Below are 60,948 nucleotides of genomic sequence, written 5' to 3'. Positions count from 1 at the left end.
TAATTTTTTAGTTCCTTTTTCTTAAGTTTTATTTTTTCTATTTTCTTTCACAAGCTAATATGGAAATGTTTTTGCATGACTACACACGTATAACATATTGAATTGCTTGCGTTCTTAAGGGGGCGTGTTTGTTTTGTTTTGTTTTGCGGGGCAATGGGGGTTAAGTGACTTCCCCAGGGTCACACAGCTAGTGTCAAGTGTCTGAGGTCGGATTTGAACTCCGGTTCTCCCGAATCCAGGGCCGGTGCTTTATCCACTGCACCACCTAGCTGCCCCCTATCCATCTGTTTTTAAAAAATGGAAAAGGGTGGTCTAGAAGACTCATATCCTTTCAACTCTAAATCTCTCACCCTAATTTTCGGTAAATCGGTTGTGAGCGATAAGGTTGGCAAGGCAGGATGAGTCAGATGGTGGAGAGTCTTGAATGCTAGGCTACGGTATTGCCACGCAGGGAATCCATGGACATTTGGGTTTCAGCTTTCTCATCGTTGAGGGTAGTAGATTAGATGAGGTCTAAGGCCCCTTCCAAATCTTGACCTTTGGTCTTGTGACACGGACCACATCCTTCTGGGTAGCACGGAGCTCTAAACAGTCTGTGATTCTATGGCAACGTTCCACCGCTGGAGACGATTTCCGGACCTGAAGAAAGATGGCAACCTAGAGTCAACAAAAGACAAGGCTGCTCTATCTTGCCTTTGTTCTCCTCTCGATGGTTACTGCGCAAGCGTAGTGACCTAGACCCCGCCCCTGTCTTCGCCTCTGCAGTCGCGGGCGAAGGCGTTCGGCGCCTGCGCACTTGCGCGCTCCGTTTACACGCTCCGGGGCCTGGAGACGCCGCGAGTTCCGGCTGTCGCGGCGGCTGCAGACCTCTGGGTCGGTTGCGACGAGTAACGGCGCCGGGGATCGCTCTGCCCCCTACTCCGACATGTACCCGACTTGGGGCCGGTATGGCGGAGCCAGCCATTACCCGCCGCCCCCGGTGCCTCCGCCGCCCCCGCCCGTGGGGCTCCCTGAGGCCTCCCCGGGGCCCGGCGGCTACTCGAGCGCGGCGGCGCTGGCGGCCCCTGCCTCCTCGGGCTTCCTGAGCTTCCGCGAGCAGCACTTGGCGCAGCTCCAGCAGCTGCAGCAGATGCACCAGAAGCAGATGCAGTGCGTCCTCCAGCCCCATCATCTCCCCCCGCCTCCCCTGCCGCCCCCTCCGGTCATGCCCGGCGGGGGCTACGGGGACTGGCAGCCGCCGCCGCCTCCGATGCCCCCGCCGCCGGGGCCGGTCCTAAGCTATCAGAAGCAGCAGCAGTACAAGCATCAGATGCTCCAGCAGCAGCACCGAGACGGGCCCCCAGGCCCAGTACCCATGGAGCTGGATTCCCCTCCTGAGTCTCCCCCAGTGCCCCCCGGTTCCTACATTCCTCCGTCCCAAGCCTACATGCCCCCCAGCCAGCCCCCGCCCTCTTACTTCCCCCAGTCCTCGTCCCAATCCTACCTGCCATCTGCTCAACCATCCCCTTCCCAATCCCCACCTTCCCAGTCCTACATTGCACCTTCCCAGTCCACCCCTTCCTACTCCACCTCCTCTCAGTCTTATTTGCCCCATTCCCAGCCTTACTTGCCCCAGTCCCAGTCATCTCCTTCCCACTCCTCTCAGTCCCATTCCAAGTCACAACTGGCTCCACCACAACCCAGTCCTTCTGGTACCAATACAACTGCCCAGCAAGAGCCATTGGACAGTGGTGCCAAGAATACAAGTGCTGAGCAGTCAGCCCCTCAACCAGATCCTTCCACTATGACCCCACAGGTAAGCATTCATGTTGAACAGGGGGTTTGCCAGTTGGGGATCTTAAGATGCACTTGTGAAAGAAAATTCTTTAATGGAGGATGCATTTGGAGGGGTCATCTGTGATTAGCAGGATTCAATTTACTAGGAGTAAATCCAGAGGATTATGAAAGTATAAAAGTTCTAACCCAAGCACACAGACCAAGGAAATTATCCAGGTTGCACAGCCTCTTCCCTGCTTGAGAGAGAGAGAGAGAGAGAGAGAGAGAGAGAGAGAGGAAACAGTAAACATTTTAGATATTCAGGGTTAGTGAGATGAGTAAAGGATGACATCTCAGTTAAATTTCAAATTTAACTTTAAAAAGAGCAGCTACTAGGCTCAAAATTTTTGCCAAATATGAGAAATGGCTTTTCCAAAATAATTTAAACCAAAATTTCCATTGAAAAGACAAGGAAAACTGGCTTGATTGTGTTAAACCCTGAAGTATTCACTTAATTTTAACTATATTTTAAATTTATTTTGAAAGCCATTTATAGCTAAACAATTTAAGTTCCTAACTAGGGTTCTTTTCACCGCCCAGTTCTAACTGGTTTTGGAAAATGAGGATTGTTTTGTCAAAAATGGCCTCCTTAAGAGTGGTAATTGTTTTGTATTTGATAGCTCCTTCCCATAGGCACTTGCTTTGGACTAACACAGGTTTCTCTTTTTACATTTGACCTTTTTGAGGAACCAGTGGCTCAGAAAATTAGTTATAAACTCATACATCTTTTACTCTGCAACAACAGATGAATTCCATCTTGTTGACCATTAATAATTCAGTTGAATTCAACAAACATTTAAGTACAGGGTACGTTCTCTTCTAGACTAGGGTCTAGAAGTCTGCCCTAAAGAAGTTTATATTTTACTAGGATTAGAGTTGGGGGAGTACAACTCTTGTACTGATAAGTTAATATAAGGTAATTGGAGGAGAGGGAAAATGCTAATGTTTGGGAGTGGAGGTGATGTTGAAAAGGTTTCATAGATGAGATAACATGAGCTGGATTTCAAAGGAAGATAGGATTCTGAAAGGCAGAGATGAAGGGGAAAGGTGCATTTCCACACATGGGCCAAAGCTTCTGTGACTACATGGAGGCAGGAGATACAATTTGGCTAGAATGTATAAAGTGAAATAAAATGAAATAAGTATAGGTTGGTGCCAATGGGGTTGTAGTTTTTCTAATAGGCAATAAGGAACTGCTGTTTCGTGAAGCAAAGATTGGTGATGGGGAGAAACTGTAGACAATAATAGGCCTGGCCAGAGGAGATGAGGCTGAAAACTAAGGTGGTGGTAATGGAGGTGAACAGGACTTATCAACTGGTTGGCTGGGGGGAGAGGTGGTGTTGAGTGAGAAAAGAGGAGAGTTAAAGATATTACTAATGTAAACAATTGGGAAACTGGTGGTACCATCAGTGGAAATGGGAAAGTTTGGAAGAAGGGCAGGCTTAAGGAGGAATATAATGAGTTTGGTTTTGGACAAATTTAGTTTGATGCTGACAGAATATGGTATCTAGATGAAGGTGTCCAGGAAGCAGTTGGAAATGTACTAGAATTCCTAAGAGCCTGCAGAGAGATGATAATTAACTCATGGGAGTTATGAAAACTGAAGGGGAGAGAGTTAAAGAAGAAAAAAGAGCCTAGGACAGAGCCTTGGGGCACATCTATGAATTGGGGGTGAGAGAATTGTGATGATCCAGCATAGAAAACTAATAAAGATCTGGTTTAAAAAGCAGGGAATAAACATTCATTAAGTACCTATTGTGTTCCCACAATAAGTGGGATTATAAATGCTTTATAAGTATCTCATTAAGAGAAGGGAAAGGGGGGCAGCTAGGTGGCTCGGTGGATAGAGCACCGGCTCTGGATTCAGGAGGACCAGAGTTCAAATCTGGCCTCAGACACTTTACACACTTATTAGCTGTGTGAACCTGGGCAAGTCACTTAACCCCAATTGCCTCACAAAAAAAAGAAAAAGGAAAAAAAAAGAAGGGAAAGGTGTGGTATAGTAGGAAAAAAAACACTGGATTTGGGTTGAGTTGTGGTTTTGCTGTTTACTACCTTATGTAAGCCAGGGGTTATATGGGTTATTCTAAGAGGGCTAGCACCTCTGGTATGATCAATAGGGAAGATTTCTTTGAGGGGACACAAATAGAGGGATTAGTATTGACAAGGAGAAGAGAAGGGTCTTCCTCAGATTGGAACAAAGGAGGAAATTAGTAGTGAGGGTGGTAAAAGGTATTGAGGAGGAGTGGAGGGAATTATAAACTTATGAATTTCTCTCATAGATGTGAGATTATATGCTAAGAGATGGAGTGGAAGTGGTCTTGGGATTTGAGGAAAGGGACAAGATTTAGAAGTCACTGTAGGGAGAAAATGATTCAGGGAAGAGTAAAAGGGTTGGCCTCTAATAGCAAGGAGTCTAGTAATATTAGATACTGCGTTAATTTGTACTGGACTCAGTCATCATGGTTGTTTGACTACTTCCAGCAGCCCAAAAAAGTATGAGCACGGAAGGCAAATGGTGGCAGCAGCAGCAGCAGCAGCAGCGGTGATGGTGATGAGGGTGGTAGTGGCAGTGGTGGATTTAAAGGGTTGAGGATGGGCAGGTGTGAGTGGTAGAGGGACTGAGGAGTGAGGGTGTAGGATAATGCATTGTTTAATTTGTCTAAACTGTGATGGCAAGATAGTGAGCCTAGAGTAAGAATGAGAAGGGAGAAAGTATGGAGATGGTGTTGGGGCTAAAGGTGGAGGGAAGGATGAAGAATAAATTTAGGGGAGAAGTGAAACGGGAAGAAAAGAAAGGTCAAGAGATTATGGTAAGAGAGGAGAATATCAGAAGCTAACACCAAGAAGTGATGGTATTATTTATTGTTTGACCGCTCCGGGTAGCTGAGGTAAGGTGAAAGAGTGGCAAATGTGGGGGGGGGGGGGGGGGGGGGGGCAGGGTATTTAAAGAGACATTATGTCCATTATGTGGTGTTAAGGGCTAAAATTCTAGCTAAACTGTCTAAACTATTTAATGAGTGGTCACCAATAAATTATAAGCTTTAGCAAGAGTTAGACTTTTAAGCATTTATTAAGGAGAATAAGAATTTGGTAAAGAGAGAGAAAGGCCTACATTCATCTATCTATTAAAGGGAGAGCACATTTCTAGCCCCGCTCTCCACCAGCGTCCTCAGGAAAGAGAACCAGACAGAGCGCTAGTCTCTTCCTTCTTCCTCCCACTAGCCTCGGTCACTTCTTTTTCCAAAGAAAAGACTCTTGGTCTTGCCCTCAAAGACCTTCCCTTCATGGGCGGAACTCTTCTACAGTAAGTCTCCGGCAGGTGGCGTCATTCCAATCGGTACAGTGGCTAGTGCCATTAGTGTGGATATTGGAGTTCTCAAGTACTCGGGTTGAGTTAGAAGGAAGACTGAGCACAGGTACTGAACTTCTTTTAGGAGGGAGCCTGGTACAGTGGAAAGAACACTGATTCAAGCCAGAGGACCTGGGTTTACATTCTGTTTCTTGTGTTTACCAGCTCTGTAAGGTTGGGGAAGTCACTTAACCTTCCTGAGCTTCAGCTTCTTCATCTACAAAATGAAGGGGTCAGACCAGAGGACCTTTGAGGTCTTTTCCACCTCTATATTCCTGTAATCCTTGAAAAAGAAGGTAATGACTCAAAGGCTGCTAGGTGACAGCAACAAATAACTAGACAAGTTGATATCATTGTTGCTATTCTTTGCAGGAGGCCCGAATCATTGTTACCATTCTTTGAAAACCGGTACTTTGTCTAAGGTAAAATAAGTAGGTGATGTCTATTCATGTGATTCCCAGTTGGCTCATACTACTTAGCTTCTCTTATTAAGGTCTAGTTACTAAACTCTCAATCAGTCTTTATTTTAAGAAGACATAGGTACAAAAGCTTGTTTGTTGGATTGCAAACCAGGAATAGAAGCAATTCACATTTCTTTGTGGTCTGTTCTTTGCCCTACTCTTCAAAGGGATCAAAATAGTAATAACCAAATAACACTACAACACAGAGTATTCATAAAAACATCATGGGTGTTTTCTGTGTCGGTATCCCAGAAAAATTGAGCAGCCATATTCACTTCATCTCCTTGTTCTCTGATCACTACATTCACCACTATTTTATATCAGTCAAATCCCATATTTTAAAATTTATTTTTAATGCTCTGATAAAACGTTTGTGAGGGTAGGTGTCATCTGGCTCCTCTGGGTCAGTTGTCAGTTTTTATCTTGAGTCTGTTGTGGTTTTGTACCTTTCAGGGGGTTGTGGGGGTTAGAACCTCTGTTGGAAGATGAGATGTAGGTATTATCAGACCCCAGGTGACTCAGTTTTGCTCATAATGTATATGGAAGCCACAGCAGAGTAATCGGACATTGCTTCTCTGAGTTTGGGCCCTTCAAAGAGACCCAGGAACCCAAAGTCTCATACGGCTTGTTCTTAAAACAGTGCTGGGTCCTTTGATCACAAGATTACTTTTCTAAATGTTAATTAATGATTTCTTTAGTCTTTTCTAAAATCTTCCCAGGAATTGAAGCTGGGCTCATCGATCTCTGGCTTACATTACAGACAATTGTCTTCTCTTATTTTGAATATCAGGGCATTTGAACATTTCCAGTTGTGGTGGTTATGTCTCATGTTTTTGATCTTGGTTCAGCAATCATTTCCTCAAGGTTTTTTGTTTCTTGAGCATGTGGATATTCTGAATTAGATGACTAAGCTAGCTTGGTGGTCTTTTCCTGTCTTTTTATATATCTTGGTTATTATCCCCCCTAAGACATTTTTGTTCTGTCCTTTCCCATCCAGAGGTGATTCTCCTTTGCAAAGGAAAAAACCTTACAAACTAAGAATCAGACAATTCTGCCTTTTCTGTCAGTTGTGTTCCTTAGCACCTTGAGTAATAGTCTTATTTATCTCTACTCTACTGTGCAGTTTATGAAACTATTCCTTAGCTCTCCTGACCCTATACTTACAATACAGTGCCTTGATTTTATATATCCTCTCTTTCTTGTGTTTGCTTCATTCTTTTGTACATTATCTTTACAAGATCTCAGGTGTTTGAATTCTCTGTGCATCCACTTTGGTCACTTGAGACAACTTCCTTTTTTTTTTTCTTATAGGCATTTTTTCTTTTTGTCTTCTGAATTTTGTTCTTGAGAATTTTTCATCCCTTCTATGCTGACTTCCCCTATGGAATTTTAGCCCCTGGGATCCTTTGTGTCAGTCCTCCAAATCCTTTAAAATATATTCTCAAAATTCTGTGGTTGTGTATTGGACTGTACCCAGCTTTCCTCTCCTTTTTTCAATTTTTTGAGGGAATAGTAGCTTTCTCCCAAGATTTCCATAATTTCTCCTCCAGCAACAAGTTCCTTCCTAATACTGAGTATCATTTCCAGAATAAAATTTCCCTTTCTTTTGGAAGGGTAAAATTATCACTACAGTAAGTCAAAAGATAATAACTGTGCTACTTTAAGCAAACAGATCTCAAGACAATGTTGGTATCATTACAATTCCCCATTACTAATATATTTCTATACTTGTACTGTTTGCTGAACTCATCTGTTTCCTTTTTTATTTTTGTCTCCCCAGTTAGAATGTGAGTTCCTCACATTTTAATACAGATGACAGAATGTGAGTAGGGACTATTTTTTTAAACTTTTCTTTGTATGCCTAGCACTTAGCACAGTGCTCGACAGATACTAAGCACTCAAATGCTTGTTGACTGACTGACTTTTCCTAGATATTTCACAGAGATGAAAGGTCGAAAGGAATGATAATTGACTGTTGTTGTTGAGTCATTTCAGTAGTGTCTGACTTCTTGACCCCATTTGGAGTTTTTTTGGCAGAGATACTAGAGTGGCTTGCCATTTCCTCAGACAAGGAAACTGAGGCAGAAAGGGTTAAGTGACTTGTTCCAGGGCCACACAGCTAGTAAGATTCTGAGAGCAGATTTAAACTCAGGTCTTCCTGATTCCAGGCCCAGCACTCTATCCACAGTGGCACCTAGCTGCCCTAGCCTTCTATTGTTTGAAGAATTTAGTTAAGACCAACTATTACCTCAAGAACCAAACATAAAATCCACTGACTTTTAAAGCCTTTCATAGCCCAGCCCTTTCCTACTGTTTCAGTCTTCTTACACTTTACTCCCCTCCAAGGATTCTGTGATCCAGTGACATTGACCTTCTTACTGTTCCTCCCACAAAACATTCCATCTCCCAATCCCTGCATTATCACCAACTGTCCTCCATGCCTAGAATACTCTCCCTTTTCATCTCTGCCTCTTGGCTTCCCTGACTTCCTTCAGTTCTCAGCTAAAGTCCCCCTCAATGCCAATGTGTTCCTGCTAAGATTACTTCCTTATGTATATCTTGTGGGTACTTGCATATTGTCTCCCTCATTAGCATGTCAGCTCCTTGAGGACTTAGCACAGTGCCTGGCACCTGGTAGGCACATAATAAATCAATACTTGGTGACTACTGACTTAAGCAGATGCTCTACTTTGTAGCTGACATTTGTTACTTGAGCAAAATGGATTTTTCAATAGATATGAATAAATATAAGAAGCAAGATGACATTGTGGGCAGAGGAAGACTTGGTTTCTATTCTAGCCCCTGACACCTACTAGATGTATGATTCTAGCCTAGTAGATAATGTTTCAATGCTTCCAGGTATCTCTCTGAGACTGTAAGTGCATAGTGGGTGCCCATCTGCATCGGTGGAATGATTTTCTTACTGGGGGTTCTGTACTCCAGGACAATCACAGATGAGGACAAAGCAAATCCTAGACACATATGTAATGCCATTCCCAAATACACAGTTGTACCTTTTCAGTGCTTTAGCATTGGAAATTGATCACTAAAATATATTATTTAAGAAACTGTGGTTGGCACATTTCTTCTTGGAAAATCTGTTATGGAAGTATCGAGGGGTTGGTGTGGTATATATTTTAGTATATACTTGAATACATGATCAAACAACAGAGGGTTGAATTCTGACTCTTATTACAACCTATGTAACTTTTGTTAAGTCATTTAACCTCCTGGGGCTTTGATTTTATCGTCTGTAAGTTTGAAGGGGTTGTGTAAGTTTACTCCAAAGGTTTCTTTCAGCTTTCAATTCTCTGATCCTAGGACAAGGAAAGGAATCAAGAAAGAGTAGAACTTTATTAGGGCAAGACTACTGAAAAAGTATTTCTGCTTAGAATCCTTACATTGGGGTCATTCTAACGCAAGTCCCCCAGTGGCTCTCCTGGCACAATTCCCCTGAAAGACCACTTATAACTCTGATTCACTAGAGTTCCAGTGTCTTCTGAAGATATAGAAAATTTGCTTACAATCATTCCAAATTAGGGTGCAATTTATAGCCTGGCCTCTTGTGGACTTGAATTTGCCTTCTTTTTACAGGAGCAATTAAATTGTAATTTTGAACAAATGTTTTTTGGCAGGTGTAATTCTTAAATTGAATTCTGATTATCAAGAGACTTTCTTATTTATTGTATTATAAATGTATTTTTTTATGTCAGTGTCAATGTATGGCAGGTAATCCCTGTAAACATTCACTGTTGTATAGTAGGGATTTAATAATTCATGAATCTGGCACTGTTTATACTTATAGTCTCAGAGTTGTTATTTATCAATGAACCAAATTCAGGTAGAATCTTTTAATGGATTAAACTGAAGAACAGAAATACAAATTTAAAATTTTTTATTTCATTGTCATTCTTTGCTTTTGAATATTAAGAATATTAAGAAATTGGGTATTTAATGGTAATATGGACTTAAATTTACATTATCCAGATGTAATCAGAATGCAAACAACATCAGAAACAGATACTTGCTTTATCAATGGAAATGACATTAAAGGAGGAGTTTTACCACCACTGGACCTGACTTGCAACTGAAACCTGTATATGTTTCCTACCTATACTATTTTTCTGAGAATAGGGAGTATCTTGCATTTCTATTTGTATTACCAGCCCCTTGTACAGGGTCTTGCACATAGGAATGGTATAATATATGCTTTTTCATTTGTTCCTGGAGAAGGAAGCTTCTAACACAGCTCTTTTTTAAATAAAATAGAAACTCTACATTTCCTTGACTTGAAAAACCTTATAGTATTTTTAGGATAGTGTTGTATAGTAATAGCTAGCATTAGTAGAGTGCTTTAGGTTTTTTGTTTTGTTTTTGTTTTTGTTTTTGTTTTTGGTGAGGCAATTGGGGTTAAGTGACTTGCCTAGGGTCACACAGCTAGTTAAGTGTCAAGTGTCTGAGGTCGGATTTGAACTCAAGTCCTCCTGAATCCAGGGCCAGTGCTCTATCCACTGTGCCACCTAGCTGCCCCAAGTGCTTTAAGTTTTACAAAGCACTTTATAAATATTATTTCATTTTATCCTCATAACAACCCTGGGAGGGGTAGGTAGGTATTATTCTCATTTTATAGATGAGAAGAAAGAGGCAGACAGCAGTTAAATGACTTGCCCAGAGTCACACAGCTAATAAGTCAGGTCTACCTGACTGATACTTAATGATTGTTTTGTAACAAATTTGTAGTTTGGTTTTATGAAAAGAAAAATTGTGTACATTTATACACACACGTTTTTCTTGATGTCTTTTTTTTTTTTACATCACCATAGTTTCTTCTAATATGTCTCTCCCTCCTCCTCATCTTCCCAGCGGGCCATCTCTTATAATAAATAGTATTTTGTACTCTCTTGTTTTTTTTTCTTTTTGTGGGGCAATGGGGGTTAAGTGACTTGCCCAGGGTCACACAGCTAGTAAGTGTCAAGTGTCTGAGGTCGGATTTGAACTCAGGTCCTCCAGAATCCAGGGACTGTGTTTTATCCGCTACACCACCTAGCTGCCCCTTAATAGTATTTTTAAAAAACAAAATAGGGAAAAAAAAAAAAAGAGGAGGGAAACTAATTGAAAACGTCTGAAAATCTGTGCAGTGTATGCTTGCAGACGTTTCACCTTTGAAAAGGGGTGGGGTGAGAGTATCTTCTTTAGAACCATGCTTATTCTTTATAATTTTGCAGCACTTTTTCTTTTTACTTATATTGTTGTAGTATGTTGTTTTCTTGGCTCTGCTTTGTCAGCATCACTTTATGTCGATCTTTGCTGCTTAGTGTTTGTCACATTCATCATTTCTTTTAACAGCAATATTCTATTATGTTCATGTACCCACAATTCATTTAGTTGTACTTCACTCATTGGGCATCCACTTTATTTTCAACTCTTTACTAACACAAAAAGTGGTGCTAAAAATATTTTGGTGTATATGGGTACTGTCTTATCTGTGGCCACCCTGACCCGATGGTGACCAAGGGCTCCTGAAAGCTAAGGCAGCTGAGGGCAAGCTTTAGTAGGTTCTGCCCAGCTGTGGAGTCTTCAGGTATTTGCCCCCATTTTGTTTTGGTCTATTGTCTCAAAATAAAACCCGAGTAAGTGGCTACTTGGTGGTTATCAAAGAAGCATCCTAGTGAAGTTTGGAGGGGCTCCACCAGCAGGTTGGCTTCATGGTGAACCATTTTTTGGTTATTTGAAAAGTTGAAAATATCCACTTGACTTATAGAGAGGTTGCTATTTTCATCTGTAGAGGGAGCACCTATAACAATGAAATCACAAGATTCTTCAAACTTTGAAGTAAGGTGTGGACTAAACTTCAAGGTGAGGGCAATGGTAGGAGCTACACTATTTTTCTTTCGAATAAAGAAGTATGTATTAAGCATCTTTTGTAATTTATTTTTTTCTTAATAGTATATTGTTGTTGTTCCAATTACATTAGCATCTTCTATGTTCAAAGCAATGTGCTAGCTTCTGGGGATGCAAAGACAAAAAAAAAAGTAGTCCCTGACTCCAAGAAGCTTTCATTGTTCTGAGGAGATGGCAATGCTTACACAGAGAAGCAAATCCAAGGTAATTCAAGGAGGGAGAGAGTGAGTACTAAAAACTAGAGGCATCAGGATTAGTTTCACCGAGGATAGGACATGAGAGTTGAGCCTTGAAGGAAGAAAAGGATTGTGAAAGGAAGATCAGATCCAGGAAAACAGCTAGTATTCCAGTGTGGCCAGAATGCAGATTTTGTGCAGGGGAGCAATAGTAAGTAAAACTGGAAACGTAAGTAGGAGCTACATTGCAGAGGGACTCGGTTGACAGGCTGTGGAGTTTGTGTTTTATATTAGAGGCAATAAATAGGGAGTCTTGGAAGCCTTTGAGCAGGGGAATGGACTACAGAGAGATTCAGGACTATAGAAAGGAGAGGTAATTTACCACCTGGGCTTTTGTGCTCTATACTATACTTGACACTAGTGGGGTAGGAGGTTGTGGAGGGGAGGTTGAGGATACATACATAAGTAACTTATATTTTAATTGGGGAAGTATGATTAACAGACCTGAAGCAATTAGAGGGCAATAAAAGAAAGTATTAAGTCTGTGGTACAGACTATAATTGCAGTAAGTTCAGGGAAAGGAGAGATCACCTGGAGGCTGGAGTACTGGGGAGACTTCATGAAGGAAATAGGATTGCCTGTGTTCTTTGGGTATAAGATGACCAGATAAATGTGCGTAAACATGGAGTAAAGATTAACCCTAAGTGAATGCTAAAAGAGAATCACCAGTACTGTTTCTGATCTGACATCCAATAGACCAGTCACATAGAGAGTGAGGAAGAGAAGAAAGAGATATGGAAGAGGTGTCTCTATTTAGAGGTGTTGATTTTATATGTCCCAAGGGTGTTTTGTTTTCACATCTCACAAGGAGCAGGAATTGGAATTATTTCTTTAGCTTGTGACAGAAAAAGTCTACAGATACCTACTTGTCTCTTTCATGCTTTGTCTTTGTCCTTTCCAAAAAGGGGAGGCAGACTGCACTTTCTCTTTCTCTCTCTCTCTCTCTTTCTCTCAAATGCTTTTCAGGGGGAAGTAACTTATACAAGTGATTCTTACAGATGATTTCCTTTGTAGGAGCAGCAGCAGTATTGGTACAAACAGCACTTGCTTAGTCTGCAGCAAAGGGCAAAAGCACATGCACAGGGACAGCAACCACTAAAGGGCCCTGGAGTAGTGAAAGATGCACCAGAGCCAGTGAAAGAAGAAACTACAACCAATCAAATACCTGAGCCTCCTCCGTGTCAGGATCCCCCATTACCACCCCTGAGTGAAGAGGTTCCACCTCCTCTCCCTCCTGATGAGCCCCAGGTAAGCCATGCACTTAATTCCTTGGCATTAAGTGAGGATTTTTTAATTGACATGTAGGCCTCGTATGCATAATTTAAAAAGTAAATAAAGAACCCTATATATGCAATGACTTTAACAATATAAAGTTAAAAATAAGAGTTAAAAAAGAGAGAAAGGAAAGAACAAAACCCTAGGAAAATATCTGCATAGTCAGGCAGGACAGATTCCTGCATTGGCCATGTCCAAAAAAATCTATATCTTGGTCTGTGTCCTGGGTCTGTCACGGTTCTGTCAGGAGATGAATGGTGTGCTTCATCCTGGGTCCTCTGGAATTGTGGTTGATAATTGTGTTGCTTGAGTTCTTAAGTCTTTTAAAGTTTATTTTTGTGATGATGTAATTGTATGATAAAATACTTTCCTAACAATAAAAAAATGTAAAGACAGCATTAAAAAGCAGCAAAGTTCAAGTCAACTACAACAGATTATGTTAATACCATACTATCAGAGATGAAATATGCATCCTTCTATTTATAATTGGCAAGCAACTATTGAAAAATGATATTATTTCTAGGTGATTTTATTTAATTGAGGGGAGAGGGATAAACAGGGGAACAGGTGGTTTGGTCTGTTGTCTCAAAAAAAAAAAAATGTACCCCCCCCCCCACCTCTTTTAGAGAAGAGTGCAGGGCAGCTAGGTGGTGTAGTGGATAGAGCACCGCCCTGGATTCAGGAGGACCTGAGTTCAAATCTGGCCTCAGACCCTTGACACTTACTAGCTTTGTGGCCCTGGGCAAGTCACAATTCCAATTGCCTCACCAAAAAAAAAAAAAGAGAGAGAAGAATGCATGGCCAGATCCATCTCTATCTAATAGATTAAGTATCTTTTCTCTTATCTTAATTTTGGATGATAGAGAGAACCTCTATGCTACACTATGTACTTTTAGATGCTGAAGGAATATTTGGGTAGTTTATAGATGCCACTTTTCAAAGTTTGAAATGTCAAACATTATATCCTTTTTATTTCACTGTCATTTCTAAATTATTTTGTATTACACAGCAGTATGTTCTTAGTATTGTAATAACATTAAGGACATATCCTGATTACAAAGTACAATTAAGAACTGGTTCAGGAAAATGAATAGAAATTGTGCTAATTCAAAGGTTTCCCCAAGAAGCTTGAGCTAAGAAATTTTTGGAGCATAAAAGTTTCAAAAAATGGAAAGCAAAGGATCATAACTCTTTTTAGATTTTACAGAGAGAAAAAGAAAATAAATATATAAAAATGTGAAAACATTATTCCCATGTTCATGACTGTATATGGGCTTTTGTGGGTTAAGGGAATAAACATTTTTCAAGGGGCAGGAAGTGTGCTCAGCACCTTACCAATGTTTCCTCATTTGATCCTCATGAGAACCCTGTCAGGCAGGTGTCATTATTATGGAGAACCATGAAGTTGAAGTCCTTATTTGCCCTTTCAAATGAATGGTAAAGAAGATTACCCAAATGTGCCAGATAAATTGTAGGGACTTCAGGCTCTGTGGGAAATTTTAGAATACCATGCAAGCCTCAGTGATTTTTTTTTTCTGTGCATCATGTAATAACCTTGATTTTTCTGTTCTTTTTTCTTTAGTCTGAAGACCCTGAAGAAGAGGCCAGGTTAAAGCAATTACAGGCTGCAGCAGCACACTGGCAGCAGCATCAGCATCATCGAGTTGGGTTTCAGTATCAGGGAATAATGCAGAAACATGCCCAGCTACAGCAAATCCTGCAACAGTACCAGCAGATCATACAGCAGCCGCCACACATACAGGTTACTTCCTCATTAACTGATCCATATAAAGGATATGAGCTTTGTTCCTAGGGACTGAGGTCACAGAATCATGAGATTATAGATTTTGAGCAAAAAAGTACCTGATTAGTTTGTTGGTCCAACCTTCTCGTTTTGTTGGTAAGGAAGCCGAGGCTCAGAGACATGAAGCTGTGATTTGAGCCTGGGTGCACTGATTCCAAGTCCAGCACTTTTTCCACTGTACTGTGCTTTTTTCCCTATCAATTCTTACCTTTGTAAGATATGGAAAGTGTTAAAATTATCAGACAAAACCAGCAATTGGGTCTTCTGCAGTGGTTTTCCAGTTGCCTGGCACTTCCCCCTATGTATGGAAGGATTTCTGCTCATTGTAGTAGAACTTGAAGGTCCCCTTGTGGTTTCTTGTTCACTCCCAGACTCAGGGTGTCAGATAGTGGTCTCCAGCTGTTAAGATTATCTTAGGAAATTGACTTAACCCCAAATTAATTTCCCCACAATTTTTACACAAAAGTACCATAAAAGGAGATAATGTTTGCCTGTTTTAGTTAGTTAGTTGTCAGTATATTCAAAGTTAAGTTCATTGAGGAAGTAAATATTTCCTTTAGTGATTTCTGCTTATTTGGTTTTGCTGAGTGCATGGTAAGTGGAAGGACATGTTAAATAAATTATCATAAATGGAAGATCCATTAAAAAACTATCAAAAAGAAAGAAATGATTGTTACTTAAGTTAATAAGCTTGCTTTTCTAAAGTCTTTAGTTTTTTTCTCTCCCATGTACTTAGAATCTCTTGATTATAGGGAAGTCCCCAGGTCTTAACTGTTTTAATTGAGTATATTATAAAATTGCAAAATTATTTTTTCTCTCTTCATTTTATAGACTATGTCCGTAGATATGCAGCTGCGGCATTATGAGATGCAACAGCAGCAATTTCAGCATCTTTTCAAAGAATGGGAACGAGAGTTTCAGCAGTGGCAGGATCAGCTCCATTCCTATCCTCACAAAGATCAGCTTCAAGAGTATGAGAAGCAATGGAACTCATGGCAGGGACATTTAAAAGCTACTCAGTCCACCCTTCAGGAGAAAGTGAGCACACTTCAGAATGTGAAAAATCAGTATATGGGAAGCATGACAATACCACCTCCATTTGTTCCATATTCTCAAATGCCTCCAGCAATACCAACAATGCCCCCTCCTGTATTGCCTCCATCTCTATCAACATCATTGCCACCACCAGTGATGCCCCCTACTCTGCCTGCCACAGTGCCACCACCTGTGATGCCCCCACCAGTGATGCCTCCTCTGCCAACATCTGTTCCCCCCCCTGGGGTGCCTCCATCTCTGCCTTCAGCTGGACCTCCACCAGTTCTGCCTCCACCATCTCTCTCTTCAACTGGGCCTCCACCTGTTCTTCCTCCACCATCTCTTTCTTCAACAGGACCTCCACCTGTTCTTCCCCCACCATCCCTTTCCTCGACAGCAGCACCACCCGTCTTGCCTCCCCCACCGTTGTCATCAGCAACACCCCCTCCAGGAATGCCTCCCCCAAATCTCACTTCAGCAGTTCTCCCCCAAGGGTTACCCCCTCAATTAACAACCACATCAGTTCCACCAGCTGCCGGTTCTCAAAGCTCAAAACCTCCAGACAAACCTAGACCAGCACTACTTCCCACTCCTATGTCTTTTGGGTCACCTCCACCTTACCATCCTCCAATAAAGTCATCCATGGGCTCTTCAGAACAAGTGAACTCTAAAGCTCCTCTGCCATTCAGTTCCTTCTCATCTGAACAAGGACATATGGAACCCAAAATTCCTACAACAGGCTCTTCACCTGCTTCAAACCAGCCTGGCAGTGCAATTAAAGACACCCCCGGTGAGATCAGGCGGGCTGCTTCCAGATCCTCCAAGAAGTGCTTACTCGGAAGGTACAAGAGGAGGTCCTAGGTACGTCTGATGCTGCTTTGCTGATTAAGATTTGTATAGGTGCTAATGTAATTAAAGCTTCATTAACATAGGATATGTACTCTCTGTTGGGCTTTTGTTGTTGGGTGGTCGTTTTTTGCCTTTGAAAATTGCTGATTGGACTAAAGGGGGAAAAAAACGGTTCCATCTAGATTTATAGTTGAATTCTGTAAGATGTCTAAAGAGCAACTAATATTTATTCTATGTAAAGTATCGCCAAAAATTAAGAAAAACACCACTCTACCAGACCACAGTCCTAATACCCAACCCAGTGAGGGATAAAGCAAAAAAAGCCCCCAAACCAAAACTGTAGACCAATATTAACAATGAATATTTTTGCAAAAATTTTAAATAAAATTCTAGGAAAAGATTATAGAACAATATATCCCTCCAACCCCCCAAAAAGAAATTTAACTGTGACCAAGTTGGATTTATACCAGCAATGCAAAGATAGTTTAACAACATAAAGATAGTAAACAGGGGCAGCAAGGTGATTCAGTGGATAAAGCACTGGCTCTGGATTCAGGAGGACCTGAGTTCAAATGTGGCCTCAGATACTTGACACTAGCTGTGTGACCCTGGTCAAGTCACTTAACCCTCATTGCCCCTCACAAAAAAAAAACAAACAAAAAGATAGTAAACAATTATATTTAAAACAAAAGCCACATGATTATACCAACAGATACAGAAAATGTTTTTGAAGTATAACCCTTATTAGGAAAAAAGGCCTACCATTATCATAATGATGATAATACTTTTAGAGGAAGGGCAGTTTTAAAATGTAGAGAGTACGGATCTAAAAACTCAAAGTTTGCTGTTTTTGCAATGAGTAAACATTAGAAGCTGTCCCAATTAATACAAGAATAAGGCAATGATGCACTATGTCTTGTGTTATTTACATGGAGCAGGAGTTTCTTAACCTTTTTTGTGTCAATGAAAAATAGTGTATTACAAAGGAAACCAATTATTTGGAAATATACTTAACAAAATATTTGTAAAAAACAAGGTCATGGACCACAGGTTAAGAACCTCTAAATGTAAAGGATTATTACTTTGGGAAAGAATGAATGTGAAAAATTCAGAGAAACATAGGCAAACTTTTTTTTTTTAAGTGATGCAATTAGGGTTAAGTGACTTGCCCAGGGTCATACAGCTAGTAAGTGTTAAGTGTCTGAGGCCAGATTTGAACTCAGGTACTCCTGATTCCAGGGCCGGTGCTCTATCCACTATAGGTAAACTTTTGAATTGACACACAGAGTACAGTAAAAAGAACCAGGAAACTATATAATATTGCTTACAATAACATAAGTGGAAATAACAATAAAACAAAAATGAATGCTGTGTGATTAAAATTACCAAGGTTCATCACAAAAAAGAGTTAACGTGTTCACTTTTCTTCATTGCAGAAGAGGGAGACTGTGGGTGTGGAATACTGCATATACCTATCACTTAATTGTTGTATTGCTTAGTTTGCTGAACTGCTTTTTTTTTTTTTTTAGTGAGGCAATTGGGGTTAAGTGACTTGCCCAGGGTCACACAGCTAGTAAGTGTTAAGTGTCTGAGGCCGGATTTGAACTCAGGTCCTCCTGACTCCAGGGCCGGTGCTCTATCCACTGCGCCACCTAGCCGCCCCCTGAACTGCTTTTTTAAAAAACTTTTCTTAAAAATCTACCTATTAAGAAATGAATGTGACCTAACAACTTAAAGTGGGAAGAGTGCTTGTTGGCTCTAAGGTTAGAGAACTTAAGTTCAGAGACAGAATGGACCACAGAGACATTTACAGATGAGGAAACTGAGGTAAAGAGAGATTTAAGTTATTTACCCCAGGTCCTACACCTAGTGTAAGTGCCTGAGGAGGGATTTGAACTAAAGACTTAATGACTTTGTACCCCATTCTCTATTCCATATCACTCTGTCTCTTGCCATTTAATATCTGAATGACCTTGGGGAAGTCCCTCAAAATCCCTTGGCCTCGGTTTTCTCATTTATGAAATGAAGAGGTTGTACTGCATGGCTTCTGAGGTCACTTCCAACTCTAGAGATCTGATTTTCTGGTCCTAAATAAAGATTAATTTTTTAATAATAATAATAATAATTTAAATAATAATAAAAAGATGACTAATTTTTAAACTATCAATATTGTTGTTTTATATAAAGCTTATGAGATGTTTGAGCCCTCACCCTTCCCTGAGATGTTAAAATCACTCTAGTCTTGTACATAAGTTTGCTATCTTTTTTTTTTTTAGTTTGCTATCTTTATCTCACAGGTAGGCTAGTCAGTGGGAGGCAGAATGATGTAGTTGAGAGCCTGCCTTGGTGTGTCAGGACACCCTGGGCTGAGGTCCTACTTCAGGACAACTCTGTATGGGCTCTGTGACCCTGAGCAAGTTAGTTAACTTCCCAGGGCTCCGGGGGGGCTCTCTGTAAGATCATAAACAACTGCAGGATGGCAGCTGGTTTTCATTGAAGGAATCACAACAATAACCACAGCTGCAACTCCTGTGGGTAAAGAGAGTATAGTACTGAATTACAGTATTCATGTTCCTTTATCACTTTTCAGTTTCAAACACACAGCTAGGAAATCCATTGCTGGCATGCCTAGTTTTCTCCTGATCCACAACAATGACAAAGAACACATGTGAACTTTGACTTACTGAACTTATTCTGCTTTATCAATCAGGAAAAGATCTCTCTTTTTTTTTTTTTGAACCATTTTGATACTTTTTGTCTTTGACCACATTGTCATTTCCTGAACTATATTGCTCTGCCCCCACCCAATCTTTCCTAGTAACAGAATCAATTGAAACAGACTATCTGATAGTGTATATAGTAGCATTCTGTACCTGTAATCAGCACTTTTAGGAAAGTGTCTTGATTGTCTCTGAATTTCCAGGACCTAGATTAGTCCCAAGCCTGATTTTGATAGTATCCGAAAACAAAGTGTTTATTCTTGGTTCTCCAAACTAGAAGTTTTAATTACTTTCATTTAATTATCTTGAACAAGATAATTATTCAAGCACAATATACATTTTATATCCAATCATACTTATAGTTTCTATGCTTTTAAAATTTGATTATACCTCTTGTATGTCTCACCACTAATCTGGGGTCATAACAGTTGTATTTTAGCTTGTATACACTTATAGAATTTTAGATGTGGCCAAGGGCCTTGGAGATCATATAATTGTACAGTTCCTCTGAAGCCTGGAGAGTTTAACTGATTTGTCTTAGTTCTCACAACTCATTGGTAGAAGGTGGAGTGTCATGACAAGAATCCATTTATCTTAATTCCTCTTACCATTCTACCACTTTACCTCTCATGAATATTAATTGTATCTGAATTGCCTTTTTCTTATCATAGGAACTGCTTGCTAGATCCTACTTTTTTTTTTCAATCTTTCGATTTTATTATTTTCCAGTTACATATTACATATAAGGATAGTTTTCAAAATTTGTTTACACTGGATTTTTAATTCCAAATTTTCTTTTCTCTCTTCCCTCCCTCTTCCCCAAGACGGAAAGCAGTCTGATATAGGTTGTATATGTACAGTTTTATCAAACATATTTCTACATTACTCATCTTGTGAAAGAACAATCAGAGCACAAAAGAAAAACTTCAAACAAAAATCCAGTCCAAAAGTAGAAATAGTACGATTCAATCTGCATTCATAATTCACAGTTCTTTTTCCTGGATGTTGAGAATTTTTTTGTTTTTTTTGTTTTTTTTTTAATTAATAAAGTATTTTATTTTTTCCGTTACATGTAAAGATAGTTCTCTACTTTTGTTTATACAAGCTTTACAATTTCAGATTTTTCTCCCTCCTTCCCCCCTCCCCTAGACAGCAGGTAATCTGATATAGGGTTTTATATATGTATATATAATATATATATATGCATATATATTATATATACATACATAATAACATTAAACATATTTCTGCATTAGTCATGTTATAAGAGAAAAATCAGAGCAATGGGGAAAAACCTCAAAATAGAAAAAAAACAACAGCACCAAAAAACAAAAGAAATAGTATGGTTCATTCAGCATCTATACTCCGCAGTTCCTTTTTTTTTTTTTCTTGGATTTGGAGATCCTCTTTCATCACAAGTTCCCTGGAACTCTTCTGTGCCATTGCATTGGTGAGAAGAATATAGTCCATGACAGTAGATCAACACTCAATGTTGATGATACTGTGTACAATGTTTTCTGGTTTCTGCTCATCTCACTCATCATCAGCTCACTCAAGACCCTCCAGGTTTCTCTGAACTCCTCCTGCTCATCATTTCTTACAGCACAATAGTATTCCATTGTATTCATATACCACAACTTGTCCAGCCATTCCCCAATTGATGGGCACCCCCTCAACTTCCAATTCCTTGCCACCACAAAAAGAGCAGCTATAAATATTTTTGTACATGTGGGTCCCTTTCCCCTTTCCCCTTTCCATGATTTCTTTGGGAAAAAGACCCAAAAGTGGTATTGCTGGGTCAAAGGGTATGCACAGCTTTATCGCCCTTTGGGCATAATTCCAAATTGCTCTCCAGAATGGTTGGATCAGTTCACAGCTCCACCAACAATGGATTAGTGTTCCAATTTTCCCACAGCTTCTCCAACATTTATTATTTTCCTTTTTGTCATTTTAGCCAATCTGATAGGTGTCAGGTGGTACCTCAGAGTTGTTTTTATTTGCATCTCTCTAATCATTAGAGATTTAGAGCATTTTTTCATATGGGAATAGATAGCTTTGGCTTCTTCATCAGAAAACTGCCTGTTCATATCCTTTGACCATTTCTCAATTGGGGAATGACTTGGGTTCTTATAAATTTGATTTAGTTCCCTATATATTTTAGAGATGAGGCCTTTATCAGAATTACTGGCCTCAAAAATGTTTCCCAGCTTTCTGCTTCCCTTCTAATTTTGGATGCATTGCTTCTGTTTGTACAAAATTTAATTTAATGTAATCAAAATCATCATTTTGCATTTTATAATATACTCTATCTCTAGTTTGCAAAAACTGTTTTTCCTTTCCAAGATCTGATAGGTAGACTATTCCTTTCTCTCCTGAATTTTCCCTATGGTATCACCTCTTATGTCTAAATCATGATATCCATTTTGACCTTATTTTAGTATAAGGTGATGATTTTGGTCTCTGCCTAATTTCTGCCATATTATCTTCCAGTTTTCCCAGCAGTTTTTGTCAAATACTGAGTCCCTATCCCAGAAGTTGGAGTCTTTGGGTTTATCAAACACTACATTACTAGTGTCATTTACTACTGCATTTCCTGAGCCTAGCCTATTCCATTGATCTACCACCCTATTTTTTAGCCAGTACCAGATAGTTAGATCCTACTTTTGTAAAATTCTGACCATGTGGAATTGTGCTTGGGACAAATGTGCTTGAAATTTTACCAAAAAGATTCTGCTTTAAGGAAAGAGCCAATCTATTATAAGTCTTGAAACAAAGTAACATTTTCTTTCCTGTCAGTGTAATATAACCAACTGAAATATTATCTATCCTTTTCATTGTCCCTTTTTCTGAAAGTTCTAAACTACATATATGAAAGAAATGACTCCAAAGCTATCTCCTAAACCTTTTTTGAAATAACATCCCAAGGGGGCAGCTAGGTGGCGCAGTGGATAAAGCGCGAGCCTTGGATTCAGGAGGACCTGAGTTCAGATGCGGCCCTCAGACACTTGACACTTACAGCTGTGTGACCCTGGGCAAGTCACTTAACCCTCATTGCCTTGCCCCACCCCAAAAGAATATCCCACATAAAACCTAAATGCTAACTATTGAATTTTAATTTTTAAGAATTAATAAATAATGTATCATATTACTAAAAGTATGAAAATTTATCCAACTTTTAATTCCCATTTGTTTCAGTATTAACTTAAAAGATGTGGCTTAAAAGAAAGGACTTTTGCTGCCATTGTATAAATTCTGTTCTCTAAACTTTTACTTTTTAGTTAACATGCTTTTTGTAAGCCTAAATTTCAATATTATTTAGTTATTTGTATGTATAACAATAATATTATTTTCTAGAAAATTGGGTGATAGACAGGATTTTAAAAATCTATCCTAAGACCTATTTAATATTTTTGTTCTAGAGTTTCTGTGGCCGTAGGTTGCTGACCTTTGCTCTAGAGTACTAGTTCCAAGGTGGAAGATAGTGCATTAACTTCATTGGATCTATTCATAAAAGAAACATTTATGGTCTTAAAACACTCATAAGATAAATATCTTAAACATGTAGGATTTTTTTCTACCATATTGATTTAGGTTCCTTAAAATGTTTCTTACTTTATTTATAGGTTTGATGGTCCTCAAGGAAGATTTGATGTACCAGGGGCAAGATGTGAAGGGCCGATACCTAAAGGACCTCGTTTTGAAGGACATCGTTCAGATGGGCCGAGACCCAAAAATGAAGGGCACCACTCAGTTCGTGTCTCTAAAAGCAAATGGGGGACGATTCCCCGGGGGCCAGCGTCTCAGTTTTATATTTCTTCAAATACTTCTCAGGGCCCTCGACAGAGTGGACCACAGTGGAGAGGTTCTAAACCACCTTATGGGCAGCAGCAACAGCAACATCCACCCAAATCACAAGCAGAATCTCATCTAGGAAACAAGGAATCTTTAACAGACCCCAGGCAGTGGCCAACAAAAGAACTATAGAATGTTCACAACTCCATTTTCTCTTACTGCAGATTCGAAAGATTCTAAGTCATTTCAGTCTAATGAGAAACTAAAAAGATACTCAACATGATGTCCCCCATACTGAAGTTCAAGCAGGACCTAATGATCCTTCAAACTGGAGCCAGAATTCTCAAAATATGGAGAAACAAATAGACAAAGCTGGTCAACCTGTTACCGACACAATGCCAGAAACCCTTTGCAAACAAATCTTCATCATTCAATCAACTTTTTCCTCACGAACAGGAGGAGTGGGATGGAGAGGAGCAGCCCAATACCATCATTAACTGCAAATAATGATTTAAATATCTGTAGGTGTTGGTATTCCCAATTAGAAAATAACCAGGACAAAGGTTTACCTAGCTAGATAACAGAGATCATAGACCTGAAGGCAATAGAGGTAGCAGTTCATCTTATAGAGGTAGGGACAAGGAAGAATGAAGACATGCGGGATAAGGGCCTGACAAACAGAGGGAGAGGACAAATAATCAGTCAGGGCCCTGGAATGGGCAAACCAGAAGACATTAGAGAGAAAGTGATAGGCAGAAGAGAAGAGAGTCGAGAGAAGATGGGCAGGCGAGAAGGCAGTCGAGAAAGAGTGATGGGAAGACGATCAGGCAGCCGAGATAGAGGGTTAGGGAGGCTGGGAAGTGGTAGGGAGAAAATGCCAGGTGGTCAGACAGACATCCAGGATAGGGGGAGGGCTGGCAGCCGGGAAAGGGGACCTCCCCGGAGGGCCAATAGTCAAGAGAGAGGACCTCCTAGAAGGGCTGGAAGCCGGGAGAGAGGACTCCCACTTCACAGGGCTGGGAGCAGAGAGAGGGGACCACTTCGACGTCCTGGAAGTCGGGAAAGGGGGCTAGGCAGACCAGAATTTGCTCGGGATAAAGGTATACCCAGACTAGAACCTGGTAATGTAGATAAATCGGTTAGGCTTGGAGATGGGGAAAAAATACCCCCCTTATCATCGAGATGAAGCTCTAGGGCTCCCTGGAATCACGGAGAGGATAGAGGGCATGAAGGACTTTCCATTGGATGGTAGAAAATGTCCCTCCTTTAGAACGGGAAAGGAACTTGATGATGGGACAGGGAGAGATACTGGAGAGAATGTGAACCAGATTATCAAGATGATGTAGATCCATACAAGAGAGAGGACAGATTTTCACTGCAACCATCCCGGTCCCATGATGTTGATCGGCGAGGACCTTGGTGGGATGATTGGGATAGAGATCGGGAAATGGATCGGGACTTCAGGGATATGGACAGGGACATGGACAGGGACCGGGACAGGGACCGGGACCGAGACCGTATGGGAAGACCTATGGATATGTATGATCGAGAATTGGATAGAGAATGGGAACGAGATTACATGAGACCAATGGATGACCAAGAATCACAATTTCATGAACGTGATATTCCTCCCCTTCCACCTTTGCCACCTCTGCCTCCTCTTCCACCTTTGGATAGATACCGTGATGACAGGTGGAGGGATGAAAGAGATAGAGATCACATGTATGATCGGGACCTTCGTGACAGGGGGGAATTAAGAATTCGAGAATATCCTGAGAGAGGAGAAACATGGCGGGAAAAACGAGATTACCTTCCTGAGCGAATGGACTGGGAGAGAGAACGATTGTCAGACAGATGGTACCCATCTGATGTAGACAGACATTCCCCTATGGGGGATCATATGCCACCTATTCCTCCTTCACACCATTCTTCTGAAATGTTGGGAGCAGAAGGAAACTTAGACTCTGATCAGGCCCTTGGAGGGGTAATGGTCCTTAGTCAAAGGCAGCATGAAATAATTTTGAAAGCTGCACAGGAACTGAAAATGCTGCGGTAAGTTAACTACTGAAGATAATTTCTTGAGTAAAAAAAGTATTTAAATTGTTCTGCAGAATGGTCTGATATGCTTTGTTGGAATCAACTTCTTAGTTTTTTTTTCAAGGAATTTTAATTTGGTGTTTGGTACTAGCGTTTTGTATGGAAGATTAAAATTCTTTCTATGATGTATATTCCCAGGTAGTGGTTTGGTGGGACTTTACTGGAATGAAATGATGTTTTCATAGGAATACTGGCATTTGACCAGAACGTATTTAGTGATTGTCTATTTACTTTTTTTTTTGAATTATAAAAGTATTTTATTATTTTTTAGTTATATGTAGAGATAGTTTTCAACATTTGTTTTATAAGATTTCTAGTTTCAAATTGTTCTCCCTCCTTCCCACCTCCCTCCCCCCCCCCCTCCCAAGACAGCAAGTAATCTGATATAGGTTTATATATGTACAATAACATTAAATATATTTCTGCATTAGTCATTATAAGAGAAGAAAAAGAGCAAAAAGGAGAAAACTCAAAAAAGAAAAAAACAGCACCAAAAACAAAAGAAATAGTATGGTTCAATCTGCATTCCATATTCCACAATTTGTTTTTTTTTTCCTGGTTTGGAGAGTCTTTTCCATCATGAGTCTTTTGGAACTATCTTGTACATTCTGTTGCTGAGAAGAATCTAGTCTATCACAGTTGATCAACACACAATATTGTTGATTCTGGTACAATGTTCTCTGGTTCTGCTTTTATCTCACTCAACATCAGTTCATGCAAGTCCTTCCAGGTTTCTCTGAAAATCCGCCTGCTCATCATTTCTTACAGCACAATAGAATTCCATTACATTTATATACCACAACTTGTTCAGCCATTCCCCATTGATGGGCAGCCCCTTAATTTCCAATTTCTGCCCACCACAAAAAGAGCACCTATAAATATTTTTGTACATGTGGGTCCTTTTCCCTTTTTATGATCTCTTTGGGGAAAAGACCCCAATAGTGATATTGCTGCGGTCAAAGGGTATGCATGGCTTTATAGCCCTTTGGGGCATAATTCCAAATTGCTCTCCAGAATGGTTGGATCAGTTCACAGCTCCAACAACAATGCATTAGTGTTCCAATTTTTCCGCAGCTTCTCCAACATTTATTATTTTCCTTTTTTGTTATATTAGCCAATCTGATAGGTGTCAGGTGGTACCTCAGAGTTGTTTTATTTGCATTTCTCTAATCAGTAGTAATTTAGAGCATTTTTTAATATGGCAATAGATAACTTTGATTTCTTCATCAGAAACTGCCTGTTCATATCCTTTGACCATTTCTCAATTGGGGAATGACTTGGATTCTTATAAATTTGATTTAATTCTGATATATTTTAGAAAATGAGGCCTTTATCAGAAGTACTGTTATAAAATTGTTTCCCCAGCTTTCTGCCTCCCTTCTATTTTTGGAGGCATTGTCTCCTGGTTTGTTACAAAAACTTTTTAATTAATATAATCAAAACCATCCATTTTGCATTTCATAATATTCTCTCTCTCTTGTTTGGTCATAAACTATTCTCCTTTCTAGAGATCTGAAAGGTAGACTATTCCTTCCTCTCCTAATTTAGCTATGGTATCACCTTTTATATCTAAATCATGTTGTCTGTTTACTTCTGACCATAATCTCTCTGTGCCTCTCCGCCATTTTCGATAGTTACCACCCATAGTTTAGGCTCTTTACCTCTTTCTTGTCTGTTGTGGTTTTTGTTTTGTTTTTCTTTTTTGGGGCAGTGAGGGTTAAGTGACTTGCCCAGGGTCACACAGCTAGTAAGTGTCAAGTGTCTGAGGCCAGTTTGAACCCAGGTCCTCCTGAATCCAGAGCTAGTGCTTTATCTACTGCACCACCTAGCTGCCCCCTAGTCTGTTGTAATAAGCCTTCTGATGTTGTATTTCCTGCTTCTGATTCTCTGCCTTCTAATCGGTGGATCTCATGTTACCTAAATAATCTTCCTAAGATACAGATTAAGATGGATCGTTTCACTCCTTTGTTCCAAAAATTTTTATCCACTGCACCTACTTAGCTGCCCTTTTTACATAGTCTTTTTTTTTTTTTTTCCCTTTTTTTGGTTGAGACAGTTGGGGTTTTAAGTGACTTGCCCCAGGGTCACACAGCTAGTAAGTGTTAAGTGTTGAGGCCAGATTTGAACTCAGGTCCTCCTGACTCCAGGGCCGGTACTCTATCCACTGCACACCTAGCTGCCCCGTTCCAAAAATTTTTAATGTTTTTTTGGTGACTACTTAATAAAAATATGGATTTTCAGCTAGTTCTGAACTACTTGCCCTTTCCTGCCCTTCAAGCTCTAGGACAAGAAAATAATATTAATGTGACAGTGCATTTGGGCATACGATCCTTCATACTTTAAAATATTGCCCTTTTTTGCCATCATTGCATTTTTCACATTCTAATTTGTCATAGGACATTTTTGTGCCTGCTCCTTCTTCCCCACCACCAACAGAATTATAAGCTAAGGGATGAGGACTGTAATTTTTCATCTTGTATCCCAACATCTAGGAAAATGCCTTTCATGAATCTTTGAACTGATCCATGTGAATTATAAGTATGTGACATAAAATTAAAAATTGAAAATGTGTACTGTTTTTTCTAGATCTCTTGCCAGCAAATTGACAGTGTTTTTGTATATTTGACTTTTCAATGCTCAGATTTCTTTGAGTCATGCCTTTTTATGTTTCCTACTGAATAATTTATTCTCCTCTTTCTAGGGAACAGTTCTTTTATATTGGATATGAGAGAATCAGTGCTTACTGGTCTTTTTCATAATTTTGAAATGCTCTATCAATCTTTTTTTTTTTTTGGGTAGGGCAGTGAGGGTTAAGTGACTTGCCCAGGGTCACACAGCTAGTAAGTGTTAAGTGTCTGAGGCCGAATTTGAACTCAGGTCCTCCTGAATCCAGGGCCTGTGCTTTATCCACTGCACCACCTAGCTGCCCCTGCTCTATCAATCTTAACAAGTTTCTCATAGTTAAATGCTTAGGATTCTTTGATTTCCTTCTTGTGGAAATTTCAATCTTAACCATAACTGGGAGTGGCCCCCTTTATTTGAGGTTATTAATATTTTTTATATAATGAAATACTTTACAGAGTGGGAATGGGGAATAGAATCCAAATATTTTGACTCCCAGTCTAGTAGTATAAGTACTGTAATGTACACCATGAAAACATTTGTCCCTGATTATGGAATAGGAACTTAGAAGTCATGGCAGCTCATCCAGTCTTTAGTAATTCTTCAGAAACTTTTGATTAGATTCTGGGATAGTCCTTTATACAACATCCAATCCATAATGCAGTCAACAATTATTAGCGCCCTACTATGTGATGAGTACTGTACTAAGTGCAGGGGATACAATTAATGAAAAGAAAGACAGTCCCTGCCCTCAAGGAGCTTACAACAGTCCCTAGATATTGCTGGTCCAAGCTACCAGTTATACATTATATCAGTTAAGGATGTAACTGATGTTCTAAGGTGAGAGAGTAATATTGATATGATAATACAAAGCCACAGTAGGCAAAACGAAGAGCCTCACTGCCCATCTGGAATGATGGCTAGAGAAATATGTTATAGACACCATGAGTCTGAGAAAGTAATTTTATAGACTCTATGAACCTATTTTCCTAGAAGAAAGACTGGTTCTTTTTTTCTTCAGAACTCTTGGAAAGTGGGAGGAAAGGAATATGTGCTGTAGAACACTGATAATATATTCTTATTTACTGTGCTCTCTTTAACCCTAACCAAGTTTCATTTTTTAGAAATGTGGATTTTTTTGTTAATCACTATTAAAATTTTCCCCAGTATCTCTTCCCTTCCCAGAACACCACCTCATATAAACAATATTTTTAAGGAGGAAAAAAAGAAAAAGAAAAGGAAAAAAAAATCAGCAAAACTGATCAGTACATTGCAAAAATCTGAAAGTATGTGAAATGTATCCCATTGGCGGACATCCGGCTTTTGAAGTAGAGTAGGGGGAAAAGGTGTCTTTTCATATCTCTTTGGAAACATACTTTTTCTTTGTAATTTTGTGGCATTCACTTTCTTTTGTTGTGCTTGTTCTTTCTTTTGATGTTATATTGTGTACATTGTTTTCTTGCCTCTGCTTAACTCCATCCTACATCAATTCATGTAGATTTTCTATGCTTCTCTGTAGTCATCATATTTGTATTTCTCCTTTTTTTTAAAATTAACTTTTATTATTTTTTTTTTAGTGAGGCAATTGGCATTAAGTTACTTGCCCAGGGTCACACAGCTAGTAAGTGTTAAGTGTCTGAGGCCTAATTTGAACTCAGGTACTCCTGACTCCAGGGCGGTGCTCTATCCACTGTGCCATCTAGCTGACCCAAGAAAACATTTCTAATCACAATAGTGTATTGATAACTTGGTACTGAAGGTATTTGAGAAAAGGGGCAAGAGAACATTAAACTGCTGACATTAAGTTTTATAAGTTGATTTAATTTTATTTCTTGTTTTTGGTGAGGCAGTTGGGGCAATGAGGGTTAGTGACTTGCCCAGGGTCACACAGCTAGTAAGTGTCAAGTGTCTGAGGCTGGATTTGAACCCAGGTCCTCCTGATCCAGGGCCGGTGCTCTATCCACTTGTGCCACCTACGTGCCCCTGTCATTTCTTACAGGACAGTAATATTCCATTTCATTTGCATATTGCAGGGGTTTGGTTTTTTTTAATCATTCCCCAGTTGACAGACACATAGTTTCCAGTTTTTGTTTTTGTTTTTTCCCAGTTTTTTTTGTTATCACAAAAAAATGCTTGCTATAAATATTTGGGTATATGTGAGGACTTTTGTTTGGGCCCCTTTGGGGTATATCGTAGCAGTGGAATCTCTAGGTCAAAGAGTAGACATTTTAGTCCCTTTGTAAAAATACTGAAGTGCTTTCAAAAATGGGATGTACTGATTCACCAGCTACACCAACAATGTACCAATGTGTCTGTTTCTGAAACCATTCCCATCTTTCATCATCTTTGCACTTTTCAAGATGTGAGGTGAAACATAGGGTTGTTTTGATTTACATTTCTTTTATTATGAATGGCTTGGATCCTTCTTACATATGATTGCTGGTACTCACAACTCCTCTTTTGAGAACTATTTGTTTCTATTATTGGCCACTTAGCTTTTGGGGGGTGGCTGTTTAAAGTTCTTTTTGTTGTTTCCTTTTTTTTTTTTTCTCATTTTGTTTTTTAACGAGGCAGTGAGGGTTAAGTGACTTGCCCAGGGTCTCACAGCTAGTAAGTGTTAAGTGTCTGAGGCCGATTTGAACTCAGGTCCTCCGGAATCTAGGGTCGGTGCTCTATCCACTGCACCACCTAGCTGCCCCCTTGTTTCATTTTTTAATGAATATTTTTCACTCATTGCTAAATATATCATGCTGGCTTTTTTATCCTTCCTTAAAGGTAGTGTTACCTTTAATTTACCGGAAAATTTCTTTTTCTCTGAATTAGTATAGAGGAATGGATAGAAAAGGAATTTATCGCCTAATTTCATCTCAGTTCTTTGTAACTCGAGCTATTTTTTATCTCATCAAAACACAGAAATACTGTATAAGAAATAATCATAATACAAGGAAACATTATACTGCTTTTGTGGAAAGTGAGCACAACACTGATATATATTAAAAGAAGTATTGGTAGAAGGCCCAAAAGTCATTTCCACTTATTGTAAACTAGACTCCAGTTGGGGGCACTATATTTGTAAAAGTATTTAGAGAGGGGCAGCTAGGTGGTGCGGTGGATAAGCACCGGCCTGGATTGAGTTAGTTACCTGGTGTTCAAATCCGGCCTTAGACACTTCGACACGGTACTAGCTGTGTGACCCTGGGCAAGTCACTTACCCCTCATTGCCCCACAAAAAAACTAAAATAAAATTATATACAGAGAGAGGGAAACTGGAGAGGGGTTTAAAGAAAATCAAATGGATAGAAAAGGCTTCTGTCAGGAAAGCTATATAAAATACTTTTTTTTTTTTTTTTGGTGAGTCAATTGGGGTTAAGTGACTTGCCCCAGGGTCACACAGCTAGTAATTGTTAAGTGTCTGAGGCTGGGGTTGAACTGAGGTCCTCCTGAACCAGGGCCGGTGCTCTATCACTGCGCCATCTAGCTCCCCCTAAAATACTTTTTTATGGGATAAAACTAATTCATTTTTAATCTTGGGCACAAAGATAAACAAGAAGAAATGGGTTAGAACAGAAAGATAACACTTGATATCAGCTGATAAAACACTGAAATGTATAGATTTTTTTTCTTTGAATAGAATGTTATTTTCCAAAATATATGTTAAAAAACAAATTTTGATATCAGTTTTTTTAAAAATTTGTGTGCCAACTTCTCTTCCTCCCTCCCTTCCACCCCCCACCCACAAGAAATCAAGCAATTCAAAATAAGGTTATTCATGAGTAGTCATGGAAAACATTCCCACATTAGCTAGGGTATGTGGGAGAAAACAGTCAAAAACCAAACGTCAGATTAAGAAATTGTCAAAAACAAAAAAAAGTTTTAAAATTGTTTATCATCTGTTTTCCGATACTATCAGTTTCTTCTCTGTAGATGTATTGCAATTATTCATAAATCCTCGGGGTTATATTGGATCACTGCTTGCTGAAAATAACCACATGCTTCCCAGCTGTTCATCTTACACTATTGCTGTTATTTTGTATACCGTGAAATGTATATAGATTGTAGAATCTCTGTTCTAATGATCCTTTTGTTTTTTTGTGGGGCAAAGGGGGTTAAGTGACTTGCCCAGGGTCTCACAGCTAGTAAGCGTCAAGTGTCTGAGGTCAGATTTAAACTCAGGTCTTCCTGAATCCAGGGCTGGGGGTTGGGGGGGGGCAAGGGGGGCGGGGTGGTGCTTTATCCACTGCACCCACCTACCTGACACCTCTAATGATACTTTAAAAAGAAAAGAGCTGTTGTTTTTCAGTGGTTTTGCCATTGACCTACTGTGAGGCAGAAATCACCATTTGTGAAGTCTTTTGTGTTGGGGTATTCTGATTTTTTTTTTTCCTGTGGGAATATAGGGAGTGTTGTAAATTTTCTCCTAGAGCATCAGTCAAATATGTGTACTTTACAAAAGGAATAAGACAGGGCATGACCATTTCTGACAATGTACCTGCAGAGAACAGTAAAGAACAGCTCAGAAACTCAAAGATTTTTGCTGTTGAGCCACAAGCGCCTGACCTCCCTCCGCCTCCGCCTGAGCCGCCAAGACTGCCGGCTACATCGGCACGGCCGCCTGGAATCTTTCAGGTAAGAAGTAAGATGGTATTTTCATGGTTGTAAGCTTAACAAAAAAGAGGCAAAACCATGAAGTAGGTAGGATCCTGTCTGTTTTTCTTTCATTTCTTGATCTCTTTACTCAGTATAAACGAAAGAGTAACACAGTTTGTGATATCATAGTAATTCATGATTGCTCGCTCAGTGAAGCAGTATTCCACAGTCTGGCAATAAACCTCGACTTAATTATTCTGTTGCAGACGACACTGTAAGATGCGGGGCATAGTAGGGGAGAAGATAGAAAGTTCGCTAAGATATGTGTTACCAAAATATATTTTTTGATAGATTTTATGACAAAACTTAAGGCTTCTGTGGTCTGGGAATATTAAAGTACTCCCAGGACTAATTCTCCTGGGAGAAGTGTTAGAAGAGAAGCAGCGGGTGCAGCGGCATTTGCTTGGCTTTATGCCCATGCCATAAATTTACAAACAGGGCTAAGCTTACCTATCACAGGCATTTATGCTGTTGTAACAACCCAAGTATCTTTAAGTATGGGAGCAATTGTATACTTAGTAAATCTTTTACTCTTTGTAAAGCCTCCAGGATCCTACAGGCCACCTCCTCCTATGGGTAAACACCCCTTCCAGGGATGAGGCAGCTCTACTCCATCAGCAAGACCATCTATTCCTATAACAAGGCCACCTATCCCAATCCCACCTCCCCCTGTGGTAAAGCCACAACGTGCTGCTATGGAACAAGAACGTTTGGGATGAAGATTCTTTCCATGGACTCTGGGATACAAATGAAGATAAAGGATTAAATTCAGATTATACCTCAGAAAACAGGTCCACCATCTGTTGCAGTGAAAGCACCACCTATTCATCCTTCTATTCCCCCTCAAGCCCATTTCCTGTGGTTATGCAGTCAAGGTCTAAACCCCCTCCAGTGCAGCAGACAGTGGATTATGGCCATGGCCGAGGTAAATAACAATGATTGACTTCTGTCCTTAGTATTAGATAATGAGGAATCTCAATAAAGGTTTGCCATGCATGTTGTATGGTTTCATACAACTTCTATAACCTAATCATATTCTTGCAATATATTTAGCTGTTTCCTTGTGTTAAAGTGTGAACCAAACACTTGGGAGTAGTTTAAAATTCAGACATTTGATTCCTATTTTTACTGTTTTTCTTTATATTTAATTTTTTTTTCAATCACATGTAAACAAAAAATTTTAATGCTTGTTTTTTAGAATTTTGAGTTCCAAATTCTCTTCTCCCCTTTTGCCACTTTCCCCCCTTCTCTACTCCCTCCTCTATGAGAAGACAAGCAGTTTGATATAGATAAAGATTATACATGTGCAGACATACAAAACATTTCCATATTAGCAGTGCTGCAAAGAAAATGCAGACAGAAAACTCTAAGAATAATAAAGAAAGTAAAAAACACCTGCTGCAGTCTGCATCAGCTGAGAATAGCTAAGTTATTCACAGTTGATCATAGTACAATAGTGTTACTGTGTACAATGTTCTCCTGGTTCTGATCATTTCACTTTGCATCAGTTCATGTAAGTCTTCCCAGGTTTTTCTGAAAGCTTTCCTGCTCATTATTTCTTATGGTATTATAGTATTCCATCACAATCATATACCACAACTTATTTAGTCATTCTGTAGTTGATGGTCATCCCCTCATATGACTATACATAGCCTTAATTTCTTCTTTCTGAAAACTGCCTGTTAATATCCTTTGACCATTTATCAATTGGGACTGACTCATTCATATAAGTTTGACTCGATTCTCTATATATTTGAGAATAAGACCTTTATCAGAGAAACTTGGTAGAAAAATTTTCACTAGTTTCCTGCTTTCCTTCTAATCTTGGCTGCAGTGGTTTTATTTGTGCAATGCCTTTTATTTTAAGCTTTAGTCCCTTTTAGGTTTTAAAAAAATTAATAAAGTATTTTTTCCCATTACATGTAAGATAGTTCTCAACTTTTGTTTATACAAGCTTTCCAATTTCAGATTTTTCTCCCTCCCTCCCCCCCCTCCCCTAGACAGCAGGTAATCTGATGTAGGTTTTATTTATATATATATAATTATTATTATTATTATGTGTGTGTGTGTGTATACACACACACACCACATAATAACATTAAACATATTTCTGCATTAGTCATGTTATAAGAGAAAAATCAGAACAATGATGAAAAAGCCTCAAAATAGAAAAACATCAGCACCAAAACAAAAGAAATAGTATGGTTTCATTCAGCATCTATACTCCACAGTTCCTTTTTTTTTTTTCCCCCCTGGATTTGGAGATCCTCTTCTATCATGAGTCCCTGGAACTCTTCTGTACCATTGCATGGTGAGACGAATATAGTCCATCACAGTAGATCAACACTCAATGTTGATGATACTGTGTATGTGCAATACCTTTTTAATTTGATGTAATCAGAATTATCCATTTTACATCCCATAATTCTATCTCTTATTTGGTCATAATTCTTCCCTTACACATAAATCTGACAGGTAAAATATTCCCATTCTTGCTGTTATCAATTTGTGTGACCTTGTCACCATCCCTCTTGTTCAGTAAAATGATGATGTGCCAAGTATACTTGTTTAAAGCAAAGAAGTATTCATGAGTTCAATGGACATATCTAGTGAAAAGATCCAATGAGTCAAGAATCATTTATTAGTTAAGCACCTGCTACATGCCAGGCACTGTGCTGTGTCCTAGAAATATAAATATGAAAAATGAAACTATCCAATTCCAGAAGGAGCTTACATTCTAATGGGAAGACAACAAGTACATATAAGTATATAAAGAATACATATAAAGAGAATATACACACAGTATTCAAATATAAACAGACAGGTGGTTCAGTAGATAGAGTACTGGGACTGGAACCAGGATAACCTGAACTCAATCTGGCCTCACATATATACTAGCTGTGTGACCCTGGGCAAGTCACTTAACCTCTGTTTGCCTAATCTAATCGAGAAGGAAATAGCAACCACTCCAGTATCTTTGCCAGAAAACCCCATGGACACTATGGTCCATGGTTCATGAAGAGTTGGACATGAATGAATGAATGAATGAACAGCAGAGAAAAAAAATTTAAATACAAGGTTAAAGACCAAAGTTGGCTAGCAGGTATGCTTAATTATACTAATAACATCAACAATTACTGTAAGACAGTTCTTCCTTGACTCCTTTGTGGGGGATTGGATGCAGGAGGGAGGCCAAGAGTATGCAATACTGCATGTAATGTCAGATTTTTTTTGATATGTTAAACATTTTTGCTGAATGTTTTTTATCTTCCTTTTTTAAAAAAACAATAACAAAATTTCATTATAATGGGAACTCTCAGGCAGTGGGAGGGGGGGGTTAATATAAGTAATCCAAAAACAATATATCAAATCATTAGAAAAATAATAGCTAGCATTTACTTAGCACTTTACCTATGTTATTTAATTCTCACAACAACCCTAATAAAGTAGTTGCTCTTCTTATTTCACAAATAAGTAATGTACATTTGGTTTATAAGGGACTAATTTTATCGGTTTTTATGGCCCAAACAAGTCAGCAAGTGGCCCCCCCTGCTGGTGATAATTCTCTTCATATTTAGGCTGGCCCTTGGAAAGTAGACATGGGCTATTGAGCTAGAACCATACTGGAAACTTTTCTACATGATAGATTCCTTTTAGAGCTTGTCTGCCATTGATACAGCTGTGAAGACCCAGGGTCATTCATACCGCCTTGAGCCATTGGAATATCAATTTAGTGACAAAGATGTTACCCAAGCTATCTATGTGCAATCTCTCCTATGGTACTTTTCTGCCTCTCTTTTTGGTCTTGATCTCCGCTTCCTTCTCTTTCCTCAAATTACTAATCTTCCTCAAAATTATAAGCCATAATTTTGTTGTTTCATCGACTCCATATTAACTTTTCTAGCTATCATAAATCATTTTAATACAATGTAATATAGACTAGCATGTCGTTTTCAAACATTATGTTAATGTCAATCTTGGGGGGATGAATTCATTTCTGAATCCCATCATTTGGGGGGGGGGACTGGCCAGTGAGGGTTAAGTGACTTGCCCAGGGCTACACACGCTAGTACGTGTCAAGTGTCTGAGGACTGCATTAGAACTCAGGTCCTTCTGAATTAAGGCTGGTAGCTATCTCCACCTGCCACACTAGCTGCCCCTGAATACCCCTCTTTTTATGGTGAGGGGGGGTGAGGCAATTGTGGTTAAGTGACTTGCCCAGGGTCACACAGCTAGTAAGTGTCAAGTGTCTGAGGCCAGATTTGAACTCAGGTTCTCCTGAATCCAGGGCCCGGTGCTCTATCCACTGTACCACCTAGCTGCCCAGAAGTCTTTCTTAAAGTCACACATGCAAGTCACTGTGTTAAACCCATCAAAAAGTTCATAGCACCTAAATCTTACCAGGTTACTTACCTACCTTAAGTCTTATACTAAGTGTTCTTTATTCATGATCTTGCTCACAGACATATCCACCAATAAAGTTGAACAGATACCTTATGGGGAGAGAATAACTCTGCGACCTGACCCTCTCCCTGAAAGATCAGCTTTTGAGACAGGTAAGAAATGCCCTGAAATGCCCCTTTTAAAACATTTTAGGAGGTGAATATTATGTTTCTTATTGAGTTAGGTAACAATTGCTTTTCTAACACCTACCTTTGTGATACCTAAGAGATGTTCAGATTTTAGTTGACTGACTGCAATCTATAGACACCACTTCATCTGTAACTTTTACTTTAGGTTTGGTTTTATTTCACATTATTTGTTTTTTTTCAGAACACCAGGCCAACGAGGACCGTTATGATAGAGAAGGGATCGTGAACCTTATTTTGATCGTCAGAGTAATGTCATGGTAGATCATAGAGATTTTAAAAGAGATCGAGAAACACACAGGGACCGAGACGTGATCGTGCCATTATTGATATGATCGTGTTCGCTTTGACAGAGATCGCCGTCCTCGGGAAGACGGTATGCGCTGCAAAAATTCTCTTTACACACATTACAGGGCTGTGTTAGCCATGAGATTACTGTAAACCCAGGGTTCACACTTAATTAGGTCAGGCTTTACAGAAAACTAATTAACTGCATATTTAGATTCTTATGTACATTTATTTAGGTGGAAAAAAGGACTGCGAATGCATTTTTGTTGAGCAAGTATTTATGTCTTCTGGAATTCTCTGGAATAATAAGCAGGGGGAGGTAAAAATTGTTGTGAGAGAGAGGAAATAACCTTGTTTAAAAAAAAAAAAGGTTAATCAGTTCATGCTTCACATAGGCAGTTGACCTTTGCAGCTCTTAACCTTTTTTTGAATTAATGTGTAAAGCTGATCTTTATAGTAAAGCAGTATAAAGATTTTAAGTAGTTGACATCCATGATAAGGGTTAAGGTTATGCCAGAGTGCCTCTGATTGTTGTTGTTGTTTTTTTTTTTAATAGGGCACCCCCAATCACACCTTCTAGGACTCAGTCTTATCGTGATAAAAAAGAGCACTCCTCATCCAGACGTGGTGGATTCGATAGGCCTTCCTATGATCGGAAAACTGACAGGCCAGCTTATGACCCATGGCCTTCCATGTTTGGAGGTAAGGAAATATCTCAATAAATATGAGGACATTGAGAATGTTACCATTGGGAGAGCTTTTTTCATTGTCAATATAGGTTAAGTTCTAAGAATGAAATTCTTTCACATGCATTTCTTTTCATTCAACTGAAACTGGTCTCTCCAATGTTACCATGATCTTCCACCTGCCAATTCTAAGGGTCTTTTTTTATTTCTTACCCTTCTGGACTTCTCTGTAGCATCAACTAATTAATTAATTAATCTCTTTTTTTTTTTTTGGTGAGGCAATTGGGGTTAAGTGAACTCAGGTTCTCCTGACTCCAGGGTCGGTGCTCTATTCACTGTGCCACCTAACTGCCCCTAATTAATCTCTTCTTCTGGATACTCCTCCAGATTTTCATGACATTGCTTTGCCAGATCATTGTTTATGTCTCACCCAGTAACTCTGGGTGTGTATCCAAGTCTCTGTCCTGAGCCCTCTTCTCTTTTGTTTCTTTATTCTCACTAGATTTCATCAAGCTCCTTGGATTCAGTTCTCTCTATGAAATTACTCCCAGTCAGTCCTAGTTTCTCTATTGAGATCCCTTCCAAATCAAGAACCGTGTCTTGCATATTGCCAAATGGACATCCCATAGGCCTTAGTTTCTTAGTAAATGAAGGGGTTGGACTAGATGACCTCTGAGGTCCCTTCTAGCTCTAAATCTGTGATCCTCTGATTCTAAGATCTCAAATTCAGTATGTCCAAAAACAGACTCTTTGTCTTTCCTCCCAAACTCTTTCTTCTAAAATTTTCTTATTACTCTCAAGGGTATTCATCATCCTTCTAGTCATTCAGGTTTACAGGCTTAGGGTTATCTTTGTTGTTGTTGTTGTTGTTGTTTGCTGGGCAATGGGGGTTAAGTGACTTGCCTAGGGTCACACAGCTAGTTGTCAAGTGCCTGAGGAGGGATTTGAACTCCGGTCCTCCTGAATTCAGGGCTGGTGCTTTATCCACTGTGCTACCTAGCTGCCCCCTAGGGTTATCTTTAATTCCTCCTTCTCCTCCTTTCTCCCACAAATCTAGTCAATTGTCATTGTTCGTTTCTGTCTCTACAACATTTCTCAAGTATATCCCTTACCTCCACCTCTTGGAGCCCCTGGCTTCCTTCAAGACAGTTTAGATACACACCTCTGTACAGGACCGTTCCTGCTTTCCCCAGATGATAGTGCCTTCCTTGCCCAAAACCTTGTTAAATATCTAATACCTTGTTACTATGCCCATTTAGGTACAGATTGTCTCTTCCATTAGAATGTAGGTTGATTTTGCTTTTTTCTTTGTATTCTTGACTTTAGCAGTGTCTTACACATAGGAAATGTTTAGTTAATGCTTGTTAATTGTGATCTTGTAATTTTTTATATATAGAAAACAACAATGAGATCTGTATATGTCAGGACAGGGCAAAATAGTTGTCATTGTAGCATAATATGATTTTTCCTTTTTCTTGAAAGTGCTTAAAAATCCAGCATCTTAGAAATATGCTTTCCAAGTTCCAAGTATTAAGGAAAAGAAATTTTTACTCTAAAACTTCTGCTTTACAATTTTAAGATCAAACTATAAGAATACATAATATTTTCCTTTGAATTTCATTTCCTTAAAAAAAAAAAGACCAATATAAATTAAACAAACAAGTATCCCAAAGGCATTCAGATCCCTGGGGATGAATTAAAGCTGCCATTTCCCTCATTCTATTATAGTTATATTAACTTAAATTTGTATAAGAATTAAATTTAACAAATTAAACCTTGTAAAATTGTCTCCGGGGGCAGCTAGGTGGCACAGTGGACTAGAGCACTAGCCCTAGAGTTAGGAGGACCCTTAGTTCAAATCCGGCCTCAGACCACTTGATACTTACTAGCTGTGTGACCTTGGGAAGTCACTTAACCCCAATTGGCCTCAGCAAAAAAAACAACCCCAAAACCAAAAAAGTGGATAACCTGTTAAAAATAGTCTCTGGATCTTTAGGGTTGCTCTAAATTAAATTACTTTTTGATGACTAGAGGGCATAAAGTTTTTTTGTTTAAGTAAAGAAATAATATATTCAATTTCTGAAATTCTAGGAGACCGAAGGACTTATCCTGAGGAACGGATGCCTTTGTCCTACACCATCACTAAGTCACCAGCCACCTCCCGCCCTCGGGTAGAGAAGAAACCTGAATCTACGAATGTCGATGATATTCTAAAACCACCAGGCGAGAGAGCAGACCTGAGAGAGTGAGTAGCGTGGAGTTGATAGTTTTCATATAAAAGTATGCATGGTCTACGTTCACCATGTCCTTTTTGGCATTTTGCTCAGAGCACACTTATGAGGTAGACGTTGTACGTCTCATCATCTCCATTTCACAGATGAAGAAGCTGAGGGGCTTAAACATAGTGACTGGCTTGGGCCCAAAACCTTAGTCTTTGAAGAATCTAGAATGTTTTTCTATGCTGTTATATAGTATCTAGAGCCATCTAATGAGCCCATTTCAAATCCTGAATATTGTAAAGTTCCTATAACATAAGTATAACATGATAAATGCTTTCCTGCCCCTGAAGTCATCATATATTTTGAATTTCTCTAAAGCATTTGGAGAATCTTTAAGAAGCCATAGTTTAATTAGATTAATAAGTAGTTTTAAAAAATTTCTCTTGACAGCTAGGTGGTGCAGTGGATAAAGCACTGGCCCTGGATTTCAGGAGGATCTGAGTTCAAATGCGGCCTCAGACACTTGACACTTACTAGCTGTGTGACCCTGGGCAAGTCACTTAACCCTCATTGCCCTGAAAAAAATTTTCTCTAAGTGCCTTGTGAAGACAACTTTAAAGGATCTCTAAGTGGAGGTTAAGAATGGGAAACCTGGATTTAGACTTCCTTTTAAATGAAGAAAACTGGGGGGGAATAAAATTTATTGTCTAAGTTGCTCTTCTAAATGTGTAACAGTAAAACCTTTTCATACCATGAAGTGGTCAGGCTCCAAGTTAGTTATATTTGTTTGCTGATAATTGTAGAGAATTGTGATAGATGCTACTATAATTCATAAGGCAGCTTGTCAGGTTTCTCTCTGTTAGAAAGAAAGACTAAGGGGGCAGCTAGGTGGCGCAGTGGATAGAGCACAGGCCCCCTGGATTCAGGAGTACTGAGTTCAAATCAGACACTTGACACTTACTAGCTGTGTGACTGTGGGTAAGTCACTTAACCCCCATTGCCCTAAAAAAAAAAAAGAAAGACAGACTAAATTTTTTTCCCTTTGTACTTTGTATTTCAGATAGTCGTCATAATGAGAGGATTACTGGAAGTGGAAAGACACATGTTGCAAAATTATTCGTGTGAGTTCAGAAAAAACAAAGATATTTGTAATTATGATTAGCCTTTTTGTCTTAGCAGCATGCTATTTTGAGATAGGATTCTTTTATCTGTTTCTTTTGGTCCTCTGTGCTTCAGGTTGCCACTGCATGTCCTGTTTTAATATAAGCACTTGTATTTTTTTCTGAGATTGTCTAGAATCTTTTTTTATTCTCTTTGCCCAAGCATTTCACTGTTGTCAGTAAAAGTACTGGATTAGCTGATGGTAGGAGCAGTTTACAAAACTTCACAGGATCCTAAGAGATTGACTCTAACTCATACCTGAATGAGAATTCCCACTACAGTAACTTGAACAAGTGGTTACTTAGTCCTCTGATTTTTGAAGACCCCAGAAAGAGGAATTTGATGCTTTTCAAGCAGCCTGTTCCACTTTTGAACAACACTGTTTGTTAGGAAGTTTTTTCCTTCTGTTAGGCAGAAATTGTATTTCATTCATGCCTCTTTCTGCCATTGGGAGCCAAGTAAAAACAGGTTCTTCTTCCATTTGATATCTTTTCTAAACCCTTAAGCACTAGTTATCATGTTCTTCTTAAGTCTTTTCTTGAGGCTAAACAGCTTTTAGTTCTTTCAACTAATTCTTTGTATGTGTTGGTGTCCAGTTTGCTTATAGCGTCCTCTGAATTTACTTCACTTTTTCAATGTCCCTTCCTAAAATGTATTTTCCAGAATTAAAGTATAGTACTCCATTTGTGGGCTGATCAGGGAAGCATGCAGCAAAACCATCATTTTCCCTTTTCTAGATGACTATGCTTCCATGAATGAGTCCCAGAATTGCCTTTCTGGTTTTGAACTAGGGAGATAAGCTTGAATGATTCCTTGGTTTTGGAGAGCTGGCTTTGTTCTAATAAGAGAAAAACACTCCTTTTTAATTGCTTCTTAGGATAAGGAAGTAGAATGTGGGGGACCTGCACCTAGAGTACTCAGCTTGGATGATTACTTCATTCACTGAAGTGGAAAAAGAAGAAAAGACCCTGATACGGAAAGAGGGTGAAAAAGAAGGTATGGTATTATCCATATACCACATATATGACTTCTGTGTTGTGGGGATGGAATTTAAGAACAATATTTTTAGGAATAGGAACTTTTTTGAGAGAACAGAGAAAAAAACTCTGTCCTCCCTGCCCTAGAATCGTAATAGTATTTTTGTGCATGGAAATGTTATGGCGAAGTTTAGAGATGTTTAAACTAGTAACTGATTCTGTCCAACTACTACTCAGATGGCAGGTTTAAACTTCTTTTGTTTCTGTTAAGTTCTAATCTTTCCTTAAATCCAGGTGATGGAATATGAATATGAAGCTGATATGGAGGAGACTTACCGTACAGCATGTTCAAAACTTTCAAGAAGACTTTGGATGATGGCCTTTTTCCCCTTCATAATTCTGGATGCCATTAATGACCGAGTTAGGCATTTTGAACAGTTTTGGAGTGCAGCAAAGACCAAGGGCTTTGAGGGTACAGGGATAAGTTAATTTCATAATACTTTATGTTTGTTGTCATAGTAATTCCTTCAATTGATGCTTGATTCCAATTCTTTCTTTTTAGGTGTATTTAGCTGAAATGAGTGCAGACAACCAGACTTGTGGCAAAAGGAACATCCATGGCCGAAACTTAAGGAAATTAATAAGTGATTGTTTTGATATGTATAGAGCTATAAGCGTTTGAAGTTAGTGGAGTGTCATCAGGATCTCTACTGATATGCTTATAAAGAATGCCCTTTTGTCCATGAGACCTTTGCAGCTATCATTGTTTCAGTAAGAAAGGTGTTGTTAATACTTGGAAGTAACTAGCTAGGCTTCAAAACTGTTAGTCTTACTTTCATGTGTTTTTTTGTTTTCTTTTGTTTTGTTTTGCAGGGCAGTCAGGGTTAAGTGACTTGCCCCAGGGTCACACAGCTAGTAAGTGTCAAGTGTCTGAGCCTGGATTTGAACTCAGGTCCTCCTGAATCCAGGGCTGGTGCTTATCCACTATACTACTATCCGCTTCAGTCTTACTTTCTAAGAAGCAGCATAGGGTAGTAGTATAGGGTTTGACTGAAGTCAGTTCAGTTGTTTCATTCATGTCTGACCCTTTGTGACCCCGTTTGGGATTTTCTTGACAGAGATACTGGAGTGGTTTACCATTTTCTCTCTTCATCTTATTTTATAGATAAGCATCTGAGGCAAACAGGGCTACATGACTTGCCCAGGGTCACACAGCTAGTGTCTGAGGCCAATGTGAACTCAGAAGGATGAGTCTTCCTGACTCTAGACCCAGCCACTCCATCCACTGCGCACATAGCTAATGTTCAAATCTTTCCTCAGCTATTTTGCTGGCTAGATGACCATGAGAAATCATCGAACCTCTCGTGTCTGGTTTCTTATCTGTGAAATGCAGATAATAATACCTGTAGTGCTTATTTCACAGAGCCATTAAGTATTAATGATACTATGTATATAAAGAACTTTGCAAGACTATAAAAAGCTATCTAAATGTTGGTTCTTATTTGTAGCATCAGTCATATTATTTGTATATACTTATGGGCTGCTGCCATGGACTGTGTCTCCCATTCTACTTGAGCAAGCTTTGAATATTTGAGTGGATATTGTTGACTTTCAGAATTGGAAGGGCCTCTTAGAGCCCTTTTAGTTCACCTTGATTTTATGGATGAGGAAACTGAAGCTCAGGGAGGTCCACAGCTATTAAGTAACAGAGACAGGACTCAACTCAGACCTTTAATGTGGAATTTGATTGCTTCTTCTGCTGTGCTACTTCTCTCAGATGCCCTGACCATTTAAATCTCTCCATAGATGGCTGATCACTGGGAGACTGCACCTCGTCATATGATGCGCCTGGATATTCGTTCCTTGTTGCAAGATGCTGCTATTGAAGAGGTAGGTACATGTGCTTAGATTTGAATGCAAAACAACCTTGACTTTTCATAATTGAAAGACTCTGGGGACAGTGGGGTTTCTGTGTTTTCTAGTTTCATAGGTCATTGTTATAGACAATATGGGCTAAAATTTGTCAATAAATACAACTTTAGACTGATGTGTAAGTCATTTTCTGGAGTTTGTGTATAGCCTCTGCACTTTGAGGTTCATTAAAAGTACAAGAGTTATATACTATGAGAATAAATAGTCAAACTCCTCGGCTTTTGGTGGAGACAGTGTTATTGTGGTAAAAGAGCCACTAGGCCTGGAGTTAGGTGGGTCTGGGTTTGAACTCTGCTGTTTTGTTTGTTTCCTGATGTGAACGAAAGGTTGCCTGGTGAACATTCAAGGCTCATCCACATCAAATTGATGAGCCTATGGAAATGATTGTGCAAATTCAAGAAATCATTGTCTGTACTAAACGGGACTAGTCTGGTTAAGAAAGCATCATGAAAAAATTGAGTTTTTTGTTAATTATACTAGTTTATTAACATTCCCTGATTCCATAAGGGAAAAATCTGTCACCCATTTTAATCATTGTGGTAATAGAATGCTTTCTCAATTTCTATGATTTTTATATACTAACGTGATGATTTGTTTAAAGACAGTAGTTAGTTGGCTATCATATATTAAGTGCCTGTTTGAGCAGACCATTTAAGTAGGTGACATAGGACATTCCAGAAGGAGAAAATGAAGGAAAATTTGACAGAATACAATTTGCTATTTTGTTCTGCCTCTCCTAATTTAAGCTCTTAACAGCCAGCTTGGGATGTTAACAATAACTGAGTTTCTATTCTGCTGATTGTTGGTGACATGACAGTTTATCCTGTGTCCTTTTTCCCAAATAATAGTTAGGAATAAACCATTGTAGTAAATATTAACCTGTAAACAATTTTTGGTGTGGGGTATCCAGGTGGAGATGGAAGATTTTGATGCAAATATTGAAGAGCAGAAAGACGAAAAGAAAGATGCGGAGGAAGAGGAAAGCGAACTGGTAGGAGAATGATCAGCCACTTTGAACAGAATGTTTATTAAAAGTCTCTAAGAGGGCCTAATTGACCTTTCAGTCTTCCATTCCCAGCACCATGGCTCCCTGACATACAGTAGAAATTAATAGATTCCATATGCAAGCAAGTCTAAGAATACTTGAAGAAACTCATTGCTTTGTTCAAAATTAAAGATGCCTCTGCTGTATTCATAGAACAAATAACTTCTTAACAGAGCACAGCTAAACTTCCCCTTGTACGTGCATCTGCAGGCTGTAGGTTTTGGTGGAGGAGTGCTTCTAAAGGGGATTTATTTTACATTTGAATTTTGTAAGGTTATAAGAGGTAAGGTAGAATTACATTCCAGCAGGCATGTGGTGCTTAACTACCACCTCTGTTCTTCTTACAAGGTTTCAGAATCGGTTTTATATCAACTCTTGCTTAAGAACTGTTACTGGATGACGTAGCAGTCGATTACCACTTGCTGCTGGATTTGTTCTTCTAAATTCTATCCTATTAAAGGGTATTTGAAAATGTATCTTGTCTATATAGTCATTGTCATTATTTGCTTCATGTTAGGCTTGCATAGAGTGAGTCAAAAGTCCCATGCATCTAACACAATTCATTTCCCCCATAATTATGTAAGTGCTTTTGGCTCAATCTATCATTCAGGAATATGACCTGTAGAACAGCTTGGCAAGTGAAAGAGCCCACAGTGGCTTGAAAATTGTTTTGAATATTGTGAGGTTTATTTAACTCCTTGGCTCACTTGAACCCCACCTTATACTTCTGTTGAAAATCTGCAAAGTCAGAGCCCTGCTTCTAGTCCCCAAACTCTAAGTCTTTAGTATACCTACACAAACTTTAGGAGGTGAGACCATGGAGCCCTTGTGTGATTTAGACTTGAGGAAAACTATGTGAATTTTAGAGATGGTTTCAACTTCTAGCAACCACTTCATAGATTCTGAATGTGCATGAAAAAATAAGGTCTAAAGTTCATGGCATATGAGTTTTAGCACGTTTTATTTTGCGTTGTTTTTAAGATATAATTTTTTTCTTCCGTAAACTGTGCTTGGATATATTTAAATTAAACTGCAGGTGGGAAATTCAAGTAAAGGGCTCATACTCTTTGCTAAGATTGACTGCTAACATCTATTTTCTATCTGTAGTGTCAGTGCTGAGAAATGATCACACATAAAGTACATAAAGATTTAACTTTTAAAACATCTTCCCCAAGGAAGAGATATGGTGCAGTTTATTTAAGGAGATTTTTGACTTCCCAGAGTCTAGGTGAAACTTGTATTTGAATACAATCTGTCTGAAAAAAGGAAAACATTACAGTAGTAGTACTTCACTTCAGAGACACCACAGAGAAGCCATAGAGTTTGTTCCTCGTTGTATTATTTCTTCTGTCCCCCAACTTGGGCCACCTAAGGAGAGGCTTGGGAGGATCAGAGTTACAAGAAAGAACCGAATGGTGTCAGCAATACTTAGGTGGAATTAGTACATACTTATTTTCTTCGAATTTGCTCTGTTACAAGACTTCTGTTAACCATTGGAAGAAGCAGCTCTAGATCTGCTGTTAGGTCCTAATCTAACTATATTAAAATATCCGTGGAAAATAGCCAATCATCCTGCGCCCCAAAGGGTTAGAGTGAGTCTTACTAAGTTGAATTATATAAATGAAACACATAGAATACCCTGGCATTTTGCACACTGTCCATATTATTCCATTTGGGTAAGATCTAAGCTAACTGGTTAAGTTAATAGAATCACTTTTTTTTCTGCGATTAGTAGTATGATGCTATTTTGTCATCTTTAACACCTCAGTGAACTATTAGGTGTGGGCTCAGTGTCTATATAATACATTGTTCTGGTGATGCTAAGGTTTTGAGCTGATTTTAAGGTATAATTTGCACAACTGGATCAGTTTTTCACTTTTTAGTACATTCACTGCAGCATAGTTTTGTCTTGGTTCTGTTCTCATTTTAAAAATGTGTTTGGTGAAGAATCTAGTATAACATGATCTGACTATAACATTTAATAAAATTAAAGTGAGCTGTTGGTACTTTCTAATGACAAGAAATGTACAACACCTGCAAGATTCCTAAAGTGATTGTTCTGTGGTATATATATATTCTGATGCCAAGTGCTGCTGTCACAGATATTTTGATTACAGTTTGTGTTCACCTGGTTGTATGAACTTGAACATTGAAAGGCAGTAAGGTCTTATTGATTCATGAGAGATGCCATTCTTTTTGAAAAAAAGAATAATCCTCTAAAATAAATCCCAATATTAGATTAAAGTCTACATGTCAGGAGATAACACATAAAAGAGCACCAAAGAAAGGGGAATAGGAGTCACAATAAGTATGAAAAAAAATCAGCTTTACTAAGCACAATCTCTCAATTGAAAACAAGATAATTAAGTAGATATACTGGAGACCTTGAAATTTTGAAATAGAGACTTTCATAAAATAATTGCTTATTGCATATAAAATATATTTCGTAAGTTAAATCTACTGAGATATTTGACCTTTGCACAAAGGGAATGTAATTTAATCAGTTGATAAATCAGCAGGCATTTATTTTAGTGCCAGCTATTTGCAGGCCACAATAAAACATGCATTACTGCATAGTTTTTAAACTGATACAACATGCTTTGAAATGCTTTAAAATTCAGTACTTCAATGAAGTATTGATTCATTAAAATCTAACCCTCTTTAGATTTACCTGGTAAGTGACCAAGTCTTTAAAAATGAGCTTGCACTTCACTGTTGGGTTCAGTGATACTAAGTTTTCTCCTTTCTTTTGAGTTTTTAAAGCTGCAGTGAAGCAAACCATGTCTTCCTTGAACAACACTCTTGGGAAAATATGCCCTAATCAATTTGAGGATTGAAGTTGTATTAAGGAAATAACCTAGTCTGTTATGTATTACAAGTCCTGTTACTTTGGAGCATTATCAGTATAGAAAGCATCCATGCGTCATGTTCTATGTGCTATACACCTGTGATCTAGGTCACATTTGTTAGGTCTGTGCTACCGCTGCCCCCCCCCTCCCCCCCAGCGTCTTCATGATCATCTATAGTGACTGCAATGAGAACCCAAATATGTAGGGTTTGGTGGAATTATTAACTGAGTAGTTTCCTCTGCTAATAATTCAGGCAGTGCTTACCCCAAGGCAATGTTTATCGCTAATGAGTGGAACTTGAATCTATTCCCAGTTTTAATACTGTTTCCAGTTCAAAAATGATATGCATGTATGTGTCTCTTTCCTAACCCCTTCGAGCTTCTATCTGTGTACAATTTAGGGTTACATTCCGAAAGCAAATGGGAGATGGACACATCTGAGGCAAAGCTAGGTGGGTATTCCCTTTTTCCTGTTTTTATATGTCTGATACCTGGTGGTAATTTACATAGACCTTCTGTCTAAAAAGTAGGTTTCCCTGAGTCTCTACTCAATGAAACTGCCACACATACTACATCTTCCATTACGTCTTCTTGGTAGCCGGCAACTTAGCCGTTCGATGCACGAAAATGATATGAAGTGTCATAGATGAAATAGTTTCAATGCCACTTACGTGTTAGACTAAAGAGAAAAAATACGAAGTAAATTTAGTATGTTGCCAATTCACAAATTGACTCTTTTATATACCTTTTTATATAAATAATACTGGTACCGACGGGCTATCTGTTTTTTAAAGTGTAATGTGATCACTGTCTAACCATAGACTTCATTGCCGAGTACCTTAACCCTTGTTCTTACTTAAAGTAAAATGAAAGGGCAGTTATGAAGTTGAAGTCCTCAGAAGAATGAGCCCTCCTTAAAGGAGAGACTCCCCTGAAAATGGAAGGAGACAACTGCCTGAAATGACTGTCAAAAATCACAATTGGGTGTAGTTTACTGCAAGGTTCTGGGGAGAGATGTAATAATGGATGCAGTGGAACTTTTACTCCTTTAATTGCCATCTCAAAGAAGTGTTTTGATATTTGGGGTTGACTTTTACAAATTCTTTTTGAAAAAAAGCCACATTTTGTGAAAATACAAGAGAATATGATACATCCTATATTAGCGTATAAGAATTAACGTACAGAATTCTTGTCTCTGCTTTTCTCATATTCTTTATTACTGTGGATTCAATGGGAAGGTAATAGCTGAATGTTTAAAACTCCTTGAACTGTCTTAACTACTTGAATACTATTCAGGTTGCTCAAAACCTTGTGTTGATTGCTTGGATCAGAATGGTACATGTTACAAGAACTTGCCTAGAAAATGCTTTTCATTTTGCCTGACACATCTGTTAGCATATTAAACACTTGAAGAGAATGATGAACTGTAATTGCGTAATCAAAGTAGACTTTCATGAACTCTCTAAGTGCTATTATACCAGGCTAGGTGCTTTGTTGTAATTTACTTGAAAAATTCTCTGGAACCACATGGTATATGTGGCTCGAAAAAATATAGTAGTCGTTGGCATAATCTTGTACTTTCTGTGCATGGGAAGTCATAATGGAACCCCACCTATCTCCTTTAATTTTCAAACAGCTGCAATTGTCTTTAAAGTCAATACATACTTAAAAGAATGGTTAGATACATGGGTACATGTTTCTTTAACACATTTTAACCTATTCTTCACCTAAAAGTTACCTTAAACTGAAATAAAGTTTCATACCCTATATTATTTGGCTGTTTTGTGGACTTCTCTCCCTTTCTTTAACAATTGACTCTTTTTCTGTGAAGACAGGGAGAGAAAAGTAAACTTAGGTAAAAGAATATGAAAAAAACATGGTAAATATCAGTTAAACATATGCCTAAAAAAGCTGTATGTGATCTAAGTTTTATGATCCAGGATAAAATTCTGCAAGTCAGTCTGTTCCTTTCTAATTTCTAAAACATGTGAGAAAATGAAGTATAGTCATGGCATATTTCCAAGCAGTTCTATATTGAACTTGGAAGTAACTCCTGGAAAAATTCTGGGCTATCTACCATTGTTTTATCAGAAAGCACATTTATAGATAATATAGATATCGATATAGATATATATATTCAGTGGATGTTAAGGGCAGACTTTTTAGATGTGATCCTCAGAAATGAAATTTTTTTGTTAAAGTCTCTTGAAGAACTGACTACAAATTTGGAAAATCAGTACTAACAGTGTTTGGCAATTAGTTTTTATTGTTTTAAACTGGAATGATAATGATATTCTTCACCACTTAACAAGTTCATCTCAGTCCACCTGTTATTTTGGGAGATAGTCCAGTTATGGAGGCAAATTCAATATGTGCAGTCTTGGAATTGCTTATGTCTTTGAATCTTGTCCAAGGAGCCAAATAGCCTGCTTAGGAAATGAAATTTTACTTCCTAAGTGGTGAGGCTTTGTCTACAAGAGAGCACATGTTTCACTTACCTTCCTGCTATAATTTACTTGAACTGTAGTAACATCCCTGTAGTAGGTGTTTAACTTAAGTACACATAACTGATTAACTAGGAAACAGCTTCTGTTTCTGAGTGTTCTGCCGACATCCTCTAAAGTATTCTTGAAGCACCCTTGTGAGTTGGATAGACATAGATATCACTCCACCCACTTTTCCTGATGGCAGATTTTACCAGCATCACAGGATAACAGAACTGAGCCCAGACCAATGGTTCTTCACTTACAAATAAGTCACTGGCTAAAAATACTGTCTTTAAACCAAAAGCTTTTAAGCAACTGGTTAAGTGTCTTGGTGAACTTCTCAGCCTGCACTCATTTAAGTTCCCCAGTGGTTCTCAAAGGGCAGGCGTGAAATTTGGCCAAGAGTACTGTGGATTACACTTGTATTTGCAAGTGCATGTGGAACTCATGGGCATTTGCGTACATGAGTTTCCCATGAATTATATGGAACTTACACTGGCGATCACATGTGTGAGTCTCCTACTCTCTCAAAGCAAAGAATAATACTATGATATGAGCAAAAAAAATGTCTGAGAACCCCTGAGGTACATACTAAGTTATACCCTTTTAAAAGTTTTTGATAAGTTTTAAACTATACCTAGATTCTATTCGCAATGATATAATTTTAGCATAATTTAAAGCAGGCTGTATGTACTCAGATGTGTTTTGGAACTGTTGGGGATATTGCCCTTGCTCCTACACAGCATGGTGACTTGAGTATCTTGCTTCATGTTAGAGCTTTAGACACCAGGCCAGATTTTGTACAAATTTGGCATGCAGGCTTGCTTCACTGGGTATAATACCATAATTGTAAACTCTCATCAGATATGAGAACCAAAGTATTTTTTGCCGATCGGCCAATATTCTGTTTCAGGTTTTGGACTTCTAACAATGTTACCTTTTTTTGCCTTGATGCTGTTTGCCTGCACTGATAGCTTGTTGTGTATTGACTTTCTATGCTCCAGAGAGAATCAGACCACATCTCAATTTAGAATGTTATTCTTACATTCCAGACTTATAATTGCTCTTTGTTCACATGCAACAGATTCTTTAGAAATGCCATTTGCTTTTAGAAAACACAGTTTTAATTCGAAGAGAATTTTTCTCTTTCATTACATATTGTAACTTCTTTTGAAGATACAGTATGAGTCTACATTCTGCTTAGATACATGTTTACAACTTCATCTTCCTGCCACTTTGAAACTCTAACTTCCTAAAGCCATTATGTCAAGTATGCCTCCATCTTATAAATCTATGATTGCCATGCCAGGTTTCTCCTTTACTCATCTCATGCCACACATCTGTGTGTTTTGGGTTTCTAGGATGTCTTTTGAAGGGGTATGATTTTTTTTCTTCAGACATAAGAAGGAAACTTTTCGACACTTTGTGAAGTAATAACAGTTTTCAGTTAAACATTCCATTCCTGAGTGCTCCGACTGAAAATAAGGCTTGTTCTTTTGTCCATGTTGCAAATTTCAAACTTTCAATCTACAACTCCCGTCAGATAGCCCAGTTGGAAAAGTTCTCCTATTTGTGCCCTTCTATGCTATTTTGTAGCCATGATACTTGGAATTGGGATTTGAATATGTTCATATCAAAACTGATCGCTTTTCAAGTCTTAAAGTCCTTTGAGGTTTTCTCTTAATACTGTATTCTGTGTTGGGGCAGTCCTACCCTTCTGGTAATACTGTATATTGTTGTACTGAAAAGAACTTTATTGGTGCATGGGTGTGTGAATATATGCTTGTATGTGTGTATATATGTGTTTTAAAGGTAATACATATTCCTTGTCCCTTCATGAGTCAAGGAATTCTTTCTCTGAGGTTCTGTGTGATCTGCTTTAATTCATGCATACAGCCCTGTGGGTACAATGTTGATTGTTGTGGTTATTAAAAGGATATACTCTTCATGAATACAGTTGACTGACTCAGGATTTCACCATAGTGAGATGCTAGAAATTTCTCTTTTTTTGTAAAGAATAAACGGTAATTGTTTGCAATCCTGTAGGCCAGATATTTGCTTTGCCTTGTTTTTCAAGAATACTATGTTGTAGAGGGTCAAAGTTATGCCAAATATGCAAAATCTTACTGATTTTTGAAGCCTACTTGTAATGCATTCATAGATAGTTTATGTGTATTAAACTTTACTGTAACAAACATAAAATTATCTATTCTCTTTCTGTCTCTGAAGGCCTCGACCGCTTTTTTCTTTCAGAATTAAGTTCTACACAGCTTGATGACAAAATAAATTTTTATGTTTATGTATGACTAGATGTTTCTGTAGTTTGAGCCTCCTGTGTGTAAGCTTAATAATGTTTTTTTATTGAAGTGTTATTAGTAATGTAACTTTTAGAAAGATTTTGATCCATGATTACAGTGCCACATGTGGCTACAGATATACCTAGTATAACACATGATTCCACACATGGCATTCGGAATCAACAGGAATAAAAATGAACATTTTCTGCAAGTAGTGTTCTTGAAGTTATCTATGGCCAACATACAGAATTTTAAAATCACAAACTTCTTATCCACAGCACAGTGATGGGCCCTACCTCTTTGGGACTGAATGACCATAAAGTGTACCCAACACTTGGTCATTTTCTTTGCATAGCCTTTTGTCAAACAGCACTTGACTAAGAAACAGAAAGAGATGGTGATTCATATGACTTGTATTTATAGAACATAAATCCATGGAGAATGCCTCCATTTTACCAAAAATCTTCATTTTGACTTTGGAAGCCCAGGATTCTGTGCTCTATAGAAACTTGATCTAAAATAATTTCATACACCAGTTGACCTTTCTGTATCTTTGGCAGTGCATTTTCTTGTGTGTATAACACAATACTAACATTACTCCAGATTGAATATGGGGTGATAATATTGTGTTAAACAACCAAATAGAAGGGATCACCCTCGGAAGTTCCCTGAATTAATTGGATTTTGCCTGCAGAACATGACAGCTGAAATGCTGTGGATATTTGACGTGTCACACTCCTTTGCTTGAATTTACCCATTGAACTGGCCATTCAACTGACATCATGATGGCTGCCAAACCAGTGCAAAATACAAATAAAAGATGGAGGTTGCTCAGAGTCAGATGTTATCCCAGCCCAGAAGACAATTTGGATCTACAAGTGATGCTGCTTTCAGAAATATGGATATCTTCTGAAAGTGTGTTCCAGCCTTTTCCCTTGTGTATGTGCTTTGTGCAAACTCACTCTGTCTCCCTTAACACTTGGGCTCTGTGTTTGTCCCTCAGACAAGTTGGATGGCCTGAGGACTGGCACTAAGAGGAAGCGGGATTGGGAAGCAATTGCCAGTAGAATGGAGGATTATCTTCAGCTTCCTGATGATTATGATACCCGAGCTTCTGAGCCTGGAAAGAAGAGGGTAAGAAACTTTGTCAGTTACTTTTCCTGTGCACTACAAGACTCACCTTTATCTTAGTAGAAAGAATTAGACACATATCAGTGAATGTTTTATTGTGGAGCCACAGGCTTTTATTTCCATACTGTGAATTCAAGATACTGGAGGGACCTAAAGCACTGCCAGAGGAAACACTCAAAAATTACCTAAAAGCATCGAGAGTATAACTTGAAGTGGGATAGTATCCTGTTCAAGTCAAGTCAATAAGCATTTATTAAACGCTTACTACATGCCGGCCAATATGCTTATTGATATGAAGTCAAAAATGAGGAAGAGAAGGTGGGTGCAACATATTTAGAAAAATAGCTAGAATTTATATATTAATGGAGAGGCAGAGTATAAGATGTGGTAAATATTGGCTTTAAAAGGAAAATCAGTTTGTATTCTATGCATTGAGAGCCCTTTGTTAAATGAGATATTATTTTATAATTCTTGAATATTAAAAGGAACATTTTAAAACTTACTGACATCCAAAAACTATGAGGGGAAATGTGCATGTGTGTGTATATCATATACAATATATAAAAATGTGTGCATGCACACGCGTGCGCGCATGCGCGCACACACACACACACACACACACATTGCAGTGGATGGCATAGGAAAGAAGAATGTAACACAACTGTTTTCATCCTGCCTTAGTTGACTTCCAGGCCATTGTCCATTCCCATGCTGCTCCTTTAGATTTGTAGGGATTCTTAAAGGGGAAGGGAGTAGGATTGGCAGCCAGGTAGGTCTACATCAGACATTGCATGGATCTGTTGTCCTCTTGCATAGTGATTTCTACTGTAGAATTATTGGTAAATCAAAGTAGTTCCTTAGGAAAAGCTTATTCACTGGGGAGACCCCTTTAGTGATACTGCTTTGCAAATCTGGAGATAAAGAATAATATTTTCTTTACCTTTTGCTCTCCATGATGGACTGGATGCTTTTTTGTTATGAATGGCATAGCTCAAAAGTTGTCTTTCTCTCATATATAATGATATATAACATGATAATATAATTATATATGAGAGAAAGAGAACTTTTGAGCTATGCCCCCCGCCCCCGTGTGTGTGTGTGTGTGTGTGTGTATGAAATGAGAAAATCTTTTGAGCTATGCCTACATATATATATATGAGAGAGAGAGAGAGGAGTGTCTTATATCATCACATAGTTGTATCTTAGGGAACAAATGTGACCAAGAAGAAGAGTTCCGTTTGGCTCCTCATCATTCTTTCTACCAAATAAAAATTACCGTTTAATTCTCCTTCTTTGCTTCTCACTGCAACCTTAAGCATGCTAACCACTTAATGTCCAAACCACTTATCCACTTATAGGAGCAAAGGCATGAAGGATACACACACAAACATGCGCTCATGCATATATACATGTATAGACACATATACATGTACGTTTGTGTGTGTGTGTACATACAGAGATATACACACATATATCACATCTCTCTTTCCCCTACTGGTGGCTGTAGTCAGATTTGAACTCCAGTCCTCCTGACTTCAGAGCTAGTGTGACACCTAGTTTTCCTCCCCTCTTCCTCCTCAGCCAATGTGACTTTCTAGCTCTATGTCTGTCATCATGTGAGCTTCAAGGTCTGGATGGATTGATAGCTCTGTTGATGTTACCAGCCTATAGAGAATATGTGCTTCAGTAGCATTTCAACATCATGTCTTACATCTTGGGGATATGATTTCTAGCATTTTCAGTCTGTTTTTTAATATAATGAAATTATGGCACAAAATAATTAGGTAGCCCTGTGGTATCTAAAATGCTTACTTAAATTGGAATTTGTTTTAAATTTCAGTAAAATTATTTCCAAGAGACATGAATATTTATTTAGTCAAAGGACATTTCTTATAATAATTATATCTTTATTTTTTATTGTTCTACATGTTCCTCTGTAAAGAAACTAATTTTTTTTAGCTCAAACTTAGATAAGCAGCCTTTTAAAATTTATAGTTTCAAATAGAAGTGGATATATAATTTTATGCTCCCTACTTCTTTTTCAAATGGAGGGTTTTGCTTGTTTGAACAGAATTTTAAGATTAAAAAAAAACCAGAAAGTCAAAGGATGCAGCATATTGCAATGGAAAGGGTCCTAGATTTGAATCCTCCAGTGTGACTTTTTTTTTTTTGAGGCAAGCAGAGGTTAAGGGACTTGGTTAAGTCCCAAGTGTCTGTAGCCAGATTTGAACTCAGGTCTTCCTGACTTCAGGGCCAGTGTGACACCTAGTTTCCCTCCCCCCTACCTCCCCAGCCCATGTGACTTTCTAGCTCTATAACTGTCATCCTGTGAGCTTCAAGGTCTGGATAGCTCTGTTGATGATAGCAAAGCCATGGATTCAATTCACAGGTGAGTTATTTATATCTAGTAACTCCAGGCAGTTGACTCATAGGATGTGTCCCTGATCATAAGGGAAACTGAATGAAAAAGGCTGGATCAAAAGAACTCTAACATCTCCCATGGAATAAATTTAAAGTACATGCAGGTTACTAGCATCACGTACAGAGAAGAGCATTATTCTCTCTAGGCTTGTCAGTCAAGCCAGTGGAGGAGACTGAACAAAATGTTCCACACTCTAAAAATTAACTTTTCAAAGGAGAATCAGGAGTAATTAGCACCATTACCTGTGCAGATTTTTTTATTCCTGCTGTGGTTTTTCTCTTTGCTATTCAGAGTGTTCCTGGGCTGCTTGCCTGTATCTGCATCAAGCACTGCTCATGGAGAACAAACTAATTTCAGTGTCATTTTTTTAGATGATAATTAGGATGGGAGCTGTTCTTCAGAAAAGAGCTGTTAACCTCACTGAAAATGTGAAAAATTCCCAAGTCAAAATAGAAATAACTTTTAGGTCTCCTGTTTCACAACCTTCTTTTATGAGTGTGCTGATAGATAGCTTTATCACACCACAAGTATTGTAGAAATTGATGCATGACAGAAGCTGCTTCACATTCACTTTCATTTCAAGAGCCGTGTCAGTGTTTACATACTGTATTATTATAACTACATGTTTTTGAAATACTGGAGCAGTAACTTTAACAAACACGGGTACCTCTTTGTCTGATGTGGTACTATAGGCACTGAAGATACAGAGACAAAAAGGAGACAGTTCCTGCTCCCAAGGAGCTTCACTCCTGGAGAAGCTTTTTTTCAAATGTTCTTCATAATCCCCAAATATGATAGATTCTCTCCTAGAGATATTATTGGCATAGGAGAGGAAGTAGGATTCCTGTGTCCAAGGCCAAACGTTGCCACTAATTAACTAAATTACATTCATCGTTATTTATTTTCTACCTTGGTCTGTTACAGAGCCTCCTTATTGGTCTCCCTTCCCCAAGTATCTTCCTTTTGCATTTCATTTCTACTCAAGCTACAAAAGTGATGCTCCTAAAGTCTCATTCTAACTGAAATATTGCCCTGCTTTTAAAACTGTGGCAGATCCTTATTGCCTTTGGGATAAAATACACACTCATCTTTTTGATGATTAAAGCCCTAATGATCTGGCTGCAGTTTCACTATCCAGTTTTATTCCACAAAACTACTGCTTATATAGCCTGTGTTCCCATCAAACCACCCTGCTTGCTCTTCCTTATACACATCTCTGTACTTTTGCACAGGCCTGGGATGCAGTCCTCTCTCTGCTCTGCCCCCTTGAATCCTGAGTTTCCTTCAAAGCTTAGCTCAGGGACCACCTCTCATATGAGGTGTACCTGATGTCCATCCTCTGCTATTTGCCTTTAACGCACCATCTCCCCCTCCTCCAATGACCTTGTGTTTGCTTTATGTATATTTTCATATTTACTTCTGTATGTATATATTGTTCTCCTGATAGTATTTAAGCTCTTGCAGGGACTCTTTCTTTTTTGTTTTTGTGTCTCCAGTGCCTAGCACTGTGCCTGGCATATAGTAGGCACTTATTAAATGTTTGTTGATTGATTGATCTTTCCTTTTCTTTAAATAGGTGTGCTAGTAACTATACTCTCTGTTTCTGTCTCTGATATATCAAGATAAGTGAGATATGTGAACACTTCAGAAGAATAGTCATGATACTAAGCATTACATTGTATTTATATGGCAATGGCTATATCAAGGTTTATTTAGCATATCTTTTCTTACAAATGGCCTTATTCTTTAATCATGGAATTAGGATAGAAAGCACTTTACCATTCTATTTGGCCATTTTTCTCTATTCCAAATGAAAGTTACTGTCTTAAAAGTATTTCAAGAATTTTCTCTCCTGTGACTCAAGGAGAAAAACTACCATTTTTTCCTTGGATTATTTCATTTATTTTTAAATAGGCTTCATTGTTAAAAATCATTGATTTTAAATTCATTTCCACATACCATGGGCTGTTAAGGGAGGAGACTCATTATGTTCTTGCATGTTTCTTCTCCAAAGGCCCAGCCTAATGCTTTGTTCTTTGTAGGTAAGATGGGCAGACTTGGAAGAAAAGAAAGATGCAGATAGGAAAAGGGCCATAGGTTTTGTGGTTGGACAAACTGACTGGGAGAAGATCACAGATGAAAGTGGTCACCTTGCTGAAAGAGCCCTCAATCGAACCAAATATATTTGAGACTTAGTTATTGAATGGAGTCCTTTTTTGCCTGTTAAGGTAAGAGTGTAACTTTTCTAAACAGTCTGTAAAGTAGTTGTTTCTGCCTAAAAAAATGATTGCATCTTTTCCTAAGAGAACTTATCTTCCCTGCATACTTTTAAAGTTCTGAAATAGTTGTTGATGCTAATAAATCACACACTTTTGAGGGGTAATGGTCTATAAATGGGGTTACAAAGGGAAGCAAATTTGTATAACTGCCCCTGACCCCCACTTGATCAACGAGAAAACTTAGATCTGCTATAGACTTTTCAGGAGGATATAGTGATGTTGTACAATAGTTTTGCAGGATTATACTTTTTCTCCTGTTAAGTTATGCTATATAACACCCTTTTCTTTTCTTTGCAGGATGATTGCTTTTAGGCATTCTGAAGTCGAGGACTAATGGAGATCCTTTGGGGGTCACATCGCTTCCAAGTTCAGTTTTATGTTTTGTTTCTGCTGCTTTAGTTTTTACAAGTTTCTCTAAATATTGGCAGATGATCTCCAGTGTCCCCCAAGAGGTATTAGAATCTTGCTGTACCTGAGCAAGATGCGAGTTTTCTTTTTAACTGTTTTGGGAAGGGAGGGATTGATAGCTTAGCTACTAAAGCCAGGGTGGGATCATGGGAGAGATCTAACAAGATTTCCTCTGCTGTACAAAGTCACAGACTGTATCATCATTGCTTTGTGGCTGTTTCCTTTTTATACTGTATGTAATTGGTAGCTGATTGTACTAGGATTAAGAACAATAAACTTTCACTATAAAGCCAATGAGGTTCATGGGCTATACAGCATGGGCCCCTTTCTCTTGTTTTTGTTTTTTCCATTTTATTTTTTGTATTTAATGTTGTGTGTCCTTAATGTGTGCTAGCTTTACATACCAAACCTGTTTCCCTTGACAGTTGCAGAACTCAGTGATTCTGTAGTACCTACATATTGTAAATGCAAAGTTCAATGTTTGATCACACATTCTTGTCTTTGTAGCTGACTTCTTTATCTATCTTTGCCTCTTGATGACTAGTAGTGGTTAATTTCAAGTTACTCATCAGCTCCCTGGAGAATATCTGTTCTGTAAAATGTTTTTCTTTTTTGTCTTCCTCAGTTCCAGTGAGTCCTTTAAAATCTTAGTGGCCAGGACTGATATGCTCCATGGAGCTCAGTAGGATGTTGCCTTAGTGCTGAGCTTGAAGTATTGATTTTTTTTTCCCTCAAACAAAATGCTAGAAAATGGTATGAAGTGATGAGGAGCCCTCTAGAACGCAACCCTGAAATGTTTGGGTTTCTTGTCCTTACTAGATGACTCCTCATCAGTGAACTCTGCCTCCAACACAAAACTTAACCTTGTTATAGGTATGCCAGGCTATAACCTGGAGATTTCCCAAGCTAGAACCCAAATACCCCTCCTGTCTACAGAGAGAAGAGGACCTCTTTTTACCTTTTTTTTTTTTTTTCAAACAAAGGGAAAATAAAAAAGTAATTTTTCAGCCTGGGAGTTGGAGAGGAGCTTTCTTCCCAAACAGCATTCCCATTTCACAACCCAACACAGCAAGTCGTAAGTTTGTTTCTAAAAAGCTTGAATATTTAGACTTATTTTCCTTTACATTTACAGTTAAGCAATTGTTTTGTTTGCTTGTTTACATTCAATGTGGTGTAAAAAGAACTAATATTTGACTGGCAATTGGATAGTACCATTTTTTGGGACAAGATATTAATATACTTGAAATTGTAGCCCTGAAACACTAATTTAAGGTGAAATCCTTTTCTGTACTCTTATCTATTCTGCAATGCTAAATGTTTAAATTTAAGATGCTTCTGAGTTCTTTAACCAGTCAATACTGAATGTATTATTTGCTACATTAAAAAAGAACCACTGTTTGTAGTATTTAATAATCTTTCTGTTTGCTTATTGATCTAATACATTTCTGTTAACATGCTCTTTCAGCCTTTTTCATTATGTTTCAATGAAAAACTTTTCACAGGGTGAATAATAGAAAATATCTCAATGTTTGTGCAAGGACTTGATGTTTATTTTACAGTTTACATTTCTACCC

General features: G+C 38.5%; 1 protein-coding gene across 1 annotated transcript; it reads left to right on the top strand.

Moving 5' to 3' along the window:
- The first annotated feature begins 815 nt into the window (after positions 1-815).
- On the top strand, positions 816-59,668 carry YLPM1 (YLP motif containing 1). The gene is given in 45 exon segments (XM_043989732.1): positions 816-1,795; positions 12,780-13,013; positions 14,623-14,802; positions 15,676-16,665; positions 16,667-16,740; positions 23,072-23,402; positions 23,404-23,505; positions 23,507-23,629; positions 23,631-23,664; positions 23,667-23,714; positions 23,717-23,809; positions 23,812-23,881; positions 23,883-24,471; positions 24,473-24,527; positions 24,530-25,292; positions 28,039-28,044; positions 32,462-32,585; positions 33,149-33,316; positions 33,318-33,392; positions 33,394-33,448; positions 33,451-33,531; positions 37,070-37,162; positions 37,380-37,409; positions 37,412-37,523; positions 37,525-37,568; positions 38,036-38,185; positions 40,261-40,301; positions 40,303-40,330; positions 40,333-40,392; positions 40,395-40,414; positions 41,449-41,470; positions 41,473-41,507; positions 42,427-42,520; positions 42,523-42,545; positions 42,821-42,866; positions 42,869-42,906; positions 42,908-42,998; positions 43,090-43,170; positions 44,331-44,416; positions 45,369-45,449; positions 48,753-48,765; positions 48,768-48,803; positions 54,138-54,268; positions 58,730-58,915; positions 59,264-59,668. Coding segments are annotated over 44 exon segments (6,567 nt in total). The 5' UTR covers positions 816-925; the 3' UTR covers positions 58,877-58,915; positions 59,264-59,668.
- The last annotated feature ends 1,280 nt before the right edge of the window (positions 59,669-60,948 follow it).

Source organism: Dromiciops gliroides, chromosome 2 (assembly GCF_019393635.1).
Source record: "Dromiciops gliroides isolate mDroGli1 chromosome 2, mDroGli1.pri, whole genome shotgun sequence".
Taxonomy (NCBI): Eukaryota; Metazoa; Chordata; class Mammalia; order Microbiotheria; family Microbiotheriidae; genus Dromiciops; species Dromiciops gliroides.
Note: the sequence above shows the minus strand (reverse complement) of the source record. Positions and strands in the feature narration are given on the sequence as shown.